A 71,931-nucleotide genomic window follows, 5' to 3' on the forward strand; every position below is an offset into this window, starting at 1 on the left:
TCCTGGGGATTGTGTCAGTTTTTACAGGGGGTCCTGGGGATTGTGTCAGTTTTTACAGGGGGTCCCGGGGAGTGTGTCAGTATTTACAGGGGGTCCCGGGGATTGTGTCAGTATTTACAGGGGGTCCTGGGGATTGTGTCAGTTTTTACAGGGGGTCCCGGGGAGTGTGTCAGTATTTACAGGGGGTCCCGGGGAGTGTGTCAGTATTTACAGGGGGTCACGTGGAGTGTGTCAGTATTTAAAGGGGGTCCCGGGGAGTGTGTCAGTATTTACAGGGGGTCCCGGGGAGTGTGTCAGTATTTACAGGCGGTCCCGAGGATTGTGTCAGTATTTACAGGGGTCACGGGGAGTGTGTCAGTATTTAAAGGGGGTCCTGGGAATGTGTCTGTATTTACAGGGGGTCCCGATGATTGTGTCAGAATTTACAGGGGGTCCTGGGGAGTGTGTCAGTATTTAAAGGGGGTCTTGGGGAGTGTGTGAGTATTAACACGGGGTCCCGGGGAGTGTGTCATTATTTACAGGGGGTCCCGGGGATTGTGTCAGTTTTTACAGGAGGTCCCGAGGATTGTGTCAGTGTTTACAGGGTGTCCCGGGGAGTGTGTCAGTATTTAAAGGGGGTCCTGTGAGTGTGTGAGTATTTACAGGGGATCCCGGGGAGGGTGTCAGTATTTACAGGGGGTCCCAGGGAGTATGTCAGTATTTACAGGGGGTCCCAGGGAGTGTGTCAGTATTTAAAGGGGGTCCCGCGGAATGTGTCAGTATTTACAGGGGGTCCTGGGGAGTGTGTCAATATTTAAAGGGGGTCTTGGGGAGTGTGTCAGTATTTACAGGGGGTCCCGGGGCGTGTGAATATTTACAGGGGGTCCCGGGGATTGCGTCAGTATTTACAGGGGGTCCCAGGGAGTGTGTCAGTATTTAAAGGGGATCCCGGGGATTGTGTCAGTATTTACAGGGGGTCCTGGGGAGTGTGTCAATATTAAAAGGGGGTCTTGGGGAGTGTGTCAGTATTTAAAGGGGGTCTTGGGGAGTGTGTCAGTAATTACAGGGGGTCCCAGGGATTGCGTCAGTATTTACAGGGGGACCTGGGGAGGGTGTCAGTATTTAAAGGGGGTCCTGAGGAGTGTGTCAATATTTACAGGGGGTCCCGGAGAGTGTTTCAGTATTTAAAGGGGGTCCTGAGGAGTGTGTCAGTATTTACAGGGGGTCCCGGGGAGTGTGTCAGTATTTACACGGATCCTGGGGTTTGTGTCAGTATTTACAGGGGGTCCCGGGGAGTGTGTCAGTTTTTAAAAGGGGTCTTGGGGAGTGTGTCAGTATTTACAGGGGGTCCCGGGGAGTTTGTAAGTATTTACAGGGGGTCCTGGGGATAGTGTCAGTATTTACAGTGGGTCCCAGGGAGTGTGTCAGTATTTACAGGGGGTCCCGGGGAGTGTGTCAGTATTTACAGGGGGTCACGGGGAGTGTGTCAGTATTTAAAGGGGGTCCCGGGGAGTGTGTCAGTATTTACAGGGGGTCACGGGGAGTGTGTCAGTATTTAAAGGGGGTCCCGGGGAGTGTGTCAGTATTTACAGGGGGTCCCGGGGATTGTGTCAGTTTTTACAGGAGGTCCCGAGGATTGTGTCAGTGTTTACAGGGTGTCCCGGGGAGTGTGTCAGTATTTAAAGGGGTTCCTGGGAGTGTGTGAGTATTTAAAGGGGGTCTTGGGGAGTGTGTGAGTATTTAAAGGGAGTCTTGGGGAGTGTGTCAGTATTTACAGGGAGCCCGGGGAGTGTGTCAGTATTTAAAGGGGGTCTTGGGGAGTGTGTCAGTATTTAAAGGGAGTCTTGGGGAGTGTGTCAGTATTTACAGGGGCTCCCGGGGAGTGTGTCAGTATTTACATGGAGTCTTGGGGATTGTGTCAGTATTTACAGGGATCCCGGGGATTGTGTCAGAATTTACAGGGGTTCCCGGGGAGTGTGTCAGTATTTACAGGGGATCCCGGGGATTGTGTCAGTATTTACAGGGAGTCTTGGGGATTGTGTCAGTATTTACAGGGATCCCGGGGATTGTGTCAGAATTTACAGGGGGTCCCGGGGAGTGTGTCAGTATTTACAGGGGATCCTGGGGATTGTGTCAGTATTTACAGGGGGTCCCGGGGAGTGTGTCAGTATTTACAGGGAGTCTTGGGGATTGTGTCAGTATTTACAGGGGGTCCCGGGGATTGTGTCAGTATTTACAGGGGATCCTGGGGATTGTGTCAGTATTTACAGGGGGTCCCGGGGAGTGTGTCAGTATTTACATGGGGTCCCGGGGAGTGTGTCAGTATTTACAGGGGATCCTGGGGATTGTGTCAGTATTTACAGGGGATCCCGGGGAGTGTGTCAGTATTTACAGGGAGTCTTGGGGATTGTGTCAATATTTACAGGGGGTCCCGGGGATTGTGTCAGTATTTACAGGGGATCCTGGGGATTGTGTCAGTATTTACAGGGAGTCTTGGGGATTGTGTCAATATTTACAGGGAGTCTTGGGGATTGTGTCAGTATTTACAGGGAGTCTTGGGGATTGTGTCAGTATTTACAGGTGGTCCCGGGGATTGTGTCAGTATTTACAGGGGGTCCCGGGGATTGTGTCAGTATTTACAGGGGATCCTGGGGATTGTGTCAGTATTTACAGGGAGTCTTGGGGATTGTGTCAGTATTTACAGGGGGTCCCGGGGATTGTGTCAGTATTTACAGGGGATCCTGGGGATTGTGTCAGTATTTACAGGGAGTCTTGGGGATTGTGTCAGTATTTACAGGGGATCCTGGGGATTGTGTCAGTATTTACAGGGAGTCTTGGGGATTGTGTCAGTATTTACAGGGGGTCCCGGGGATTGTGTCAGTATTTACAGGGGATCCTGGGGATTGTGTCAGTATTTACAGGGAGTCTTGGGGATTGTGTCAGTATTTACAGGGAGTCTTGGGGATTGTGTCAGTATTTACAGGGGGTCCCGGGGATTGTGTCAGTATTTCCAGGGGATCCTGGGGATTGTGTCAGTATTTACAGGGAGTCTTGGGGATTGTGTCAGTATTTAAAGTGATCCCGGGGATTGTGTCAGTATTTACAGGGAGTCTTGGGGATTGTGTCAGTATTTACAGGGGGTCCCGGGGAGTGTGTCAGTATTTACAGGGAGTCTTGGGGATTGTGTCAGTATTTACAGGGGGTCCCGGGGAGTGTGTCAGTATTTACAGGGGCTCCCGGGGAGTGTGTCAGTATTTACAGGGGCTCCCGGGGATTGTGTCAGTATTTACAGGGGCTCCCGGGGAGTGTGTCAGTATTTACAGGGATCCCGGGGATTGTGTCAGTATTTACAGGGGCTCCCGGGGATTGTGTCAGTATTTACAGGGGCTCCCGGGGAGTGTGTCAGTATTTACAGGGGCTCCCGGGGATTGTGTCAGTATTTACAGGGGCTCTTGAGGTGTGTGTCAGTATTTAAAGGGGGTCTTGGGGAGTGTGTCAGTTTTTACAGGAGGTCCCGAGGATTCTGTCAGTGTTTACAGGGTGTCCCGGGGAGTGTGTCAGTATTTAAAGGGGGTCCTGTGAGTGTGTGAGTATTTACAGGGGATCCCGGGGAGGGTGTCAGTATTTACAGGGGGTCCCAGGGAGTATGTCAGTATTTACAGGGGGTCCCAGGGAGTGTGTCAGTATTTACAGGGGGTCCCGGGGATTGTGTCAGTATTTACAGGGGATCCTGGGGATTGTGTCAGTATTTACAGGGGGTCCCGGGGAGTGTGTCAGTATTTACATGGGGTCCCGGGGAGTGTGTCAGTATTTACAGGGGATCCTGGGGATTGTGTCAGTATTTACAGGGGATCCCGGGGAGTGTGTCAGTATTTACAGGGAGTCTTGGGGATTGTGTCAATATTTACAGGGGGTCCCGGGGATTGTGTCAGTATTTACAGGGGATCCTGGGGATTGTGTCAGTATTTACAGGGAGTCTTGGGGATTGTGTCAATATTTACAGGGAGTCTTGGGGATTGTGTCAGTATTTACAGGGAGTCTTGGGGATTGTGTCAGTATTTACAGGTGGTCCCGGGGATTGTGTCAGTATTTACAGGGGGTCCCGGGGATTGTGTCAGTATTTACAGGGGATCCTGGGGATTGTGTCAGTATTTACAGGGAGTCTTGGGGATTGTGTCAGTATTTACAGGGGGTCCCGGGGATTGTGTCAGTATTTACAGGGGATCCTGGGGATTGTGTCAGTATTTACAGGGAGTCTTGGGGATTGTGTCAGTATTTACAGGGGATCCTGGGGATTGTGTCAGTATTTACAGGGAGTCTTGGGGATTGTGTCAGTATTTACAGGGGGTCCCGGGGATTGTGTCAGTATTTACAGGGGATCCTGGGGATTGTGTCAGTATTTACAGGGAGTCTTGGGGATTGTGTCAGTATTTACAGGGAGTCTTGGGGATTGTGTCAGTATTTACAGGGGGTCCCGGGGATTGTGTCAGTATTTACAGGGGATCCTGGGGATTGTGTCAGTATTTACAGGGAGTCTTGGGGATTGTGTCAGTATTTAAAGTGATCCCGGGGATTGTGTCAGTATTTACAGGGAGTCTTGGGGATTGTGTCAGTATTTACAGGGGGTCCCGGGGAGTGTGTCAGTATTTACAGGGAGTCTTGGGGATTGTGTCAGTATTTACAGGGGGTCCCGGGGAGTGTGTCAGTATTTACAGGGGCTCCCGGGGAGTGTGTCAGTATTTACAGGGGCTCCCGGGGATTGTGTCAGTATTTACAGGGGCTCCCGGGGAGTGTGTCAGTATTTACAGGGATCCCGGGGATTGTGTCAGTATTTACAGGGGCTCCCGGGGATTGTGTCAGTATTTACAGGGGCTCCCGGGGAGTGTGTCAGTATTTACAGGGGCTCCCGGGGATTGTGTCAGTATTTACAGGGGCTCTTGAGGTGTGTGTCAGTATTTAAAGGGGGTCTTGGGGAGTGTGTCAGTTTTTACAGGAGGTCCCGAGGATTCTGTCAGTGTTTACAGGGTGTCCCGGGGAGTGTGTCAGTATTTAAAGGGGGTCCTGTGAGTGTGTGAGTATTTACAGGGGATCCCGGGGAGGGTGTCAGTATTTACAGGGGGTCCCAGGGAGTATGTCAGTATTTACAGGGGGTCCCAGGGAGTGTGTCAGTATTTAAAGGGGGTCCCGCGGAATGTGTCAGTATTTACAGGGGGTCCTGGGGAGTGTGTCAATATTAAAAGGGGGTCTTGGGGACTGTGTCAGTATTTACAGGGGGTCCCGGGGATTGCGTCAGTATTTACAGGGGGTCCCAGGGAGTGTGTCGATATTTAAAGGGGATCCCGGGGATTGTGTCAGTATTTACAGGGGGTCCTGGGGAGTGTGTCAATATTTACAGGGGGTCCTGGGGAGTGTGTCAATATTAAAAGGGGGTCTTGGGGAGTGTGTCAGTATTTAAAGGTGGTCTTGGGGAGTGTGTCAGTAATTACAGGGGTTGCCAGGGATTGCGTCAGTATTTACAGGGGGACCTGGGGAGTGTGTCAGTATTTAAAGGGGTCCTGAGGAGTGTGTCAATATTTACAGGGGGTCCCGGAGAGTGTTTCAGTATTTAAAGGGGGTCCTGAGGAGTGTGTCAGTCTTTACAGGGGGTCCCGGGGAGTGTGTCAGTATTGACACGGATCCTGGGGTTTGTGTCAGTATTTACAGGGGGTCCCGGGGAGTGTGTCAGTTTTTAAAAGGGGTCTTGGGGAGTGTGTCAGTATTTACAGGGGGTCCCGTGGAGTTTGTAAGTATTTACAGGGGGTCCTGGGGATTGTGTCAGTATTTACAGTGGGTCCCGAGGATTATGTCAGTATTTCCAGGGGGTCCTGGGGATTGTGTCAGTTTTTACAGGGGGTCCCGGGGAGTGTGTCAGTATTTACAGGGGGTCCCGGGGAGTGTGTCAGTATTTACAGGGGGTCACGGGGAGTGTGTCAGTATTTAAAGGGGGTCCCGGGGAGTGTGTCAGTATTTACAGGGGGTCCCGGGGAGTGTGTCAGTATTTAAAGGGGGTCACGGGGAGTGTGTCAGTATTTACAGGGGGACCCGGGGAGTGTGTCAGTATTTACAGGGGGTCCTGTGGCGTGTGTCAGTATTTAAAGGGGATCCCGGGGAGTGTGTCAGTATATACAGGGGGGCAGGGGGAGTTTGTCAGTATATACAGGGGGTCCCGGGGAGTGTGTCAGTATATACAGGGGGGCAGGGGGAGTGTGTCAGTATTTACACTGGATCCCGGGGAGGGTGTCAGTATTTACAGGGGGTCCCAGGGAGTATGTCAGTATTTACAGGGGGTCCCAGGGAGTGTGTCAGTATTTAAAGGGGGTCCCGGGGATTGTGTCAGTATTTACAGGGGGTCCTGGGGAGTGTGTCAATATTTAAAGGGGGTCTTGGGGAGTGTGTCAGTATTTACAGGGGGTCCCGGGGCGTGTGAATATTTACAGGGGGTCCCGGGTATTGCGTCAGTATTTACAGGGGGTCCCAGGGAGTGTGTCAGTATTTAAAGGGGGTCCCGGGGATTGTGTCAGTATTTACAGGGGGTCCTGGGGAGTGTGTCAATATTTAAAGGGGGTCTTGGGGAGTGTGTCAGTATTTAAAGGGGGTCTTGGGGAGTGTGTCAGTAATTACAGGGGGTCCCAGGGATTGCGTCAGTATTTAAAGGGAGACCTGGGGAGGGTGTCAGTATTTAAAGGGGGTCCTGAGGAGTGTGTCAGTATTTACAGGGGGTCCCGGGGAGTGTGTCAGTATTTACACGGATCCTGGGGTTTGTGTCAGTATTTACAGGGGGTCCCGGAGAGTGTGTCAGTATTTAAAAGGGGTCATGGGGAGTGTGTCAGTATTTACAGGGGGTCCCGTGGAGTTTGTAAGTATTTACAGGGGGTCCTGGGGATTGTGTCAGTATTTACAGTGGGTCCCGAGGATTATGTCAGTATTTACAGGGGGTCCTGGGGATTGTGTCAGTTTTTACAGGGGGTCCCGGGGAGTGTGTCAGTATTTACAGGGGGTCCCGGGGAGTGTGTCAGTATTTACAGGGGGTCACGGGGAGTGTGTCAGTATTTAAAGGGGGTCCCGGGGAGTGTGTCAGTATTTACAGGGGGTCCCGGGGAGTGTGTCAGTATTTACAGGGGGTCCCGAGGATTGTGTCAGTATTTACAGGGGGTCACGGGGAGTGTGTCAGTATTTAAAGGGGGTCCTGGGAATGTGTCAGTATTTACAGGGGGTCCCGATGATTGTGTCAGAATTTACAGGGGGTCCTGGGGAGTGTGTCAGTATTTAAAGGGGGTCTTGGGGAGTGTGTGAGTATTAACACGGGGTCCCGGGGAGTGTGTCATTATTTACAGGGGGTCCCGGGGATTGTGTCAGTATTTAAAGGGGGTCCTGGGGAGTGTGTCAGTATTTAAAGGGGGTCTTGGGGAGTGTGTGAGTATTAACACGGGGTCCCGGGGAGTGTGTCATTATTTACAGGGGGTCCCGGGGATTGTGTCAGTTTTTACAGGAGGTCCCGAGGATTGTGTCAGTGTTTACAGGGTGTCCCGGGGAGTGTGTCAGTATTTAAAGGGGGTCCTGTGAGTGTGTGAGTATTTACAGGGGATCCCGGGGAGGGTGTCAGTATTTACAGGGGGTCCCAGGGAGTATGTCAGTATTTACAGGGGGTCCCAGGGAGTGTGTCAGTATTTAAAGGGGGTCCCGCGGAATGTGTCAGTATTTACAGGGGGTCCTGGGGAGTGTGTCAATATATAAAGGGGGTCTTGGGGAGTGTGTCAGTATTTACAGGGGGTCCCGGGGCGTGTGAATATTTACAGGGGGTCCCGGGGATTGCGTCAGTATTTACAGGGGGTCCCAGGGAGTGTGTCAGTATTTAAAGGGGATCCCGGGGATTGTGGCAGTATTTACAGGGGGTCCTGGGGAGTGTGTCAATATTAAAAGGGGGTCTTGGGGAGTGTGTCAGTATTTAAAGGGGGTCTTGGGGAGTGTGTCAGTAATTACAGGGGGTCCCAGGGATTGCGTCAGTATTTACAGGGGGACCTGGGGAGTGTGTCAGTATTTACAGGGGGTCCCGGGGAGTGTGTCAGTATTTACACGGATCCTGGGGTTTGTGTCAGTATTTACAGGGGGTCCCGGGGAGTGTGTCAATATTTACAGGGGGTCCCGGAGAGTGTTTCAGTATTTAAAGGGGGTCCTGAGGAGTGTGTCAGTATTTACAGGGGGTCCCGGGGATTGTGTCAGTATTTACACGGATCCTGGGGTTTGTGTCAGTATTTACAGGGGGTCCCGGGGAGTGTGTCAGTTTTTAAAAGGGGTCTTGGGGAGTGTGTCAGTATTTACAGGGGGTCCCGGGGAGTTTGTAAGTATTTACAGGGGGTCCTGGGGATAGTGTCAGTATTTACAGTGGGTCCCGAGGATTGTGTAAGTATTTACAGGGGGCCCTGGGGATTGTGTCAGTTTTTACAGGGGGTCCCGGGGAGTGTGTCAGTATTTACAGGGGGTCCTGGGGATTGTGTCAGTTTTTACAGGGGGTCCTGGGGATTGTGTCAGTTTTTACAGGGGGTCCCGGGGAGTGTGTCAGTATTTACAGGGGGTCCCGGGGATTGTGTCAGTATTTACAGGGGGTCCTGGGGATTGTGTCAGTTTTTACAGGGGGTCCCGGGGAGTGTGTCAGTATTTACAGGGGGTCCCGGGGAGTGTGTCAGTATTTACAGGGGGTCACGGGGAGTGTGTCAGTATTTAAAGGGGGTCCCGGGGAGTGTGTCAGTATTTACAGGGGGTCCCGGGGAGTGTGTCAGTATTTACAGGCGGTCCCGAGGATTGTGTCAGTATTTACAGGGGTCACGGGGAGTGTGTCAGTATTTAAAGGGGGTCCTGGGAATGTGTCAGTATTTACAGGGGGTCCCGATGATTGTGTCAGAATTTACAGGGGGTCCTGGGGAGTGTGTCAGTATTTAAAGGGGGTCTTGGGGAGTGTGTGAGTATTAACACGGGGTCCCGGGGAGTGTGTCATTATTTACAGGGGGTCCCGGGGATTGTGTCAGTTTTTACAGGAGGTCCCGAGGATTGTGTCAGTGTTTACAGGGTGTCCCGGGGAGTGTGTCAGTATTTAAAGGGGGTCCTGTGAGTGTGTGAGTATTTACAGGGGATCCCGGGGAGGGTGTCAGTATTTACAGGGGGTCCCAGGGAGTATGTCAGTATTTACAGGGGGTCCCAGGGAGTGTGTCAGTATTTAAAGGGGGTCCCGCGGAATGTGTCAGTATTTACAGGGGGTCCTGGGGAGTGTGTCAATATTTAAAGGGGGTCTTGGGGAGTGTGTCAGTATTTACAGGGGGTCCCGGGGCGTGTGAATATTTACAGGGGGTCCCGGGGATTGCGTCAGTATTTACAGGGGGTCCCAGGGAGTGTGTCAGTATTTAAAGGGGATCCCGGGGATTGTGTCAGTATTTACAGGGGGTCCTGGGGAGTGTGTCAATATTAAAAGGGGGTCTTGGGGAGTGTGTCAGTATTTAAAGGGGGTCTTGGGGAGTGTGTCAGTAATTACAGGGGGTCCCAGGGATTGCGTCAGTATTTACAGGGGGACCTGGGGAGGGTGTCAGTATTTAAAGGGGGTCCTGAGGAGTGTGTCAATATTTACAGGGGGTCCCGGAGAGTGTTTCAGTATTTAAAGGGGGTCCTGAGGAGTGTGTCAGTATTTACAGCGGGTCCCGGGGAGTGTGTCAGTATTTACACGGATCCTGGGGTTTGTGTCAGTATTTACAGGGGGTCCCGGGGAGTGTGTCAGTTTTTAAAAGGGGTCTTGGGGAGTGTGTCAGTATTTACAGGGGGTCCCGGGGAGTTTGTAAGTATTTACAGGGGGTCCTGGGGATAGTGTCAGTATTTACAGTGGGTCCCAGGGAGTGTGTCAGTATTTACAGGGGGTCCCGGGGAGTGTGTCAGTATTTACAGGGAGTCTTGGGGATTGTGTCAGTATTTACAGGGGGTCCCGGGGAGTGTGTCAGTATTTACAGGGGCTCCCGGGGAGTGTGTCAGTATTTACAGGGGCTCCCGGGGATTGTGTCAGTATTTACAGGGGGTCCCGGGGATTGTGTCAGTTTTTACAGGGATCCCGGGGATTGTGTCAGTATTTACAGGGGCTCCCGGGGAGTGTGTCAGTATTTACAGGGGCTCCCGGGGAGTGTGTCAGTATTTACAGGGGCTCCCGGGGATTGTGTCAGTATTTACAGGGGCTCTTGAGGTGTGTGTCAGTATTTAAAGGGGGTCTTGGGGAGTGTGTCAGTTTTTACAGGAGGTCCCGAGGATTCTGTCAGTGTTTACAGGGTGTCCCGGGGAGTGTGTCAGTATTTAAAGGGGGTCCTGTGAGTGTGTGAGTATTTACAGGGGATCCCGGGGATTGTGTCAGTATTTAAGGGGAGTCTTGGGGAGTGTGTCAGTATTTAAAGGGAGTCTTGGGGAGTGTGTCAGTATTTACAGGGAGCCCGGGGAGTGTGTCAGTATTTACAGGGGCTCCCGGGGAGTGTGTCAGTATTTACATGGAGTCTTGGGGATTGTGTCAGTATTTACAGGGATCCCGGGGATTGTGTCAGAATTTACAGGGGGTCCCGGGGAGTGTGTCAGTATTTACAGGGGATCCCGGGGATTGCGTCAGTATTTAAGGGGAGTCTTGGGGAGTGTGTCAGTATTTAAAGGGAGTCTTGGGGAGTGTGTGAGTATTTACAGGGGATCCCGGGGATTGTGTCAGTATTTAAGGGGAGTCTTGGGGAGTGTGTCAGTATTTAAAGGGAGTCTTGGGGAGTGTGTGAGTATTTACAGGGGATCCCGGGGATTGTGTCAGTATTTAAGGGGAGTCTTGGGGAGTGTGTCAGTATTTAAGGGGAGTCTTGGGGAGTGTGTCAGTATTTAAAGGGAGTCCTGGGGAGTGTGTCAGTATTTACAGGGAGCCCGGGGAGTGTGTCAGTATTTTCAGGGGCTCCCGGGGAGTGTGTCAGTATTTACATGGAGTCTTGGGGATTGTGTCAGTATTTACAGGGATCCCGGGGATTGCGTCAGTATTTACAGGGAGTCTTGGGGATTGTGTCAGTATTTACAGGGATCCCGGGGATTGTGTCAGAATTTACAGGGGGTCTTGGGGAGTGTGTCAGTTTTTACAGGAGGTCCCGAGGATTCTGTCAGTGTTTACAGGGTGTCCCGGGGAGTGTGTCAGTATTTAAAGGGGGTCCTGTGAGTGTGTGAGTATTTACAGGGGATCCCGGGGAGGGTGTCAGTATTTACAGGGGGTCCCAGGGAGTATGTCAGTATTTACAGGGGGTCCCAGGGAGTGTGTCAGTATTTAAAGGGGGTCCCGCGGAATGTGTCAGTATTTACAGGGGGTCCTGGGGAGTGTGTCAATATTAAAAGGGGGTCTTGGGGACTGTGTCAGTATTTACAGGGGGTCCCGGGGCGTGTGAATATTTACAGGGGGTCCCGGGGATTGCGTCAGTATTTACAGGGGGTCCCAGGGAGTGTGTCGGTATTTAAAGGGGATCCCGGGGATTGTGTCAGTATTTACAGGGGGTCCTGGGGAGTGTGTCAGTATTTACAGGGGGTCCTGGGGAGTGTGTCAGTATTTAAAGGGGGTCTTGGGGAGTGTGTCAGTAATTACAGGGGGTGCCAGGGATTGCGTCAGTATTTACAGGGGGACCTGGGGAGGGTGTCGGTATTTAAAGGGGATCCCGGGGATTGTGTCAGTATTTACAGGGGGTCCTGGGGAGTGTGTCAATATTAAAAGGGGGTCTTGGGGAGTGTGTCAGTATTTAAAGGGGGTCTTGGGGAGTGTGTCAGTAATTACAGGGGGTGCCAGGGATTGCGTCAGTATTTACAGGGGGACCTGGGGAGGGTGTCAGTATTTAAAGGGGGTCCTGAGGAGTGTGTCAATATTTACAGGGGGTCCCGGAGAGTGTTTCAGTATTTAAAGGGGGTCCTGAGGAGTGTGTCAGTCTTTACAGGGGGTCCCGGGGAGTGTGTCAGTATTGACACGGATCCTGGGGTTTGTGTCAGTATTTACAGGGGGTCCCGGGGAGTGTGTCAGTTTTTAAAAGGGGTCTTGGGGAGTGTGTCAGTATTTACAGGGGGTCCCGGGTAGTTTGTAAGTATTTACAGGGGGTCCTGGGGATAGTGTCAGTATTTACAGTGGGTCCCGAGGATTGTGTCAGTATTTACAGGGGGTCCTGGGGATTGTGTCAGTTTTTACAGGGGGTCCCAGGGAGTGTGTCAGTATTTACAGGGGGTCCCGGGGAGTGTGTCAGTATTTACAGGGGGTCACGGGGAGTGTGTCAGTATTTAAAGGGGGTCCCGGGGAGTGTGTCAGTATTTACAGGGGGTCCCGGGGGGTGTCAGTATTTACAGGGGGTCCCGAGGATTGTGTCAGTATTTACAGGGGGTCACGGGGATTGTGTCAGTATTTAAAGGGGGTCCTGGGAATGTGTCAGTATTTACAGGGGGTCCCGATGATTGTGTCAGAATTTACAGGGGGTCCTGGGGAGTGTGTCAGTGTTTACACGGAGTCCCGGGGATTGTGTCAGTATTTACAGGGGGTCCTGGGAATGTGTCAGTAATTACAGGGGGTCCCGATGATTGTGTCAGAATTTACAGGGGGTCCTGGGGAGTGTGTCAGTATTTACAGGGAGTCCCGGGGATTGTGTCAGAATTTACAGGGGGTCCTGGGGAGTGTGTCAGTATTTACAGGGAGTCCCGGGGTTTGTGTCAGTATTTACAGGGGGTCCTGGGGAGTGTGTCTGTATTTAAAGGGGGTCTTGGGGAGTGTGTCAGTATTTACACGGGGTCCCGGGGAGTGTGTCAGTATTTACAGGGGGTCCCGGGGATTGTGTCAGTTTTTACAGGAGGTCCCGAGGATTGTGTCAGTGTTGACAGGGTGTCCCGGGGAGTGTGTCAGTATTTAAAGGGGGTCCTGGGAGTGTGTGAGTATTTACAGGGGATCCCGGGGATTGTGTCAGTATTTAAGGGGAGTCTTGGGGAGTGTGTCAGTATTTAAAGGGAGTCTTGGGGAGTGTGTCAGTATTTACAGGGAGTCTTGGGGATTGTGTCAGTATTTACAGGGGGTCCCGGGGAGTGTGTCAGTATTTACAGGGGCTCCCGGGGAGTGTGTCAGTATTTACAGGGGCTCCCGGGGATTGTGTCAGTATTTACAGGGGGTCCCGGGGATTGTGTCAGTTTTTACAGGGATCCCGGGGATTGTGTCAGTATTTACAGGGGCTCCCGGGGAGTGTGTCAGTATTTACAGGGGCTCCCGGGGAGTGTGTCAGTATTTACAGGGGCTCCCGGGGATTGTGTCAGTATTTACAGGGGCTCTTGAGGTGTGTGTCAGTATTTAAAGGGGGTCTTGGGGAGTGTGTCAGTTTTTACAGGAGGTCCCGAGGATTCTGTCAGTGTTTACAGGGTGTCCCGGGGAGTGTGTCAGTATTTAAAGGGGGTCCTGTGAGTGTGTGAGTATTTACAGGGGATCCCGGGGATTGTGTCAGTATTTAAGGGGAGTCTTGGGGAGTGTGTCAGTATTTAAAGGGAGTCTTGGGGAGTGTGTCAGTATTTACAGGGAGCCCGGGGAGTGTGTCAGTATTTACAGGGGCTCCCGGGGAGTGTGTCAGTATTTACATGGAGTCTTGGGGATTGTGTCAGTATTTACAGGGATCCCGGGGATTGTGTCAGAATTTACAGGGGGTCCCGGGGAGTGTGTCAGTATTTACAGGGGATCCCGGGGATTGCGTCAGTATTTAAGGGGAGTCTTGGGGAGTGTGTCAGTATTTAAAGGGAGTCTTGGGGAGTGTGTGAGTATTTACAGGGGATCCCGGGGATTGTGTCAGTATTTAAGGGGAGTCTTGGGGAGTGTGTCAGTATTTAAAGGGAGTCTTGGGGAGTGTGTGAGTATTTACAGGGGATCCCGGGGATTGTGTCAGTATTTAAGGGGAGTCTTGGGGAGTGTGTCAGTATTTAAGGGGAGTCTTGGGGAGTGTGTCAGTATTTAAAGGGAGTCCTGGGGAGTGTGTCAGTATTTACAGGGAGCCCGGGGAGTGTGTCAGTATTTTCAGGGGCTCCCGGGGAGTGTGTCAGTATTTACATGGAGTCTTGGGGATTGTGTCAGTATTTACAGGGATCCCGGGGATTGCGTCAGTATTTACAGGGAGTCTTGGGGATTGTGTCAGTATTTACAGGGATCCCGGGGATTGTGTCAGAATTTACAGGGGGTCTTGGGGAGTGTGTCAGTTTTTACAGGAGGTCCCGAGGATTCTGTCAGTGTTTACAGGGTGTCCCGGGGAGTGTGTCAGTATTTAAAGGGGGTCCTGTGAGTGTGTGAGTATTTACAGGGGATCCCGGGGAGGGTGTCAGTATTTACAGGGGGTCCCAGGGAGTATGTCAGTATTTACAGGGGGTCCCAGGGAGTGTGTCAGTATTTAAAGGGGGTCCCGCGGAATGTGTCAGTATTTACAGGGGGTCCTGGGGAGTGTGTCAATATTAAAAGGGGGTCTTGGGGACTGTGTCAGTATTTACAGGGGGTCCCGGGGCGTGTGAATATTTACAGGGGGTCCCGGGGATTGCGTCAGTATTTACAGGGGGTCCCAGGGAGTGTGTCGGTATTTAAAGGGGATCCCGGGGATTGTGTCAGTATTTACAGGGGGTCCTGGGGAGTGTGTCAGTATTTACAGGGGGTCCTGGGGAGTGTGTCAGTATTTAAAGGGGGTCTTGGGGAGTGTGTCAGTAATTACAGGGGGTGCCAGGGATTGCGTCAGTATTTACAGGGGGACCTGGGGAGGGTGTCGGTATTTAAAGGGGATCCCGGGGATTGTGTCAGTATTTACAGGGGGTCCTGGGGAGTGTGTCAATATTAAAAGGGGGTCTTGGGGAGTGTGTCAGTATTTAAAGGGGGTCTTGGGGAGTGTGTCAGTAATTACAGGGGGTGCCAGGGATTGCGTCAGTATTTACAGGGGGACCTGGGGAGGGTGTCAGTATTTAAAGGGGGTCCTGAGGAGTGTGTCAATATTTACAGGGGGTCCCGGAGAGTGTTTCAGTATTTAAAGGGGGTCCTGAGGAGTGTGTCAGTCTTTACAGGGGGTCCCGGGGAGTGTGTCAGTATTGACACGGATCCTGGGGTTTGTGTCAGTATTTACAGGGGGTCCCGGGGAGTGTGTCAGTTTTTAAAAGGGGTCTTGGGGAGTGTGTCAGTATTTACAGGGGGTCCCGGGTAGTTTGTAAGTATTTACAGGGGGTCCTGGGGATAGTGTCAGTATTTACAGTGGGTCCCGAGGATTGTGTCAGTATTTACAGGGGGTCCTGGGGATTGTGTCAGTTTTTACAGGGGGTCCCAGGGAGTGTGTCAGTATTTACAGGGGGTCCCGGGGAGTGTGTCAGTATTTACAGGGGGTCACGGGGAGTGTGTCAGTATTTAAAGGGGGTCCCGGGGAGTGTGTCAGTATTTACAGGGGGTCCCGGGGGGTGTCAGTATTTACAGGGGGTCCCGAGGATTGTGTCAGTATTTACAGGGGGTCACGGGGATTGTGTCAGTATTTAAAGGGGGTCCTGGGAATGTGTCAGTATTTACAGGGGGTCCCGATGATTGTGTCAGAATTTACAGGGGGTCCTGGGGAGTGTGTCAGTGTTTACACGGAGTCCCGGGGATTGTGTCAGTATTTACAGGGGGTCCTGGGAATGTGTCAGTAATTACAGGGGGTCCCGATGATTGTGTCAGAATTTACAGGGGGTCCTGGGGAGTGTGTCAGTATTTACAGGGAGTCCCGGGGATTGTGTCAGAATTTACAGGGGGTCCTGGGGTGTGTGTCAGTATTTACAGGGAGTCCCGGGGTTTGTGTCAGTATTTACAGGGGGTCCTGGGGAGTGTGTCTGTATTTAAAGGGGGTCTTGGGGAGTGTGTCAGTATTTACACGGGGTCCCGGGGAGTGTGTCAGTATTTACAGGGGGTCCCGGGGATTGTGTCAGTTTTTACAGGAGGTCCCGAGGATTGTGTCAGTGTTGACAGGGTGTCCCGGGGAGTGTGTCAGTATTTAAAGGGGGTCCTGGGAGTGTGTGAGTATTTACAGGGGATCCCGGGGATTGTGTCAGTATTTAAGGGGAGTCTTGGGGAGTGTGTCAGTATTTAAAGGGAGTCTTGGGGAGTGTGTCAGTATTTACAGGGAGCCCGGGGAGTGTGTCAGTATTTACAGGGGCTCCCGGGGAGTGTGTCAGTATTTACATGGAGTCTTGGGGATTGTGTCAGTATTTACAGGGATCCCGGGGATTGTGTCAGAATTTACAGGGGGTCCCGGGGAGTGTGTCAGTATTTAGAGGGGATCCCGGGGATTGCGTCAGTATTTACAGGGAGTCTTGGGGATTGTGTCAGTATTTACAGGGATCCCGCGGATTGTGTCAGAATTTACAGGGGGTCCCGGGGAGTGTGTCAGTATTTACAGGGGATCCTGGGGATTGTGTCAGTATTTACAGGGAGTCTTGGGGATTGTGTCAGTATTTACAGGGGGTCCCGGGGATTGTGTCAGTATTTACAGGGGATCCTGGGGATTGTGTCAGTATTTACAGGGGGTCCCGGGGAGTGTGTCAGTATTTACACGGGGTCCCGGGGAGTGTGTCAGTATTTACAGGGGATCCTGGGGATTGTGTCAGTATTTACAGGGAGTCTTGGCGATTGTGTCAGTATTTACAGGGAGTCTTGGCGATTGTGTCAGTATTTACAGGGGGTCCTGGGGATTGTGTCAGTTTTTACAGGGGGTCCTGAGGAGTGTGTCAGTATTTAAAGGGGTTCTTGGGGAGTGTGTCAGTATTTGAAGGGCGTCTTGGGGATTGTGTCAATATTTACAGGGGCTCCTGGGGAGTGTGTCGGTATTTACAGGGGGTCCCGGGGAGTTTGTCAGTATTTACAGGGGCTCCTGGGGAGTGTGTCAGTATTTACAGGGGCTCCTGAGGAGTGTGTCAGTATTTAAAGGGGGTCTTGGGGAGTGTGTCAGTATTTGAAGGGGGTCTTGGGGATTGTGTCAATATTTACAGGGGCTCCTGGGGAGTGTGTCGGTATTTGCAGGGGGTCCCGGGGAGTTTGTCAGTATTTACAGGGGCTCCTGGGGAGTGTGTTTTTATTTACAGGGGATCCCGGGGAGTGTGTCAGTATTTACAGGGGCTCTTGAGGAGTGTGTCAGTATTTAAAGGGGGTCTTGGGGAGTGTGTCAGTATTTAAAGGGGGTCTTGGGGATTGTGTCAGTATTTACAGGGGCTCCCGGGGAGTGTGTCAGTATTTACAGGGGCTCCCGGGGAGTGTGTCAGTATTTGAAGGGGGTCTTGGGGATTGTGTCAGTATTTACAGGGGCTCCCTGGGAGTGTGTCAGTATTTACAGGGATCCCGGGGAGTGTGTCAGTATTTACAGGGGCTCCCGGGGAGTGTGTCAGTATTTAAAGGGGGTCTTGGGGAGTGTGTCAGTATTTACAGGTGGTCCCGGGGAGTGTGTCAGTATTTACAGGGGTCCCGGGGAGTGTGTCAGTATTTACAGGGGTCCTGGGGTGTGTGTCAGTATTTACAGGGGGTCGCGGGGAGTGTGTCAGTGTTTACAGGGGTCCCCGGGATGTGTCTCAGTTTTTACAAGGGGACCCGGGGAGTGTGTCAGTATTTATAGGGGGTCCTGGGGAGTGTGTCTGTATTTACAGGGGTCCCGGGGAGTGTGTCAGTATTAACAGGGGGTCCCGGGGAGTGTGTCAGTATTTACAGGGGGTGCCCAGGAGCGTGTCAGTATTTACAGGGGGTCCCGGGGAGTGTCTCAGTATTTACAGGGGGTCCCGGGGAGTGTGTCAGTATTTACAGGGGGTCCCGGGGAGTGTGTCAGTATTTACAGGGGGTCCCGGGGAGTGTCTCAGTATTTACAGGGGGTCCCGGGGAGTGTGTCAGTATTTACAGGGGGTCCCTGGGGAGTGTGTCAGTATTTACAGGGGGTCCCGGGGAGTGTGTCAGTATTAACAGGGGGTCCCGGGGAGTGTGTCAGTATTTACAGGGGGTCCCGGGGAGTGTCTCAGTATTTACAGGGGGTCCCTGGGAGTGTGTCAGTATTTACAGGGGGTCCCGGGGATTGTGTCAGTATTAACAGGGGGTCCCGGGGAGTGTGTCAGTATTTACAGGGGGTCCCTGGGGAGTGTTTCAGTATTTACTGGTTTTCCCGGGGAGTGTGTCAGTATTTATAGGGGGTCCCGGGGAGTGTGTCTGTATTTACAGGGGCTCCCGCGGATTGTGTCAGTATTTACAAGGGTCCCTGCGGAGAGTGTCAGTATTAACAGGGGTCCCGGGGGAGTTTTTTAGTATTTACAGGGTGTCCTGGTGGAGTTTGTCAGTATTTACTGGGGGTCCCGGGGAAGTGTTTTAATATTTACAAGGGCTCCAGGGGAGTGTGTCAGTATTTACATGGAGTTGTAGTTCCTCCCATTGACACCAGGAGTCACTGTTTCTTCAGATTTGAGATGTGAAGCATCTCCAACAGGAGGATTCCGAGCCTCAGTTCAAACAGCCTTTGCCAGTGTCTCTGTCTTTGTCTTTTTCACTCTCTGTATCTCAGTGCTTCTGTCTGTCTCGCCCACTTCCTCCCTGACTTTCTCTCTCTCTGCCTCACTCTCTGCTCCCCGTTCCCCTTTAGCTCTCACTCTCCCAGTTTTCCTTCCTACCCTTGCTTCCTCCTAATCCTCTCGCTCCCTCCCATCTCTCCTACTAACGCACTCCCCCGCTCTCTCTCCTCTAACCCTCTCCCCCGCTCTCTCTCCTCGAACCCACTCCCCCTCTCTCTCTCCTCTACCCCACTCCTCCTCTCTATCTCCTCTACCCTACACCCCCTCTCTATCTCCTCTATCCCACTCCCCCTCTCTCTCTATCTTCTCTACCCCACTCCCCCTCACTCTCTCCTCTACCCCACTCCCCCTCTCTCTCTCTCCTCTACCCCATTCCCCCTCTCTCTCTCTCCTCTACCCCACTCCCCCCTCTCTCTCTCCTCTACCCCACTCCCCCTCTCTCTCTCCTCTACCCCACTCCCCCTCTCTCTCTCCTCTACCCCACTCCCCTTCTCTATCTCCTCTACCCTACACCCCCTCTCTATCTCCTCTATCCCACTCCCCCTCTCTCTCTATCTTCTCTACCCCACTCCCCCTCACTCTCTCCTCTACCCCACTCCCCCTCTCTCTCTCTCCTCTACCCCATTCCCCCTCTCTCTCTCTCCTCTACCCCACTCCCCCCTCTCTCTCTCCTCTACCCCACTCCCCCTCTCTCTCTCCTCTACCCCACTCCCCCTCTCTCTCTCCTCTACCCCACTCCCCCTCTCTCTCTCTCCTCTACCCCATTCCCCCTCTCTCTCTCTCCTCTACCCCACTTCCCCCTCTCTCTCTCCTCTACCCCACTCCCCCTCTCTCTCTCCTCTACCCCACACCCTCTCTCTCTCGCCTCTACCCCACTCCCCCCTCTCTCTCTCCTCTACCCTACTCCCCCTCTCTCTCTCCTCTACCCCACTCCACCCCTCTCTCTCCTCTACCCCACTCCCCCTCTCTCTCTCCTCTACCCCACTCCCCCCTCTCTCTCTCCTCTACCCCACTTCCCCTCTCTCTCTCCTCTACCCCACTACCCCCTCTCTCTCTCTCCTCTACCCCACTCCCCCCCCTCTCTCTCCTCTACCCCACTCCACCCCTCTCTCTCCTCTACCCCACTCCCCCTCTCTCTCTCCTCTACCCCACTCCCCCTCTCTCTCTCTCCTCTACCCCACTCCCCCCCTCTCCTCTACCCCACTCCCCCTCTCTCTCTCCTCTACCCCACTCCCCCCTCTCTCTCTCCTCTACCCCACTTCCCCTCTCTCTCTCCTCTACCCCACTCCCCCTCTCTCTCTCCTCTACCCCACTCCCCCTCTCTCTCTCCTCTACCCCCCTGCCCCCCTCTCTCTCCTCTACCCCACTTCCCCTCTCTCTCTCCTCTACCCCACTCCCCCACTCTCTCTCTCCTACTACCCCACTCCCCCTCTCTCTCCTCTACCCCACTCCTCTCCCCTCCCATCTCCTCTACCCCACTCTCCTTCCCTCTCTCTCTCCTCTACCCCACTCCTCTCGCCTCTCTCTCTCTCTCTCTACCCCACTCCCCTCCCCTCTCTCTCTCCTCTACCCCACTCCTCTCTCTCTCTCTCTCTCTCACATCTACCCTCGTCCCTTCCCCCCTCTCTCTCTCTCTCTCAGTTGCTGTGCAGAATATATCCCAGGCCCCTCTCCCTCTCCCTCTTTCCCGCTCTATACCAATCCCTCTCCATCTGTCTCCCCCTCTGTCCCTCTATCCCAGTCCCCTCTCCCTCTCCCTCCCTCTCCTTCCCCCTCTGTCCCTCTATCCCAGTCCCCTCTGCCTCTCCCTCTCCCTCCCTCTCCCTCCCTCTCCCTCCCCCTCTGTCCCTCAATCCCAGTCCCGTCTCCCTCTCCCTTCCTCTCCCTCCCTCTCCCTCCCCCTCTGTCCCTCTATCCCAGGCCCCTCCCTCTTTCCTGCTCTATACCAATCCCTCTCTGTCCCTCTATCCCAGTCCCCTCTCCCTCCCTCTCCTTCCCCCTCTGTCCCTCTATCCCAGTCCCCTCTCCCTCTCCCTCTCCCTCCCTCTCCCTCCCTCTCCCTCCCCCTCTGTCCCTCAATCCCAGTCCCGTCTCCCTCTCCCTTCCTCTCCCTCCCTCTCCCTCCCCCTCTGTCCCTCTATCCCAGGCCCCTCCCTCTTTCCTGCTCTATACCAATCCCTCTCTGTCCCTCTATCCCAGTCCCCTCTCCCTCTCCCTCTCCCTCCCTCTCCCTCCCCCTCTGTCCCTCTATCCCAGGCCCCTCCCTCTTTCCTGCTCTATACCAATCCCTCTCTGTCCCTCTATCCCAGTCCCCTCTCCCTCTCCCTCTCCCTCCCTCTCCCTCCCCCTCTGTCCCTCCCCCTCTGTCCCTCTATCCCAGTCCCCTCTCCCTCTCCCTCTCCCTCCCTCTCCCTCCCTCTCCCTCCCCCTCTGTCCCTCTATCCCAGTCCCCTCTCCCTCTCCCTCTCCCTCCCTCTCCCTACCCCTCTGTCCCTCTATCCCAGTCCCCTCTCCCTCTCCCTCCCCCTCTGTCCCTCTATCCCAGTCCCCTCTCCCTCTCCCTCCCCCTCTGTCCCTCTATCCCAGTCCCCTCTCCCTCTCCCTCCCCCTCGGTCCCTCTATCCCAGTCCCCTCTCCCTCTCCCTCCCCCTCTGTCCCTCTATCCCAGTCCCCTCTCCCTCTCCCTCCCCCTCTGTCCCTCTATCCCAGTCCCCTCTCCCTCTCCCTCCCCCTCTGTCCCTCCATCCCAGACCCCTCACCCTCTCCCTCTCCCTCCCTCTCCCTCCCTCTCCCTCCCACTCTGTCCCTCTATCCCAGTCCCCTCTCCCTCTCTCTCTCTCTCAGTTGCTGTGCAGAGTAATGGGAACCCCGGTAAATAAAGACGGAGGATCTGCAGAAACTGATCTTACTGTTGCCTCCCTATCCCATAATGAAATACCCCATTTCTAAAGTAACCCCCCCCCCCCCCCCTCCACCTCCCCACCTTTAAACTCATGTCACAGATTGTGATAGAAAACCCCGTTTTCAGTTTATTTCAGGTGGGAATTTGAAAATCAATCCCATCAGACAGAAGATGTTTCACCCGGAGTGTGTCATCCGCACTCAGGCTCCAATGTGGGCAATGTTCTGCAATCAAATTGTTAAAGGTGCTGAATTCAGGAAAAACAGGCTGGACGATTACATTCCAGTTCTATCAGTCTGTGTATATGAGTGAGGTTTCCTGCTCTATCACGAGTGTGAGGGCCAAGGCTTTGGGAGTGAGGGAGTGCGAGGGGTGTCTGGATAAACACTGCTCGGTTTAGTCTCTCACGGTGCGAGCTGTCAGTCTGAATTTGTTTGACCATAAGAGGGAGGGAGAGAGGGAGGAGGGATAGACTGAGGGGGACAGAGGGAGAGGGAGAGACACAGAGAGAGATAGGAGGAATGGAGAGAGGGGGAGAAAGAGAGGGAGGGGGGAAGGGAGAGGGAGAGGGAGTAAGAGGAAGCATAGAGAGATAGGGAGGGAAGGAAGGAAGGGAGAAGGAGACGGAGGGAGGGATAGAGTGAGAGAGTGGGAGTCCAGTGATGGGGAGAGGGGCTGATTAATTCTGCAACAGCTGGCAGTAGTTACTGGGTTTTATTCACTGTGATCGGAAATGCATTAACCTCACACGATAAAACCTTCCCCAGTCTCAGCTTCGCAGGGTGGGATCCTGATATGGCCACTTAACACATCTCACACTTTCTAACGTACTTTACATCCAAAGAAGTGGTAATGTCACTGTACTAGCAGTCCAGAGGCCCAGGCTAATGCCCTAGGGACACGGGTTCAAATCCCACCATGGCAGCTCGTCCAACTTAAATTCAATTAATTAATAAAAATCTGGAATTAAAAGCCAGTCTCAGTAATGGTGCCATGAAACTATCATCAATTGTCGTAAAAATCCATCTGGTTCACGAATGTCCTTTCGGGAAAGAAATCTGCTGTCCTTACCTGGTCTGGCCTACATGTGACTCCAGATCCACAGCAATGTGGTTGACTCTTAACTGCTTTCTGAAATGTCCCAGCAAAACACTCAGTTGTATCACACCACTACAGAAAAGTCAAAAAAGGAGTAAAAATACAACAGCACCCACAACCCTGCAAAATCCTCCTTACTAACATCAGTGCCAAAATGGGGACAGCTGAGCAACAGGCTGACATAATCATACTCACCGACACAGACCTTACAGACAATATCCCAGACAACACCATCCCCGGGTATGTCCTGTCCCACTGGCAGGGAAGAGGCAGTGACACAGTGTTATACAGTCAGGAGGAAATTGCCCTGGGAGTCCTCAGGATTGAATCCAGACTCCATGAAGTCTCATGTAATGTGATATCAAGAAACGACTGAAGGCACTGGACACAGCAAAGGCTATGGGCCCTGACAATATTCCAGCAATAGTACTGAAGACCTGTGCTCCAGAACTTGCCGCGTCCCTAGCCAAGCTGTTCCAGTACAGCTACAACACTGGCATCTACCCTGCAATGTGGAAAATTACCCAGGTATGTCCCGTACACAAAAAGCAGGACAAGTCCAACCCAGCCAATTACCGCCCCATCAGCCTACTCTCAATCATCAGTAAAGTGATGGAAGGTGTCAACAACAGTGCTATCAAGCGGCCCTTGCTCAGCAATAACCTGCTCAGTGATGCTCAGTTTGGGTTCCGCCAGGGCCACTCAGCTCCTGACATCTTCCGATAATGAAGCAGCCCATGTCCGTATGCAGCAAGACCTGGACAATATCCAGGCTTGGGCTGATAAGTGGGAAGTAACATTCGCACCACACAAGTGCCAGGCAATGACCATCTCCAACAAGAATCTCAGAGTCATAACCACATAAGGAGGCCATTTGGCCCATCGAGTCCATGCTGGCTGTCTGTAGAGAGAATCTAACCACCTCCACTTGACATTTAACAGGCACGGCTGAGATACCAGATGAATACTTTGCATCTGTCTTTACCAAGGAAGATGATGAAAGAGGAGGTAATTCAAACACGCAAAGATTTAAAATTGATAAGGAGAAGATATCAGATAGGCTGTCTATACTTAAAGTTGATAAAGCACCAGGACAGGATGCGGTTTTTTTATTCATTCATGGGATGTGGGCGTCACTGGCCAGGCCAGCATTTATTGCCCATCCCTAATTGCCCTTGAGAAGGTGGTGGTGAGCTGCCTTCTTGAACCGCTGCAGTCCATGTGGGGTAGGTACACCCACAGTGCTGTTAGGAAGGGAGTTCCAGGATTTTGACCCAGTGACAGTGAAGGAACGGCGATATAGTTCCAAGTCAGGATAGTGTGTGACTTGGAGGGGAACTTGCAGGTGGTGGTGTTCCCATGTATCTGCCGCCCTTGTCCTTCTAGTTGGTAGAGGTCGCGGGTTTGGAAGGTGCTGTCAAAGGAGTCTTGGTGCATTGCTGCAGTGCATCTTGTAGATGGTACACACTGCTGCCACTGTGCGTCGGTGGTGGAGGGAGTGAATGTTTGTAGATGGGGTGCCAATCAAGCGGGCTGCTTTGTCCTGGATGGTGTTGAGCTTCTTGTGTGTTGTTGGAGCTGCACCCATCCAGGCAAGTGGACAGTATTCCATCACACTCCTGACGTGCCTTGTAGATGGTGGACAGGCTTTGGGGAGCCAGGAGGTGAGTTACTCGCCGCAGGATTCCTAGCCTCTGACCTGCTTGTGTGGCCACGGTATTTATATGGCTACTCCAGTTCAGTTTCTGGTTAATGGTAACCTGTAGGGTGTTGATAGTGGGGGGATTCAGCGATGGTAATGCCATTGAATGTCAAGGGGAGATGGTTAGATTCTCTCTTGTTGAAGATGGTCATTGCCTAGCACCCATGTGGCATGAATGTTACTTGCCACTTATCAGCCCAAGCCTGGATATTGTCCAGGTCTTGCTGCATTTCTACACAGGCTGCTTCAGTACCTGAAGAGTCACGAATGGTGCTGAACATTGTGCAATCATCAGCGAACATCCCCACTTCTGACCTTATGCTGCATCCAAAGATACTGAGGGAAGTGAGGGTGGGAATTGCAGAGACACTGGCCATAATTTTTCAGTCTTCCTTAGACTTGGGGGTGGTGCCAGAGGACTGGAAAATTGCAAACATTACACCCTTGTTCAAAAAAGGGTGTAAAGATAAGCCCAGCAACTGCAGGCCAGTCAGTTATCTTCAGTGGTGGGGAAAATTCTAGAAACAATAATTTGGGACATAATTAATAGTCACTTGGACAAATGTGGGTTAATTAAGAAAAGCCAGCATGGATTTCTTAAGGGAAAATCATGTTTAACTAACTTGCTGGAGTTTTTTGAGGAGATAACAGAGAGGGTTGATGAAGGCAATGCAGTTGATGTGGTGTACATGGACTTTTAAAAGGTGTTTGATACAGTGCCACACAACAGACTTGTGAGCAAACTTGTAGTTCATGGAATAAAAGGGACAGTAGCAACATGGATACGAAATTGGCTGAGTGACAGGAAACAAAGAGTAGTGGTTAATGGATGTTTTTTAGCCTGCAGGAATGTTTGTAGTGGAGTTCCCCAGGGGTCAGTGTTGGGACCCTTGCTTTTCCTGATATATATTAATGACCTAGATCTTGGTGTACAGAGCACAATTTCAAAGTTTGTGGATGATACAAAACTTGGAAGCATTGTGAACTGTGAGGATAGTGCAGAACTTCAAAAGAACAGAGACATGTTGGTGGAATGGGCAGACAGGTGGCAGATGAAGTTCAATGCCGAGAAGTGTGAAGTGATTCATTTTGGTAGGAAGAACATGGAGAGACAATATAGAATAAAGGACACAATTGTAAAGGGGGTGCAGGAGCAGAGGGACCTGGGTGTATATGTGCATAAATCATTGAAGGTGGCAGGACAAGTTGAGAGAGCGGTTCATAAAGCATACAGTATCCTGGGCTTTATTAATAGGGGCATTGTGTACAAGAGCAAGGATATGATGTTGAACTTGTGTAAAACACTAGTTCGGCCTCAGCTGGAGTATTGCGTCCAGTTCTGGGCGACGCACTTGAGGAAAGACGTGAGGGCATTATAGAGAGTACAGAAAAGATTCAGGAGAATGGTTCCAGGGATGAGGAATTTCAGTTATGAAGATAGATTGGAGAAGCTGGGACTGTTTTCCTTGGAGAAGAGAAGGCTGAGAGGTGATTTGATAGAGGTATTCAAAATCATGAGGGGTCTGGACAGAGTAGATAGAGAGAAACTGTTCCCACTGGTGAAAGGATTGAGAACGAGAGGGCACAGATTTAAAGTAATTGGTAAGAGAAGCAAAAGTGACACGAGGAAAAACTTTTTCACACAGCGAGTGGTTAAGGTCTGGAATGCGCTGCCTGAGAACGTGGTGGAGGCAGGTTCAATTGAAGCATTCAAAAGGGAATTAGACTGTTAAGAATGTGCAGGGCTACAGGGAGAAGGCGGGGGAATGGCACGAGGTGGATTGCTCATTAGGAGAGGCAGTGCAGACACGATGGGCCGAATGGCCTCCTTCTGCACTGTAACAATTCTGTGAGATCGTAACCAGGATATCTGTTTCAGTGATGTTGGTTGTGGGTCTGATGTAAAGCTACCTGCTGAGTGTGGTGTGTCTGCGGTGTGTGCTGGGTCTGCTGGGTTTAATAACGGCTACCAGCCTGTAAATCTCAGCGCTCTGGTGATTTCTGATGATTATCTTTATTATAAGTTCTCTGCATATTTCTGGAATGATTTTGTACAATTTATTCTGCTCATGTCTTTGTTTTACTGATTTGTTTTATTATTTTATCACCTGGGAATGACGCAGGAATGAGACAATTTATGAAGCTGGAAAAGGAATGTGAGTGGGACAGACTGATGGGGGCTTGGGGGCTGTGTGATCATTGCACAAAAACACAGTTACAATCCATATAAACATTCTTTTACATCCAATGCCTGCCTTTCCTCTCCCTGCATTTCTCAATCTGTTTCTCAGTTGTTCTCTCCTGTCTCTGTTTCTTTCCCCAGTTCTCTCTCTCTCTGTCTCTCTCTCTGTTTTTCTCTCTCTCTCTGTTTGTCTGTCTCTGGTTCTCTTTCTTCTCTGTTTCTGTTTCACTCTCCCCTTCTCTCTGTCTCTCTCTTTCTCCATTTATCTCTCTCACTCTGTCTCTCTCTCTTTCTCTCTCTCTGCCTCCCTCTCTGTCTGTCTGTCTCTCTCCCTCTTTTTCTCTGTTTCTCGCTTTCTATATGAGTATGAACTGAAATGCACAGCCCCCCATATTCCGGGGGCCCGTGTCTGAAACCAGTTTTGGGCTCTTATAATCGGAGACTGGTCAACTGTGCAATCACATCTTTCATCTAGTGCAGTGACCAGAGCTGCTCGCAATACTCCAACTGTGGCCTAACTAGTGTTTCATACAGTTCCAGCATAACCTCCCAGCTCTTAAATTCTATGCCTCAGTTAATAAAGGCGAGTATCCCGAATGCTTTCTTGACCACCTTATCGACCTGTCCAGCCACCTTCAGGGATCTGTGGAAATACACTCCAGTGTCCCTCTGTTCCTTTACACTTCTCAGGATCCAACCATTTATTGTCTATTCCGTTGCCTTGTTAGCCTTCCCCAAACACATTACCTCATACTTCTCCGGATTGAACTCCATTTGCCTCTGCTTGGCCCACCTGACTAGTCACAGCCAGAGAGCCATTTACAGCACAGAAGGAGGCCATTCAGCCCATTGAGTCCATGCCAACTCTCCACGGAGCAAGCCAGTCAGTCCCACTCGCCCGCTCGATCTCTGTAGCCCTGCAAGTTTATCTCCTTCAAATGGTCATCCAACTTCCTCTTGAAGTCATTGATCGTCTCCGCTTCCACCACCCTTGTGGGCAGCGAGTTCCAGGTCATTATCACCCACTGTGTAAAAAACATGCTTCCTCATATTCCTCCTGCATCTTTTGCACAAAACCTCCAATCTGTATCCCCTAGTCCTTGTATCATTTGTTAATGGGAACAATTTTCCTTGTATAACTTATCTAAGCCTGTCATAATCTTCTCCACTTCTATTAAATCTCCTCTCAATCTCCTTTGTTCTAAGGAGAACAAACCCAGCTTTTCCAACCTAACCTTGTAACTGAAATCCTCCATCCCTGGAAGCATTCTGGTAAATCTCCTCTGCACCCTCTCAAGGACCCTCACATCCTTCCTATAGTGTGGTGACCAGAACTGGACACAATTCTCCAGTTGGGGCCTAAGCAGAGCTTTATAAAGGTTCAGCTTAACTTCCCTGCCCTAGTACTCAATGGGCTGAATCCGGATTGGCACGGTACATGTGCAAAACGTGCACCGCGGAGCCATCGCGATATTTCATGCAACAGCTCATTAACATAGAGGGTGCGGAATGCCTGCTCCCGATGACATAGAGGGGGCTGACACTCTGTCCCCAACAGGCGCGGCCGACATTTTTAATGGGCTTCAAGTCCTGACAAGACATTTATATTTTTCAAGTGAAATGCAACCGTGTTTTCAATTTTCACAATCACAAAATGAATGAAGCTTCTCTTCCACCCCCACAATGGGTTTAATTTCCCTCTCCTCCCAAAAACACTGGTTTGCCGGACCTGACCTTTCAACCCCTTCCCACCATCCTCTTAGCCAATTGAAACAGTTTTGCCTGCTCCCCCCCTTCCACCCTGAAAACTTCATTCCTTCCCCCCTCCCCACCAGTGTTCCGCCTCGGATCTCCAAACGGGTGCGGGGGGACGGGGGGGCAAGGGGGCGGGGGGGGGGTAGGGGTGCGGGGAGGCAAGGGGGCGGGGGGACACTCTGAGGCCTTGCCATTGCCAGAAAAATGGGGTGGGTCCTTCCTAGTGGTGAGGCCCGTGGCCGGCCTCTCTTGGAAGAATTTTCCAGGCCCCCCCCACCCCGATGAACATCTTCAAAGATCAATGCACATGTACCCCCAGATCCTTGTGTTCCTGCACTCTCTCTTTAGAACTGTGCCTTTCAGTCTCTATTGCCTATTCCTTCTGCCAAAATGCATTACCTCACACTTGCCAGTATTAAATTCCATCTGCCACTTAGCTGCCCACTCCGCTAGTGTAGCTATGTCCTGTTGCAGGTGGGTCATATCATCTTCACTGTTAGTCACACCTCCAAGTTTGGTGTAATAGGCAAATTTTGAAATTCTACTCCATATTCCAAGATCCAAGTCATTTATATATAGCAAAAAATGCAATGGTCCCAGCACTGAACCTTGGGGAACACCACTGCCTATCATCCTCCAGGCTGAAAAACAACCATTTAATACAACGTTCTGTTTTCTGTCCTTAAGCCAATTTTTTATCCAATTGGGCACTGACCCTCCTATTCAATAAGCCTCAATTTTGTTAACCAGCCTTTTATGTGATACTTTCAAATCCTTCCTTAAAATCCATATAAACAACATCCACCACATTCCCTTCATCAATCTTCTCTGTTACTTCATCAAAATTCAATTAGATTAGTCAAGCATGATCTCCCTTTTACAAATCCATGCTGGCTATCCTTAATTAATTCAACTCTCTCCAAGGGCCTGTTGATTTTTTTCCCCTGATTATTGTTTCTAAAACCTTACCTACCACTGATGTTAAACTAACTGGCCTGCAGTTGCTAGATCTGTCCTTACACCCTTTCTTGAATAAGGGTGTCACATTTGCCACTGTCCAATCCTCTGGCACATCCCCCGAATCCAGGGAAGATTAGAAGATTATGACAAGCCTTTCCGCTATCTCCATCACAACTTCCTTTAGCAACCTGAGATGCAAGCCATCAGGACCAGGTGACTTATCTACCCTAAGCATAGCCAGCCTTTTTAGTACCTCCCCCCTCTCAATTCTTATCCTATCCATTGCCTCTACTCTTTCTAATTCTACCGATATTTTGTCAGTCTACAGTTGCACTCTACAGCTTTCTTCTTCATAATCAACCACACGGACAATTTTTGTAACGTCTACAAATTTCTTAATCATACCCCTTACATTCAAGTCCAAATCATTGATATATACCACAAAAAGCAAGGGACCGAGTTCTGAGTCCTGTAGAACTCCACTAGAAACAGACTTCCAGTCACAAAAACACCCATCAACCATTACCCTTTACTTCCTGCCTCTGAGCCAATTTTGGATCCAAATTGCCAATTTGCCTTGGATTCTATGGGCTTTTACTTACGTGACCAGTCTGCCGTGTGGGACCTTATCAAAAGCCTTCTGAAAATCCAAATGGACGACATCAAATGCTCGACCTTCATCGACCCTCCTTGTCACCACCTTAAAAAATTCAATCATGTTAGTCAGACAAGACGTCCCTTAACAAATCCATGTTGACTGTCTTTGATTAATCTGTGTCTTTCTGAATGAAGATTTATCCAGTCCCTCAGAATTTTTTCCGATAATTTTCCCACCACCAAGGTTAGGCTGACTGGTCTGTAATGATTCAGTCTATTCCTTTCTCCCTTTTTAAACAATGGTGCAGTGTTAGCTTTCCTCCAGTCCTCTGGCACCATGCCTGTAGTCGGAGAGGATTGGAAAACGATGGTCAGAGCCTCTGCTATTTCTTCTCATGCTTTCCCTAACAGCCAAGGAGACATTTCATCTGCCTGGGAAAGAAGTGGAAATTGAAAACATCTGCAGCTTGTCTGTGCAATGAGTGTGGAATTAGAAAAGGTCAGAAGAGGCGAAAAGGATGAAGTATATAGAAGCCCTGTGTGATGTCTCCTCCAACACTACCAGGCACCACGGCCAGCAGCTTTTCTTCAAGAGGCGAGAAGGTCTGCAGGTGGGCTTTTCTTCCTCCTTCGTCCCAAACTGTTTCCTGGTGTTCTGTGTGATATTCTGCAGGAAAGAGGGACTGTGTCCATGAGAGTCTTGTGAGGTATTTGGAGAATGTGGCTGGCAGGATGGAATAGCTGATGGTTTGTGTGTGAGATGTGGGGAAATGAGGGTTGTAATCATGGAATTGAATCATAGAATGGTGACAGCACTGAAGGAGGCCATTCAGCCCATCGTGTCTGTGCCAGCTCTCTGCAGCAGCAACTCACCTAGTCCCACTCCCTGCCCCCTTTACCCTTACCCCTGCAAATTTATTCTCTTCAGGTAATTATCCAATTCTCTTTTGAAGACCTCCATTGAATCTGCCTCCACCACATTCTCAGGCAGTGCATTCCAGATCCTAACCTTCCGTTCTGCTGGTGGGGCCCACCATGGAGCATAGTGTGCCCGATCAGGAGGGACCCCAACACCACCCCACTTAAGCCCCAGGTGGCGAAGTGCCCATCCACTATGGTAAAATATCAGTGGGGGTGGGAAGAGGCCCTTAAGTTGGTGGGAGGGGATGGGGTGGTGTAAAATTCTGGCCACAGCCTCAATACGGACCTCCTGCTTGGCTCGCCATCTGTTCCTCCCACATCCCCTGTACCCTCTCCCATATCCTAGAATTCCCAATCCCATTCCCAGCTAGTAGAGGCAGTGAGGGGGAAATTGAGCTTTGCTGGTGCCTGTTTTCTGGGCTCTACGAGACTCCTCAAGGTTCCAAAACGGCCCATGATGTGCTCATGAACTTCTGACGTGAATTGCACCAGACACGGTTTTGGGAAAGGGTTTAGATGCACATTATGTCCGCGGTAATTATACAGAACTGGCCGATCATGAGGCCTCAGCGTGCAACAATCTCATTTTGAATCTCCACATTCTTAGCCTACATCCTCTCTTAACCTCCCACAGCTGAACAATGTTTAATGACCTGAAGAACCTCCCACTCCTGCTATTTAAAGAGCCATCAGCTATTTACAGGCTAGCTGCGGGAAGAATTCTCCTGTTGCTGCTGTTTTGCTGCAATTTTACAGATTTTGGGTGCTTTTCCATATCTGTTAAAAATCTGAATAATCTACAGAGTGGTCTGGCTGCTGCTGAAGTACATTTTATGCTATCTGAAAGGTTTGTGCACAAACCAGTAGCTTCCAGACACGGGTGGTCTGGTTGCCTTCCCCTTGGAGTTGTGCATGACTGGAGAATGAAGGGAGGCCACACGTAACAGGCCAAGCTGCTGGAAGAGAAGAGTAGGAGCAGGAGGGAGAAGAGCTCTCAGCAGGACACCATATCCACCCAGGGTGTTCATGAAGCAATTCCCTTTCCCTGAACTTCAGCGAGGGGAAATGTGTGAGATGTCATAGAAACTTGCTGCCTACTTGCAACCACAACTCTCCTCTCAGAGCAGGGGAAGGACGGCATTGTCAATGGCTGTGAAGGTGACTGGGGTGATGAACGTTTATGTATCTGGCTCCTTCCAGACTGGAGCTGGAGATGTTAGCATCTCTCAGTTTGCCGTCTGTCGTTGTATAAGGGAAGTCACTGAGCCTCTCTATTCGATGAGATAACTTCATTTCATTCCCTCTTGAGAGAGAAATCAGTGGAGTGAGCTTGAGAGTTTGCTCAGATTGCAGGCTTCCCTGTGATGCAGGATGTCATTGACCACACACACGTTGCTTGCGAGAGCCCCATGTCAACCCTGCCATATACCTGTATCCAAAGGCATTCCACTCCCGCAAAGGTGCAGCTGGTGTGTGATCATAGGCAGTGGATCCTGCAGGCCAATGCCTGGTATCCTGGCAGCAGTCACAATATCTTCATTCTGTGCCAGTCCACTGTGCCAGCTGCATTTGAACCACCATGGCTGCTCAGTGACAAGGGTTATCCATTGGTGCCATGGCTCATGACTCTGGTTTGCAATTTACACACACGTGCACAGCAGGTCTACCACAAGAGCTGTACTGTCACAAAATCTGATTTTTTTTTCCTCTTCCATCGGATGCGGGCGCCAATGGCAAGGCCAGCATTTGTTGCCCATCCCTAATTGCCGTAAACAACTGAGTGGCTTGCTAGGCCATTTCAGAGGGCATGTAAGAGTTAACCACATTGCTGTGGGTCTGGAGTCACATGTAGGCCAGACCAGGTAAGGACAGCAGATTTCCTTCCTTAAAGGACATTAGTGATCCAGATGGGTTTTGACAACAATTGACAATGGTTTCATGGCCATCATTACTGAGACTGGCTTTCAATTCCAGATTTGTATTAATTAATTGAATTTAAATTGGACCAGCTGTCATGGTGGGATTTGAACCCATGTTGCCAGAGCATTAGCCTGGGCCTCTGGATTACTAACCCAGTGACATTACTGTTACACCACCATCGCCCACTAATAGACCATTGATGTCCTGAACTGGCGATTCTGCTGCCTGGACAGCAGTGGAGGAGAGCTGCAATATCCAGCTGAGCAGGTCTCAGGATTTGTGCCAGTATGTTGCAGACTGAACTATCTTCCCTTTATGAGGGAACAGCCCTCGCCATCAGGTAGGAAACTGAGGGGCAGGAGCATGGGAAGAAGGAGGAGGAGGAGTATAAGGAGGAGGAGGAGGAGGAGGAGGAGAAGGAGGAGGAGGAGAAGGAGGAGGAAGAAGAGGAGAAGAAGGAGGAGGATGAGAATGAAGAGGAGGAGGAAGAGGAGAAGGAGGAAGGGGAGGAGGAGGAGGAGAAGAAGGAGGAGGAGGAGGAAGAGGAGGAGGAAGAGGAGAAGGAGGAAGAGGAGGAGAAGAAGGAGGAGGAGGAGGAGGAGGAAGAGGAGGAGGAGGAAGAGGAGGAGGAGGAAGAGTAGGAGGAAGAGGAGAAGAAGGAGAAAGAGGAGAAGAAGGAGGAGGAGGAGAAGGAAGAGGAGGAGGAAGAGGAGGAGGAGGAGGAGGAGGAGGAGGAGGAGAAGAAGAATGAGGGGGAGGAGGAGGAGGAGGAGAAGAAAGAGGAGGAGGAAGAGGAGGAGGAGGAGGAGGAGAAGAAGGAGGAGGAGGAGAAGGAAGAGTAGGAGGAAGAGGAGAAGAAGGAGGAAGAGGAGAAGAAGGAGAAGGAGGAGAAGAAAGAGGAGGAGGAAGAGGAGGAGGAGGAGGAGGAGAAGAAGGAGGAGGAGGAGAAGGAAGAGTAGGAGGAAGAGGAGAAGAAGGAAGAAGAGGAGAAGAAGGAGGAGGAGAAGAAGGAAGAGGAGGAGGAGGAAGAGGAGGAGGAGGAGGAGAAGGAGGAAGAGGAGGAGGAAGAGGAGAAGAAGGAGGAGGATGCGAAAGAGGAGGAGGAGGAAAGGAGGATGAGGAGGAGGAGGAGGAGAAGAAGAAGGAGGAGGAGGAGGAGGAGGAGGAAGAGGAGGAGGAGGAGAAGGAGGGGGAGGATAAGGAGGAGGAGGAGGTTAAAGAGGAAGAGGAGAAGGAGGAGGGGTAGGAGAAGGAGGAAGAGGAGAAGGAGGAGGAGGAGAAGGAGGAAGAGGAGAAGGAGGAGGAGAAGAAGGAGGAGGAAGAGGAGGAGGAAGAGGAGACGAAGGAGGAGGAAGAGGAGGAGGAGGAAGAGGAAGAAGAGGAGGAGGAGGGAGGCAGCAACATCGACAGCCTCTTTCTGCCCGGTCTGTAGATGAACTAATCGAACAGAAATATCAAAACCCTCAATCCTAATTCTCCATTCGCCTACAGTGCCACACTCCTCACCTTTCCTCGAAAACTGACCATCACCTCGTCCTCTTGACCACAATGCACAAATCAAAGCTAACACAAAATAGACGTCCCAGGGCAGGTTTATAAATTGCTGTATTGGATACAAAAATAAATGAACTATTGCCCCTTGTGTATTTTGTTCCCTTTGTATCACAGTGCTCCTACCCAGTGCGAGCCCGGTACCTGCAGCATGGCTGGGGGAAGGCTGCTGACTTCCACTGGGGGGACTGCAGATGGCCTTGCAGGATACCCTCGAGCAGCTCCTGGTCTTGAGGGCCCAGCTTCAGACTGCATCTTGGTGTGGGTGGCAGCAGTCTGGGCCGGCTGGCTGACTGGTAACAGTAAGGGCACTGGCAGAGTGGCAGTAGTGGGAGGATGAACGCTGTCATCCTGAGAGAGGACAGGAGATTTGTGCCCCGTAGAGCTACTGGCACACTCCCAGGGTGTCACCTCGATGCTAGCAATCTGTGGGAGGACAGTTTGTTGGACTGTTAGAGACCCTGGGAGCCTCTTTGAACACAGGTATCCACAGCTATGGTAGCAGCAGCCTGAGCTTCCACTACAGCTCTCAGATATCACGTAGTTTCTGCTTCTGTCGCAATGAAAGTTGTGTCATTGGCCATCAGACACTGCCTCATGGTTGATTCCACAAGTGTGCTGCTGCAGTTGGCTACATGTTCCATGCTGGAAAGGATGGGTTCCTAGCTCTGTGAAAAGCTCTGCGCCAAGTTGGTGCCAGACTCCTCCATGATCCTTGACATTGACCGCAGGCTTTCTGGCAAGCATTCCAGTGCAGCAGGCCCTTCAGCACGTACACCCATCAGCCTTTCTCTGTAGCCTGGCCCATCAAGTGCTCGCCCAAGTCCTCCGCAGCAGAACGCAGGTATGACCTCGCCCTCTGCTGAGCTGGCACCTGCACTCTCCTTTCCCACTTGCTTTGGATGTAGTCGACTTGTGCCTGGTGTCTCATCTCATAGTCGCACCATCACGAAGACTGCCTATTCCACCTCCGTAACATTATCCGACTTCGCCCCTGTCTCAGCTCATCTGCTGCAGAAACCCTCATTCATACCTTCATTACCTCTAGACTTGACAATTCCAACACACTCCTGGCTGCTCTCCCACATTCTACCCTCTGTAAACTTAAGGTCATCTAAACCTCTGCTGTCCTTGTCTTAAGTCACACCAAGTCTAGTTCCCCTATCACTCCCTGTACTCGCTGACCTACATTGGCTCCCGGTTCTGCAACACCTCGATTTTAAAATTCTCATGCTTGTTTTCAAATCTCTCCATGGCCTCGCCCCTCCCTATCTCTGGAATCTCCTCCAGCCCCACAACCCTCTGAGATCTCTGCACTCCTCTAATTCTGGCCTCTTGCACATCCCCGATTTCCATCGCTCCACCACTGGTGGCCGTGCCTTCAGCTGCCTGGGTCCTAAGCTCTGGAATTCCCTCCCTAAACCTCTCCACCTCTCCACATCACTTTTTTCCTTCAAGACACTCCATAAAGCCAACCTCTTTGACCAAGCTTTTGGTCACCTGCCCTAATATCTCCCTATGTGGCTCAGTGTCATATTTTATTTTACAATGCTCCTGTGAAGCACCTTGGGATGTTTTAGTATGATAAAGGCGCTATATAAATTTAAATAGTTGTTTTTATTATCGATGCCCTCAGCTCATTGGCCTTATTCTCTAGACCTCTTGCATTGAAGTGTTTACCATTAACCACTGCCAAGCTCCCTTCTTGTCTATTTTCTAGCCTTTATTTCCTCTGACTTTCATTTCCAACTTTTCTTCTCTCCTTTCTAAATCTATTCTCAGCTTCTCATCCCCCTGCCAAGCATAAACCCCCTAACAGCAGCAGCAAAACCACCTGTGAGGATATTGGTCCTGGTCCTGTTGAGATGCAACCCGTCCGGCTTGTACAGGTCCCACCTCCCCCAGAAATAATCGCAATGCCTCAGGAATCTGAAGCCCTCCCTCCTGCATCATCTCTCTAGCCACGTATTCATCAGCTTTATGCTTCTATTTCTATACTCACTAGCGTGTGGCACTGCAAATAATCCAGAGATTACTGCCTTTGAGGTCCTGCTTGCTAGCTTTCTTCCTGGCTCCCTAAACGATGCCTGGATAACCTCATCCCTCTTTCTACCTATGTCGTTGGTGCTAATATGGACCACGACTGCTGGCTCCTCACCCTCCACATTCAGTGACAGCAGGTAGGCAACATTACATCCCGGATTCACATCTGCAGCTGCAGAAACACCTGTCTGTTCCCCTAAATACAGAATCCTCTATCACTTGTTTTCATAATCTTCCTCCTGTACTCTGTATAACTGAGCCAGATCTGGTGCCATGAACTGGCTCTAGCTGCTTTTTTTATTCTTTCATGGGATGTGGGTGTCACTGGCAAGGCCAGCATTTGATGCCCATCCCTAATTTTTTTTTTATTTCCAAAATATACTTTATTCATAAAAATCTGTAAAAATTACATTGCCAAACAGTTTCAAACAGCACCAAAAAATACAAACATTGCAAGGGAGATCAGTTTCCTTCTATACTATCATGAGTTTCTTCCCAACCCTTCCGTTTCACAATTGTCATGTCAATTACAGTTTTACATTTACAGCAATTGAGAATATTAACGATACAGTTCGAGGGGTTTCCCATGGATCCAGCCCCTCAGTTCACCGTGGTGGGGGGACCTTACACTGTGGTCTTTCCCCATTGAGCCTTTGCTGCGGCTGCCCCAAGCTTTAGTGCGTCCCTCAGCACGTAGTCCTGGACCTTGGAATGTGCCAGTCTGCAACATTCGGTGGTGGACAACTCTTTGCGCTGGAAGACCAGCAAGTTTCGGGCAGACCAAAGGGCGTCTTTCACCGAATTGATAGTCCTCCAGCAGCAGTTGATGTTTGTCTCGGTGTGCGTCCCTGGGAACAGCCCGTAGAGCACAGACTCCTGTGTTACAGAGCTGCTTGGGATGAACCTTGACAAAAACCATTGCATCTCTTTCCACACCTGCTTTGCAAAGGCACATTCCAGGAGGAGGTGTGCGACCGTCTCTTCCCCACCACAGCCAACGCGGGGGCACTGTGCGGAGGGGGCGAGACTTCGGGTGTGCATGAAGGATCTGACGGGGAGGGCCCTTCTCACCACCAGCCAAGCTACGTCTTGGTGCTTGTTTGAAAGTTCTGGTGATGAGGCATTCCGCCAAATGACTTTGACGGTCTGCTCGGGGAACCATCCGACAGGATCCACCGTTTCCTTTTCCCGTAGGGCCTTGAGGACATTCCGTGCAGACCACTTCCTGATGGACCGGTGGTCAAAAGTGTTTTCCCGCAGAAACTGCTCCACGAAGGATAGGTGGTACGGCACGGCCCAACTGCATGGTGCGTTCCGCGGCAATGTGACCAGGCCCATCCTTCGCAACACCGGGGACAGATAGAACCTCAGCACGTAGTGACACTTGGAGTTTGCGTACTGGGGATCTACACATAGCTTGCTGCAGCCGCACACGAAGGTGGTCATCAGGATGAGGGCCACGTTGGGTACATTTTTCCCGCCCTTGTCCAGAGATTTGAACATCGTGTCCCTCCGGACCCGGTCCATTTTAGATCCCCAGACGAAGCGGAAAATGGCTCGGGTGACTGCCACGGCGCAGGAGTGGAGTATGGGCCAGACCTGCGCCACGTAGAGCAACAATGTGAGCGCCTCGCACCTGATGACCAGGTTCTTACCCACAATGGAGAGAGATCGCTGCCCCCACATGCCCAACTTTTGTCGTACCTTGGCTACTTGCTCCTCCCATGTTTTGGTGCACGCCCCGGCACTTCCGAACCATGTCCCCAGCACCTTCAGGTAGTCTGACCTGACGGTGAAGGGGACAAAGGATCGGTCAGCCCAGTTCCCAAAGAACATGGCCTCGCTCTTGCCGTGGTTAACTTTGGCTCCCGAGGCCAGTTCGAACTGGTCGCAGATGCTCATCAGTCTGCGCACGGACAGCGGATCCGAGCAGAAGACGGCGACGTCATCCATGTACAGGGAGGTTTTGACCTGAGTGCCTCCGCTGCCTGGGATTGTCACCCCTCTTATGCTCGCATCCTTCCTAATAGACTCAGCAAAGGGTTCAATACAGCAAACAAACAAGACCGGGGAAAGAGGACAGCCCTGTCTGACTCCAGATTTGATCGGGAAACTTTCAGATTCCCACCCGTTGATTGAGACTGCGCTACTGATGTTTGTGTAGAGCAGTTTGATCTAATTGCAGATTCCCTCCCTAAACCCCATTTTGGAAAGCACATCCATCATGTAGGTGTGCGATATCCTGTCAAAAGCCTTCTCCTGGTCCAGGCTGATGAGGCAGGTGTCCACCCTCCTGTCCCGTACGTAGGCGATCGTATCCCTGAGTAGCGCGAGACTATCAGAGATCTTCCTGCCGGGTATAGTACAGGTCTGATCGGGGTGAATCACCAGCTCCAGAGCAGACTTGACTCGACTGGCTATGACTTTGGACAGCCCCCTCGCATCCCTAATTTTTTTTTTTTAATTTCCAAAATATACTTTATTCATAAAAATCTGTAAAAATTACATTGCCAAACAGTTTCCAAACAGCACCAAAAAATACAAACATTGCAAGGGAGATCAGTTTCCTTCAATACTGTCATGAATTTCTTCCCAACCCTTCCGTTTCTCAATTGTCATGTCAATTACAGTTTTACATTTACAGCAATTGAGAATATTAACGATACAGTTCGAGGGGTTTCCCATGGATCCAGCGCCTCAGTCCAGCTTGGTGGGGGAACCTTACACAGTGGTCTTTCCCCATTGAGCCTTTGCTGCGGCTGCCCCAAGCTTTAGTGCGTCCCTCAGCACGTAGTCCTGGACCTTGGAATGTGCCAGTCTGCAACATTCGGTGGTGGACAACTCTTTGCGCTGGAAGACCAGCAAGTTTCGGGCAGACCAAAGGGCGTCTTTCACCGAATTGATAGTCCCCCAGCAGCAGTTGATGTTTGTCTCGGTGTGCGTCCCTGGGAACAGCCCGTAGAGCACAGACTCCTGTGTTACAGAGCTGCTTGGGATGAACCTTGACAAAAACCACTGCATCTCTTTCCACACCTGCTTTGCAAAGGCACATTCCAGGAGGAGGTGGGCGACCGTTTCTTCCCCACCACAGCCAACACGGGGGCACTGTGCGGAGGGGGCGAGACTTCGGGTGTGCATGAAGGATCTGACGGGGAGGGCCCTTCTCACCACCAGCCAAGCTACGTCTTGGTGCTTGTTTGAAAGTTCTGGTGATGAGGCATTCCGCCAAATGACTTTGACGGTCTGCTCGGGGAACCATCCGACAGGATCCACCGTTTCCTTTTCCTGTAGGGCCTTGAGGACATTCCGTGCAGACCACTTCCTGATGGACCGGTGGTCAAAGGTGTTTTCCCGCAGAAACTGCTCCACGAAGGATAGGTGGTACGGCACGTCCCAACTGCACGGAGCGTTCCGCGGCAATGTGACCAGGCCCATCCTTCGCAACACCGGGGACAGATAGAACCTCAGCACGTAGTGACACTTGGAGTTTGCGTACTGGGGATCTACACATAGCTTGATGCAGCCGCACACGAAGGTGGTCATCAGGATGAGGGCCACGTTGGGTACATTTTTCCCGCCCATGTCCAGAGATTTGAACATCGTGTCCCTCCGGACCCGGTCCATTTTAGATCCCCAGACGAAGCGGAAAATGGCTCGGGTGACTGCCACGGCGCAGGAGTGGGGTATGGGCCAGACCTGTGCCACATAGAGCAACAACGTGAGCGCCTCGCACCTGATGACCAGGTTCTTACCCACAATGGAGAGAGATCGCTGCCCCCACATGCCCAACTTTTGTCGTACCTTGGCTACTCGCTCCTCCCATGTTTTGGTGCACGCCCCGGCACTTCCGAACCATGTCCCCAGCACCTTCAGGTAATCTGACCTGACGGTGAAGGGGACAAAGGATCGGTCAGCCCAGTTCCCAAAGAACATGGCCTCGCTCTTGCCGTGGTTAACTTTGGCTCCCGAGGCCAGTTCGAACTGGTCGCAGATGCTCATCAGTCTGCGCACGGACAGCGGATCCGAGCAGAAGACGGCGACGTCATCCATGTACAGGGAGGTTTTGACCTGAGTGCCTCCGCTGCCTGGGATTGTCACCCCTCTTATGCTCGCATCCTTCCTAATAGACTCAGCAAAGGGTTCAATACAGCAAACAAACAAGACCGGGGAAAGAGGACAGCCCTGTCTGACTCCAGATTTGATCGGGAAACTTTCAGATTCCCACCCGTTGATTGAGACTGCGCTACTGATGTTTGTGTAGAGCAGTTGGATCCAATTGCAGATTCCCTCCCCAAACCCCATTTTGGAAAGCACGTCCATCATGTAGGTGTGCGATATCCTGTCAAAAGCCTTCTCCTGGTCCAGGCTGATGAGGCAGGTGTCCACCCTCCTGTCCCGTACGTAGGCGATCGTATCCCTGAGTAGCGCGAGACTATCAGAGATCTTCCTGCCGGGTATAGTACAGGTCTGATCGGGGTGAATCACCAGCTCCAGAGCAGACTTGACTCGACTGGCTATGACTTTGGACAGCCCCCTCGCATCCCTAATTGCCCTGGACAACCCAGTGACTTGCTAGGCCATTTTAGAGGGAAGCTAAGAGTCTACCAGATTGCTGTGGGTCTGGAGTCACATTTAGGTCAGACCAGTTAAGGATGGCAGATTTTTTTTAAATTTATTCATGGGATGTGAGCGTCGCTGGCCAGGACAGCATTTATTGCCCATCCCTAATTGCCCTTGAGAAGGTGGTGGTGAGCTGCCTTCTTGAACCGCTGCAGTCCATGTGGGGTAGGTACAGCCACAGTGCAGTTAGGAAGGGAGTTCCAGGATTTTGACCCAGTGACAGTGAAGGAACGGCGATATAGTTCCAAGTCAGGATGGTGTGTGATTTGGAGGGAAACTTGCAGGTGGTGATGTTCCCATGCATTTGCTGCCCTTGTCCTTCTAGTTGGTAGAGGTTGCGGGTTTGGAAGGTGCTGTCTAAGGAGCCTTGGTGCATTGCTGCAGTGCATCTTGTAGATGGTACACACTGCTGCCACTGTGCGTCGGTCATGGAGGAAGTGATGGATGTCTTGCCAGTCAAGCGGGCTGCTTTGTCCTGGATGGTGTTGAGTTTCTTGAGTGTTGTTGGAGCTCCACCCATCCAGGCAAGTGGAGAGTATTCCATCACACTCCTGACTTGTGCCTGGTAGGTGGTGGACAGGCTTTGGGGAGTCAGGAGGTGAGTTACTCACCACAGAATTCCTAGCCTCTGACCTGCTCTTGTAGCCACAGTATTTATGTGGCTGGTACAGTTCAGTTTCTGGTCAATGGTGACCCCGGGATGTTGATAGTGGGGGATTCAGTGATGGCAATGCCATTGAACGTCAAGGGAAGATGGTTAGATTCTCTCTTGCCTAGCACTTGCATGGCACGAATGTTACTCATCACTTATCAGCCCAAGCCTGGATATTGTCCAGGTCATGCTGCATCTGGACATGGGCGGCTTCAGTATCTGAGGAGTCACGAATGGTGCTGAACATTGTGCAATCAACAGTGAACATCGCCACTTCTGACTTTATGATGGAGGGAAGATCATTGATGAAGCAGCTGAAGACGGTTGGCCCCTAGGACACTACCCTGAGGAACTCCTTACCCAAAGGACATCAGTGAACCAGATGGGTTTTTGAACAATCAATTACTGAGACTAGCTTTCAATTCCAGATTCGTATTAATTAATTGAATTTAAATTCCACCAACTGCTGTGGTGGGATTGAACACGTGACCCCAGGACATTAGCCTGAGCCTCTGGATTACTCGTCCAGTGACATTACCACTGCGCCAGAGGAACCATCACTCTCACCAGTATGGATATCGGTTGGAGAGTGAGATGCACTCAGGGGACTCCTGCCCTGCCTGCCTGGTCCTCCTTAACTGCTGCTGCTCAAGATCCAAAACCCGCAGCTCAAGCTCCTCCAGCTGACAACACTTCCTGAACATGTTGTTGTCCAGGACACGAGAAGAGTCCTGGAGTTCCCACATGGAACAGGATGCGCCTTTCATGGGACTCAGGTCCCCTGCCATACCTCTATTTATTCGACTACTGTCTAAACTTTTAATAGAAAGAAATTTAAGATTGGCCCTTGGTCGTGCTGAATAGCGTATCCTCTGTAATCTGGATAACCTGCCTGGGCAGGTTGCAATTCTTGGGGATATGAAATGAAAAGCAGACAAACATTGGGTAGTGGTGAGGGAAGAGGAGAAAGTATGAAGTGTGTGTTTACACCATCAGCTGTTTGTGAGTCAGAAGAGATTGTGAGACAAGGGAGGAGTGGGATGTGAGGCGGAGGATTAAGTATGTGGATACTGTCATCTTCAATTGCTTCAGCCCCACAGTGGCCACATCCTCAGCATTGGCCCTTCCTAGAATAGCTGGCACCATCTGCTCCATGGGGACTAGAACATACAGGCATGTTCTCCCCCTCCAGTTAGCTCCTGCTGCCTCTGACTGGGCATCACCTTCCCCTGAGAAGGCAGTTTCAAACCATATCTTGCTTTTTATTTTATTTTTAATGTTATTTTATAATTCAGTCTACACAAGGTGACAGGCTGCAGTAAGAGTGTAAATGGATGGCAGTAATGAGGTCTTCTCGTACTGCTTTCCCAATCCTGAACTCTACTGATGCCAGGAACTGTCGAAATAATTCCAAACACAAACAGCAGACTGACAGGGAGGTAAATAGAAAGACTTACATTTCCATAGAGCCTTTCATGACCTCTGGACATCTCAAACCGCTTCACAGCCAATGAAGTATTTTTGAAGTGTGGTCACTGTTGTAATGTAGAAAACGCAGCAGCCAATTTCTGCACAGCAAGATCCCACAAACAGTAATGTGATAAATGATCAGACAATCTGTTTTAGTGACGTTGATTGAGGGATAAATATTGTCCAGGACACCGGGGAGAACTCCCCTGCTCTTCTTCAAAGTAGTACCTTGGAATCTTTTACACCCACCCGAGATGGCAGACAGGAGCTTGGTTTAAAGTCTCAATCAAATGGCTGCATATCCAACAGTGCGGCACTCCCTCACGACTGACCCTCCGACTGTGCAGCACTCCCTCAGTACTGACCCTCCGACAGTGCAGCACTCCCTCAGTACTGACCCTCCGACTGTGCAGCACTCCCTCACTACTGACCCTCCAACAGTGCGGCACTCCCTCACGACTGACCCTCCGACTGTGCAGCACTCCCTCACTACTGACCCTCCGACTGTGCAGCACTCCCTCACTACTGACCCTCCAACAGTGCGGCACTCCCTCACGACTGACCCTCCGACTGTGCAGCACTCCCTCAGTACTGACCCTCCGACTGTGCAGCACTCCCTCACTACTGACCCTCCGACAGTGCAGCACTCCCTCACTACTGACCCTCCGACTGTGCAGCACTCCCTCACTACTGACCCTCCGACTGCGGCAGCACTCCCTCACTACTGACCCTCCGACTGTGCAGCACTCCCTCACTACTGACCCTCCGACTGCGGCAGCACTCCCTCACTACTGACCCTCCGACTGTGCAGCACTCCCTCACTACTGACCCTCCGACTGTGCAGCACTCCCTCACGACTGACCCTCCGACTGCGGCAGCACTCCCTCACGACTGACCCTCCGACAGTGCAGCACTCCCTCACTACTGACCCTCCGACAGTGCAGTACTCCCTCACGACTGACCCTCCGACTGTGCAGCACTCCCTCAGTACTGACCCTCCGACAGTGCAGCACTCCCTCAGTACTGACCCTCCGACTGTGCAGCACTCCCTCACTACTGACCCTCCAACAGTGCGGCACTCCCTCACGACTGACCCTCCGACTGTGCAGCACTCCCTCACTACTGACCCTCCGACTGTGCAGCACTCCCTCACTACTGACCCTCCAACAGTGCGGCACTCCCTCACGACTGACCCTCCGACTGTGCAGCACTCCCTCAGTACTGACCCTCCGACTGTGCAGCACTCCCTCACTACTGACCCTCCGACAGTGCAGCACTCCCTCACTACTGACCCTCCGACTGTGCAGCACTCCCTCACTACTGACCCTCCGACTGCGGCAGCACTCCCTCACTACTGACCCTCCGACTGTGCAGCACTCCCTCACTACTGACCCTCCGACTGCGGCAGCACTCCCTCACTACTGACCCTCCGACTGTGCAGCACTCCCTCACTACTGACCCTCCGACTGTGCAGCACTCCCTCACGACTGACCCTCCGACTGCGGCAGCACTCCCTCACGACTGACCCTCCGACAGTGCAGCACTCCCTCACTACTGACCCTCCGACAGTGCAGTACTCCCTCACTACTGACCCTCCAACAGTGCAGCACTCCCTCAGTATTGACCCTCCGACAGTGCAGTACTCCCTCAAAACTGACCCTCCGACAGTGCAGCACTCCCTCAGTACGGACCCTCCAACAGTGCAGTACTCCCTCAGTATTGACCCTCCGACAGTGCAGTACTCCCTCAAAACTGACCCTCCGACAGGGCAGCACTCCCTCAGTATGGACCCTCCAACAGTGCAGCACTTCCTCACTACTGACCCTCCGACAGTGCAGCACTCCCTCAGTACTGACTCTCTGACAGTGCAGCACTCCCTCAGTACGGACCCTCCAACAGTGCAGCACTCCCTCAGTACTGATCCTCCGACAGTGCAGCACTCCCTCACTACTGACCCTCTGACAGTGCAGCACTCCCTCAGTATGGACCCTCCAACAGTGCAGCACTTCCTCACTACTGACCCTCCGACAGTGCAGCACTCCCTCAGTACTGACCCTCTGACAGTGCAGCACTCCCTCACTACTGACCCTCCGACAGTGCAGCACTCTCTCAGTACTGACCCTCCGTCAGTGCAGTACTCCCTCAGTACTGACCCTCCAACAGTGCAGCACTCCCTCAGTACTGACCCTCCAACAGTGCAGCACTCCCTCACTACTGACCCTCCGACTGTGCAGCACTCTCTCAGTACTGACCCTCCGTCAGTGCAGTACTCCCTCAAAACTGACCCTCCGACAGTGCAGCACTCCCTCAGTACTGACCCTCCGACAGTGCAGCACTCCTTCAGTACTGACCCTCCGACAGTGCAGCACTCACTCAGGACTGACCCTCCGACAGTGCAGCACTCCCTCAGTACTGACCCTCCGACAGTGCAGCACTCCCTCAGTACTTACCCTCCGACAGTGCAGTACTCCCTCAGTACTGACCCTCCGACAGTGCAGCACTTCCTCAGTACTGACCCTCCGACAGTGCAGTACTCCCTCAGTACTGACCCTCTGACAGTGCAGTACTCCCTCAGTACTGACCCTCTGACAGTGCAGCATTCCCTCAGTACTGACCCTCCGACTGTGCAGTACTCCCTCAGTACTGACCCTCTGACAGTGCAGCACTTCCTCAGTACTGCCCCTCCAACAGTGCAGTACTCCCTCAGTACTGACCCTCCGACTGTGCAGTACTCCCTCAGTACTGACCCTCTGACAGTGCAGCATTCCCTCAAAACTGACCCTCCGACAGTGCAGCACTCCCTCAGTACTGACCCTCCGACAGTGCAGCACTCCTTCAGTACTGACCCTCCGACAGTGCAGCACTCACTCAGGACTGACCCTCCGACAGTGCAGCACTCCCTCAGTACTGACCCTCCGACAGTGCAGCACTCCCTCAGTACTTACCCTCCGACAGTGCAGTACTCCCTCAGTACTGACCCTCCGACAGTGCAGCACTTCCTCAGTACTGACCCTCCGACAGTGCAGTACTCCCTCAGTACTGACCCTCTGACAGTGCAGTACTCCCTCAATACTGACCCTCTGACAGTGCAGCACTTCCTCAGTACTTCCCCTCCAACAGTGCAGTACTCCCTCAGTACTGACCCTCTGACAGTGCAGTACTCCCTCAGTACTGACCCTCTGACAGTGCAGCATTCCCTCAGTACTGACCCTCCGACTGTGCAGTACTCCCTCAGTACTGACCCTCTGACAGTGCAGCACTTCCTCAGTACTGCCCCTCCAACAGTGCAGTACTCCCTCAGTACTGACCCTCCGACTGTGCAGTACTCCCTCAGTACTGACCCTCTGACAGTGCAGCATTCCCTCAGTACTGACCCTCCGACTGTGCAGTACTCCCTCAGTACTGACCCTCTGACAGTGCAGCACTCCCTCAGTACTGACCCTCCGACTGTGCAGTACTCCCTCAGTACTGACCCTCTGACAGTGCAGCATTCCCTCAGTACTGACCCTCCGACTGTGCAGTACTCCCTCAGTACTGACCCTCTGACAGTGCAGCACTTCCACAGTACTGCCCCTCCAACAGTGCAGTACTCCCTCAGTACTGACCCTCCGACTGTGCAGTACTCCCTCAGTACTGACCCTCTGACAGTGCAGCATTCCCTCAGTACTGACCCTCCGACTGTGCAGTACTCCCTCAGTACTGACCCTCTGACAGTGCAGCACTCCCTCAGTACTGACCCTCCGACTGTGCAGCATTCCCTCAGTACTGACCCTCCGACTGTGCAGTACTCCCTCAGTACTGACCCTCTGACACTGCAGCACTCACTCAGGACTGACCCTCCGACTGTGCAGTACTCCCTCAGTACTGACCCTCTGACAGTGCAGCATTCCCTCAGTACTGACCCTCTGACAGTGCAGCATTCCCTCAGTACTGACCCTCCGACAGTGCAGCATTCCCTCAGTACTGACCTTGAGACAGTGCAGCGCTCCCTCAGTACTGACCCTCCTACAGTGCAGCACTCCCTCAGTACTGACCCTCTGACAGTGCAGCACTCCCTCAGTACTGACCCTCTGACAGTACAGCACTCCCTCAGTACTGACCCTCCGACAGTGCAGCACTCCCTCAGTACTGACCCTCCGACAGTGCAGCACTCCCTCAGTACTGACCCTCCGACAGTGCAGCACTCCCTCAGTACTGACCCTCCGACAGTGCAGCACTCCCTCAGTACTGACCCTCCGACAGTGCAGCACTCCCTCAGTACTGACCCTCCGACAGTGCAGCACTCCCTCAGTACTGACCCTCTGACAGTGCAGCACTCCCTCAGTACTGACCCTCTGACAGTACAGCACTCCCTCAGTTCTGACCCTCCGACAGTGCAGCACTCCCTCAGTACTGACCCTCCGACAGTGCAGCACTCCCTCAGTACTGACCCTCTGACAGTACAGCACTCCCTCAGTACTGACCCTCTGACAGTACAGCACTCCCTCAGTACTGACCCTCCGACAGTGCAGCGTTCCCTCAGTACTGACCCTCCGACAGTGCAGCGTTCCCTCAGGACTGACCCTCTGACAGTGCAGCACTCCCTCAGTACTGACCCTCTGACAGTGCAGCACTCCCTCAGTACTGACCCTCTGACAGTGCAGCACTCCCTCAGTACTGACCCTCCGACAGTGCAGCACTCCCTCAGTACTGACCCTCCGACAGTGCAGCACTCCCTCAGTGCTGACCCTCTGACAGTGCAGCACTCCCTCAGTACTGACCCTCCGACAGTGCAGCGTTCCCTCAGTACTGACCCTCTGACAGTGCAGCACTCCCTCAGTACTGACCCTCTGACAGTGCAGCACTCCCTCAGTACTGACCCTCCGACAGTGCAGCACTCCCTCAGTTCTGACCCTCCGACAGTGCAGCACTCCCTCAGTACTGACCCTCTGACAGTGCAGCACTCCCTCAGTACTGACCCTCTGACAGTACAGCACTCCCTCAGTACTGACCCTCCGACAGTGCAGCACTCCCTCAGTACTGACCCTCCGACAGTGCAGCACTCCCTCAGTACTGACCCTCTGACAGTGCAGCACTCCCTCAGTACTGACCCTCTGACAGTACAGCACTCCCTCAGTACTGACCCTCCGACAGTGCAGCACTCCCTCAGTACTGACCCTCTGACAGTACAGCACTCCCTCAGTACTGACCCTCTGACAGTACAGCACTCCCTCAGTACTGACCCTCCGACAGTGCAGCGTTCCCTCAGTACTGACCCTCCGACAGTGCAGCACTCCCTCAGTACTGACCCTCCGACAGTGCAGCACTCCCTCAGTACTGACCCTCTGACAGTGCAGCACTCCCTCAGTACTGACCCTCTGACAGTACAGCACTCCCTCAGTTCTGACCCTCCGACAGTGCAGCACTCCCTCAGTACTGACCCTCCGACAGTGCAGCACTCCCTCAGTACTGACCCTCTGACAGTACAGCACTCCCTCAGTACTGACCCTCTGACAGTACAGCACTCCCTCAGTACTGACCCTCCGACAGTGCAGCGTTCCCTCAGTACTGACCCTCCGACAGTGCAGCGTTCCCTCAGGACTGACCCTCTGACAGTGCAGCACTCCCTCAGTACTGACCCTCTGACAGTGCAGCACTCCCTCAGTACTGACCCTCTGACAGTGCAGCACTCCCTCAGTACTGACCCTCCGACAGTGCAGCACTCCCTCAGTACTGACCCTCCGACAGTGCAGCACTCCCTCAGTGCTGACCCTCTGACAGTGCAGCACTCCCTCAGTACTGACCCTCCGACAGTGCAGCGTTCCCTCAGTACTGACCCTCTGACAGTGCAGCACTCCCTCAGTACTGACCCTCTGACAGTGCAGCACTCCCTCAGTACTGACCCTCCGACAGTGCAGCACTCCCTCAGTTCTGACCCTCCGACAGTGCAGCACTCCCTCAGTACTGACCCTCTGACAGTGCAGCACTCCCTCAGTACTGACCCTCTGACAGTACAGCACTCCCTCAGTACTGACCCTCCGACAGTGCAGCACTCCCTCAGTACTGACCCTCCGACAGTGCAGCACTCCCTCAGTACTGACCCTCTGACAGTGCAGCACTCCCTCAGTACTGACCCTCTGACAGTACAGCACTCCCTCAGTACTGACCCTCCGACAGTGCAGCACTCCCTCAGTACTGACCCTCTGACAGTACAGCACTCCCTCAGTACTGACCCTCTGACAGTACAGCACTCCCTCAGTACTGACCCTCCGACAGTGCAGCGTTCCCTCAGTACTGACCCTCCGACAGTGCAGCGTTCCCTCAGTACTGACCCTCTGACAGTGCAGCACTCCCTCAGTGCTGACCCTCTGACAGTGCAGCACTCCCTCAGTACTGACCCTCTGACAGTGCAGCACTCCCTCAGTACTGACCCTCCGACGGTGCAGCACTCCCTCAGTACTGACCCTCCGACAGTGCAGCGTTCCCTCAGTACTGACCCTCTGACAGTGCAGCACTCCCTCAGTACTGACCCTCTGACAGTGCAGCACTCCCTCAGTACTGACCCTCCGACAGTGCAGCACTCCCTCAGTACTGACCCTCCGACAGTGCAGCACTCCCTCAGTACTGACCCTCTGACAGTGCAGCACTCCCTCAGTACTGACCCTCCGACAGTGCAGCACTCCCTCAGTACTGACCCTCCGACAGTGCAGCACTCCCTCAGTACTGACCCTCCGACAGTGCAGCACTCCCTCAGTACTGACCCTCCGACAGTGCAGCACTCCCTCAGTACTGACCCTCCGACAGTGCAGCACTCCCTCAGTACTGACCCTCCGACAGTGCAGCACTCCCTCAGTACTGACCCTCCGACAGTGCAGCACTCCCTCAGTACTGACCCTCCGACAGTGCAGCACTCCCTCAGTACTGACCCTCTGACAGTGCAGCACTCCCTCAGTACTGACCCTCCGACAGTGCAGCGTTCCCTCAGTACTGACCCTCTGACAGTGCAGCACTCCCTCAGTACTGACCCTCTGACAGTGCAGCACTCCCTCAGTACTGACACTCCGACAGTGCAGCACTCCCTCAGTACTGACCCTCCGACAGTGCAGCACTCCCTCAGTACTGACCCTCTGACAGTGCAGCACTCCCTCAGTACTGACCCTCCGACAGAGCAGCACTCCCTCAGTACTGACCCTCTGACAGTGCAGCACTCCCTCAGTACTGACCCTCCGACAGTGCAGCGTTCCCTCAGTACTGACCCTCTGACAGTGCAGCACTCCCTCAGTACTGACCCTCTGACAGTGCAGCACTCCCTCAGTACTGACCCTCCGACAGTGCAGCACTCCCTCAGTACTGACCCTCCGACAGTGCAGCACTCCCTCAGTACTGACCCTCTGACAGTGCAGCACTCCCTCAGTACTGACCCTCCGACAGTGCAGCACTCCCTCAGTACTGACCCTCCGACAGTGCAGCACTCCCTCAGTACTGACCCTCCGACAGTGCAGCACTCCCTCAGTACTGAGCCTCTGACAGTGCAGCACTCCCTCAGTACTGACCCTCCGACAGTGCAGCACTCCCTCAGTACTGACCCTCCGACAGTGCAGCACTCCCTCAGTACTGACCCTCCGACAGTGCAGCACTCCCTCAGTACTGACCCTCTGACAGTGCAGCACTCCCTCAGTACTGACCCTCCGACAGTGCAGCACTCCCTCAGTACTGACCCTCCGACAGTGCAGCACTCCCTCAGTACTGACCCTCCGACAGTGCAGCACTCCCTCAGTACTGACCCTCTGACATTGCAGCACTCCCTCAGTACTGACCCTCCGACAGTGCAGCACTCCCTCAGTACTGACCCTCCGACAGTGCAGCACTCCCTCAGTACTGACCCTCCGACAGTGCAGCACTCCCTCAGTACTGACCCTCCGACAGTGCAGCACTCCCTCAGTACTGACCCTCTGACAGTGCAGCACTCCCTCAGTACTGACCCTCCGACAGTGCAGCCCTCCCTCAGTACTGACCCTCTGACAGTGCAGCACTCCCTCAGTACTGACCCTCTGACAGTGCAGCACTCCCTCAGTACTGACCCTCCGACAGTGCAGCACTCCCTCAGTACTGACCCTCCGACAGTGCAGCACTCCCTCAGTACTGACCCTCTGACAGTGCAGCACTCCCTCAGTACTGACCCTCTGACAGTGCAGCGTTCCCTCAGTACTGCACTGGGAGTAGCAGCATGGATTATGGGATCTATTCTCGAGTGAGATTAGTAACCCGTGATCTTCTGACTCAAAGGTGAGAGTGTTATCTACTACACTGCATCCAGCGTCTTATGGAGAGGGGCTGTTCCTTTCAATTTTTCAAAACTATTTTCATGGGATTTGGGCGTCACTGGCCAGGCCAGCATTTATTGCCCATCCCTAATTGCCCTTCAGAAGGTGGTGGTGAGCTGCCTTCTTGAACCGCTGCAGTCCATGTGGGGTAGGTACACCCACAGTGCTGTTAGGAAGGGAGTTCCAGGATTTTGAACCAGCGACAGTGAAGGAACGGCGATATAGTTCCAAGTCAGGATGGTGTGTGACTTGGAGGGGATCTTGCAGGTGGTGGTGGTCCCATGCATCTGCTGCCCTCGTCCTTCTAGTTGGTAGAGGTCGCGGGTTTGGAAGGTGCTGTCGAAGGAGCCTTGGTGCATTGCTGCAGTGCATCTTATAGATGGTACACACTGCTGCCACTGTGTGTCGGTGTTGGAGGGAGTGAATGTTTGTGGATGGGGTGCCAATCAAGCGGGCTGCTTTGTCCTGGATGGTGTCGAGCTTCCTGAGTGTTGTTGGAGCTGCACCCATCCAGGCAAGTGGAGAGTATCCCATCACACTCCTGACTTGTGCCTTGTAGATGGTGGACAGGTTGTCGCAAGTCAGGAGGTGAGTTACTTGCTGCAGAATTCCCAGCCTCTGACCTGCTCTTGTAGTATTTATGTGGCTGGTCCAGTTCAGTTTCTGGTCAATGGTAGCCCCCAGGATGTTGATAGTGGGGGATTCAGTGATGGTAATGCCATTGAATGTCAAGGGGAGATTGTTAGATTCTCTCTTGTTGGAGATGGTCATTGCCTGGCACTTGTGTGGCACAAATGTTACTTGCCACTTATCAGCCCAAGTCTGAATATTGTCCAGGTCTTGCTGCTTCAGTATCTGAGGAGTTGCAATAATGCTGAACGTTGTGCAATCATCAATGAACATCCCCACTTTTAGTTTTTTATTTATTGATACAGCACTGAAACAGGCCCTTCGGCCCACCGAGTCTGTACCAACCATCAACCACCCATTTTATACTAATCCTACATCAATCCCATATTCCCTACCACATCCCCACCATTCTCCTGCCACCTGCCTATACTCAGGGCAATTTACAATGGCCAATTTACCTATCAACCTGCAAGTTGGGAAGAAACCGAAGCACCGGGCGAAAACCCACAAGGTCACACGGAGAGCTTGCAAACTCTGCACAGGCAGTACCCAGAATCGAACCTGGGTCGCTGGAGCTGTGAGGCTGCGGTGCTAACCACTGCGCCACTGTGCCGTCCCAAAGGTCACTTCTGACCTTATGATTGAAGGAAGGTCATTGATGAAGCAGCTGAAGATGGTTGGGCCTAGGACACTACCCTGAGGAACACCTGCAGTGATGTCCTGGGGCTCAGATGATTGATCTGCAACAACCACAACCATCTTCCTTTGCGTTAGGTATGACTCCAACCAGCGGAGGTTTTTCCCCCTGACTCCCATTGACCTAAGTTTAACTCGGGCTCCTTGATGCCATACTCGTTCAAATGCTGCCTTGATGTCAAGGGCAGTCACACTCACCTCACCCCTGGAGTTCAGTTCTTTTCTGCTTCAATTAGCTGATTTTTCTTCAGTTGTATCATGCTTCAGCTAATATCCTGACTCTACCTCCCTTCAGTTACACCCAGTGTCCGTCTAATTCCTGCCCACGCTGTCTGCCTCCCAGTGCTGGCAATGAATCTGGATCCGAGCTCCTGAATTTGGAAACCTCTCGGATCTCTGACTGAGGGAATGAAACTCTCCTGTCACTAGGAGGGGCAGGGTGAGGTCACATGTGAATACATGGAGTCCGTTCAGTACCTCAGTTCTATTTGGAACAAAATCATTGTCGGGATGTAACAAGTTCAGCATTTATTGTCTATCTTTAGTTTCCCAAAGGAGAGATACCGATATATACACATATAATGATAGATTAATGTATAGAGCCCCTTTAACATGGTAAAGCTTCCCAAGGTGCTTCACTGGAGCGTTATCAAACAAAATCTGTCACTGAGCCACATAATGAAATATTAGGTCAAGTGACCAAAAACTTGGTCAAAGGTAGAGGTTTTAACAAGTGTCTGAAAAGCGGAGAGAGAGGCGGAGAGGTTTAGGGAGGGAATTCCGGAGCTTAGGACCCAGGCAGCTGAAGACAAGGCCGCCAATTGTGGAGCGAAGGAAATCAGGGATGCTCGAGAGGCCAGAATTGGAGGAACGCAGAGATCACAGAGGGTTGTCATGCTGGAGGGGGTGGATAGATAGAGAGAGAGAGAAAGAGAGAGAGAGAGAGAGGACTGAAATGAAGAGACAGAGAAAGAGAGAGGGAGAGAGCAAGAAGAAAGACTGAGAGATGGAGAGTAAGTGCTGGGGAATTAGAGATAGAGAAAGAGAGAGACGCAAGTGCTGGTGATGCTGAGGTTAACTTTTCTGGCCATCTCCCACAGGATTCTGTGCCAGTGTGAGTCTATTTTTCTTTCTGTTTAAACATTCTTCAAACTATGCTGATTTAAAATGTCAGTTTATGCTGTAATATTGAAACATTTCCACTTCCATAAGGAATAACAAAAGATCTGTTTGGAACTCATGCCCAGCACTTTGAAAGGAAAGATCCAATAAATGGTCTTTGTAGGATTCATCAAAAGGAGCAGGTTCAGGGAGAGATGTGGCCATGGACTGGGAGCTAGAGTTTCTCTGGACACTGAGACTTGATCCCAGGATGGTGCAGTCCGGTCATTTGTTGGGAGACAGTTTCGCTAGCCGAGGGTCGAGCTGATGTGAGTGTGGATTGCTCTGCTGAATCCAGTCAGGGGAAACCAACCTCAGCATTTCGATGTGAGGCAGGTTTATGCTTCCTCTAACAGTCAGTTCCTGGAAGAAAGTTTTTGAAACACATGCCAAATGCAATCATCAGAGAGAGGGAGAGAGACAAAGAGAGAGACACGGAGAGAGACAGATAGAGATAGAGACAGAGTGCTGAATTTTCAAACCGACCAAAGTCGGGAACAGAGGTGAGGGGGATTCGTAAATACCGGGGCCGGGCGGCATGTCAGTTTCAGATGCTCCTGTCGCTGGCAATGTTCACCAAGGCGGGGGTGGGACAGGACAGGAATCCCACTCTCCTGTTCACCAAGGCGGGGGTAGGGCAGGACAGGAATCCCACTCTCCTGTTCACCAGGGCGGGGGTAGGACAGGACAGGAATCCCACTCTCCTGTTCACCAGGACAGGAATCCCACTCTCCTGTTCACCAGGGCAGGGGGTAGGGCAGGACAGGAATCCCACTCTCCTGTTCACCAGGACAGGAATCCCACTCTCCTGTTCACCAAGGCGGGGGTAGGACAGGACAGGAATCCCACTCTCCTGTTCACCATGACAGGAATCCCACTCTCCTGTTCACCAGGGCAGGGGATAGGGCAGGTCAGGAATCCCACTCTCCTGTTCACCAAGGCGGGGGTAGGACAGGACAGGAATCCCACTCTCCTGTTCACCAGGGCAGGGGGTAGGGCAGGACAGGAATCCCACTCTCCTGTTCACCAGGGCAGGGGGTAGGGCAGGACAGGAATCCCACTCTCCTGTTCACCAGGGCAGGGGGTAGGGCAGGACAGGAATCCCACTCTCCTGTTCACCAGGGCAGGGGGTAGGGCAGGACAGGAATCCCACTCTCCTGTTCACCAGGGCAGGGGCCCAACAGGCAGCTCCTCCAGACATCCCTGCACTATCAGCACCACTAACCAGTCCATGCTATATAGTGTGGCATGCATCCTGCATACATTAGTGTGCAGTTCCTGCATGCTTTCCAAGTGCTGTCACATATAGCTCTTCATGAGCTTGGCCACTCTCTCAATGAGGGAGCTCATGCGCTCAAAGCCCTGAGCCATGGTGGCACACATGAGATCCATTCCCTGAGCATGACCCTGCACTCCCTCAGAGAACTCCGACATGCGGGAGCACGTCTGCTGCTGCTGGTGTAGGTAGAGCCTTCTTTCCAGTGGCTTCTGAGGCCCTGCATCTGTGCCCAGCTGAGCGGGGCTGTGTCTGTCCTCCCTCCTCCGTGAAGGACTGTACACAGCTGCCTCTGCCTCTGGTGCCACCTCTTGCCCACTAATACCATGATCACCACCCTAACAGCACACGAGGACCCACCAAGGTGACTGTATGTGCACTGGAGGAAGGTGCACGTGTAAGGTGTGATGGTGCCTCTTGTGAGCTGTGATGTGGTTGTGCTTGGCCGGTGATCGTGAGGGAGTTTATATAATTGCCTTGATGTCTGCACTGTGGGAGAAACAATGATAAGCACCAGCCTTGAAGAGCAAACGTTCTGCAGTGCTGAGGCAGCTCGGTGTTCGATATGCTATCGGACAAGGTGCAGTAAAATGCACCCCCTTAAAGAACACATTGCACTCTCTAATCACCATCTCCACCACAGATGCCCATTTCGCCTCGCCGGCCTTCCTCGTGGTCCGTGACCCTGGCGATGTCCATGGCTCCCTCCTCCATGGCGGTGATAACTTGTAGGTATGGAACCCTCCTCCTGTCTAGGCCCCGTCACGGTATTATGAGCCAGTTTCTCCTGCAAGGATAGAAGAGAGATACGGTTCTGCTGGCCTCCATAGTCAGTGCCAGGTGTTCCTATTCATTAGGAGCTGCATGTTTCCATGCTGGCAGGTCCTCAGCAGCACTACGGCTCTGAGCCATTCTGAGAGGTCAGTAAGTGGTCAGGGCACATTCCTCCCATGCTCAGGAGCAGCATGTTCCCTGAGTTTCCACAGCTGGTGTGTCTGCTGGAGGGTGAATCCCCAGAGGCCTGATCTGAAGTTGCACACACCTTGCCAGAGCACATCAGGACACTGGATCCAGCTGTTGTATGATTGCCTTTAACAGTGATGTCCCTTTAAGAGCTTAGTATGCTAATGAGCTAAGTACCAGAGTGTAGTCATGCGACTCGAAGCCAGAGTCACTCTGCAGCTGTAACACCAAGAGGTAGGTACTGTATATAATATTTAGCTGTAATAAACCAATTGGACTTCACGCATCTCATTTATGTTGCATCAGACAACATAAAGAACTCATGACACCAACTTCTGCACATCACACTCCTTCTGCTGATTGTATCAGCTATCTCCATCCAGGCCTCAGGAATGACCTCCAGGTTTGCATCAGTGAATCGAGGGGCTGCCCTGCCTCAGGTTCCAGGCCTCTGTCTCTCCTGAGTCGTTCTATTATTCGAAGATTCTGTGATATTCAAGACTGGAAGTGAAGCAGTGAAACAGCAGCCTCAGTAATGTCTGCCATGGAAGTTTAAATCGGGCCTGTACTTGAGCAGTCCCGCCTCCGCTGCCACCCCCACGGCCACTAATTGGCTGCCAAACCCGTCGCCAGGTCAATTAAGGGGGTGCCCTTGTCAAAATTGGGGCCAGTGACTGATTTTAACAATATGGTCTCTGGTTATTGACCCACTGGCCAGAGGCAATAGTTTTTCTCTGTTCTATTCAAACCTCTCATCGCGCCTCTAACCTCCTCTATTCCGAGTAGAACAGTCTTATCTTTACCAACCTTTCCTCATAACTGAAGTCTCTGATCCCTGGAAATATTCTCATATAAACCTCCTCTGGACCCTTTCGAAGGCCTTTCCATCTTAATGGAGTGTGGAGCCCAGAATTGTCCACAATATTACAGCTCAGGCTGAACCAGTGATTTATACAGTTCCAGCTTGATCTCTTTGCTGTTCTAATTTATTCCTCTATAAACACAAGTAACCCATAAATTTTTTTATCCACATTATCAACTTACCCTGCCATTTTTAAGGATTAGTATGTATGGGCAGTGAGGTATCTTAATTGATGTTAGGAATGCTCACTGAAATGGAAGGAGGCTGCAGACACAATCCATTCAGAAATATCTGACTCTGTTAACACATAGATATAAATTTGGGCCCTGATTGCCTTCAGTTCCAGAGGAGTCCCCAATAGAGGCCTGCAACCCGACCCAAACCCACCCTGAGCAGGCCTGTAGTCCCCAGTGCTGCGGGAATACTGTTCTTCTTCTTCTTCTTTGGCCTCCTTGTCTCGAGAGACAATGGGTAAGCACCTGGAGGTGGTCAGTGGTTTGTGAAGCAGTGCCTGGAGTGGCTATAAAGGCCAATTCTAGAGTGGCAGACTCTTCCACAGGTGCTGCAGATAAAATTGGTTGTCGGGGCTGTTACACAGTTGGCTCTCTCCTTGCGCTTCTGTCTTTTTTCCTGCCAACTGCTAAGTCTCTTCGACTCGCCACTCTTTAGCCCCGCCTTTATGGCTGTCTGCCAGCTCTGGCGATCACTGGCAACTGACTCCCACGACTTGTGGTCAATGTCACAGGATTTCATGTCACGTTTGCAGACGTCTTTATAGCGGAGACATGGACGGCTGGTGGGTCTGGTACCAGTAACGAGCTCACTGTACAATGTGTCCTTGGGGATCCTGCCATCTTCCATGCGGCTCACATGGCCAAGCCATCTCAAGCGCCGCTGGCTAAGTAGGGTGTATATGCTGGGGATGTTGGCCGCCTCAAGGACTTCTGTGTTGGAGATACGGTCCTGCCACCTGATGCCAAGGATTCTCCGGAGGCAGCGAAGATGGAATGAATTGAGATGTCGCTCTTGGCTGACATACATTGTCCAGGCCTCGCTGCCATAGAGCAAGGTACTGAGGACACAGGCTTGATACACTCGGACTTTTGTGTTCCGTGTCAGTGCGCCATTTTCCCACACTCTCTTGGTCAGTCTGGACATAGCAGTGGAAGCTTGTTGATTTCTGCATCTACAGACATGTTACTGGTGATAGTTGAGCCTAGGTAGGTGAACTCATGAACCACTTCCAGAGCATGGTCACCAATATTGATGGATGGAGCATTTCTGACGTCCTGTCCCATGATATTCATTTTCTTGAGGCTGATGGTTAGGCCAAATTCATTGCAGGCAGCCGCAAACCTGTCGATGAGACTCTGCAGACACACTTCAGTGTGAGATGTTAGTGCAGCATCGTCAGCAAAGAGGAGTTCCCTGATGAGGACTTTCCGTACTTTGGACTTCGCTCTTAGACGGGCAAGGTTGAACAACCTGCCCCCTGATCTTGTGTGGAGGAAAATTCCTTCTTCTGAAGACTTGAATGCATGTGAGAGCAGCAGGGATGAGAAGATCCCAAAAAGTGTGGGTGCGAGAACACAGCCCTGTTTCACGCCACTCAGTATTGGAAAGGGGTCTGATGGGGTGTCGCTATGCTGAATTGAATTGTGCCTTTCATATTGTCATGGAATGAGGTGATGATACTTAGTAACTTTGGTGGACATCCGTTCTTTGCTAGTAGTCTGAAGAGACCACGTCTGCTGACGAGGTCAAAGGCTTTGGTGAGATCAATGAAAGCAATGTAGAGAGGCATCTGTTGTTCACGGCATTTCTCCTGTAGCTGGCGAAGGGAGTACAGCATGTCAACGGTGGATCTCTCTGCTCAAACACCGCACTGTGCCTCAGGGTAGACACGCTCAGCCAGCTTCTGGAGTCTGTTTAAAATGACTGTTTAAGGGTAGGCAGTAGCGTAGTGGTATTGTCACTGGACTAGTAACCCAGAGACCCAGGGTATTGATCTGGAGACATGGGTTCAAATCCCACCACAGCAGAAGGTGGAATTTGAATTTAATTAATAAATCTGGAATTAAAAGCTAGTCTAATGATGGCCATAAAACCATTGTCGATTGTTGTAAAAACCCATCTGGTTCACTAATGTCCTTTAGAGGAGGAAATCTGCTGTCCTTACCTGGTCTGGCCTACATGTGACTCCAGACCCACAGCAATGTGGTTAACTCTTACATGCCCTCTGAAATGGCCCAGCAAGCCACTCAGTTGTATCTAACCGCGACGAAGTCAATAAAAAGGAATGAAACCGGACGGACCACCCGGCATCGACCTAGGCACCGGAAACGACAACAGCAAACCCAGCCCTGTCAACCCTGCAAAGTCCTCCTTACTAACATCTGGGGGCTTGTGCCAAAGTTGGGAGAGCTGTCCCACAGACTAGCCAAGCAACAACCTGACATAGTCATACTCACAGAATCATAACTTACAGACAATGTCCCAGACACTGCCATCACCATCCCCGGGTATGTCCTGACCCAGCAGAGGTGGCAGGACAGTGGTCTACAGTAGGGAGGGAGTTGCCCTGGGAGTCCTCAACATTGACTCCGGACCCCATGAAGTCTCATGGCATCAGGTCAAACATGGGCAAGGTAACCTCCTACTGATTACCACCTACCGCCCTCCCTCAGCTGATGAGTTAGTATTCCTCCATGTTGAACACCACTTGGAGGAAGCACTGAGGGTGGCAAGGGCACAAAATGTACTCTGGATGGGGGATTTCAATGTCCATCACCATGAGTGGCTCGGTAGCACCACTACTGACCAAGCTGGCCGAGTCCTAAAGGACATAGCTGCTAGACTGGGTCTGCGGCAGGTGATGGGGGAACCAACACGAGGGAAAAACATACTTGACCTCGTCCTCACCAATCTGCCTGCCGCAGATACGTCTGTCCATGACAGTATTGGTAGGAGTGACCACCTCACAGTCCTTCTGGAGACGAAGTCCTGCCTTCACATTGAGGATACCGTCCATCGTGTTGTGTGGCACTATCACGGTGCTTAATGGGATAGATTTCAAACAGATCTAGCAATGCAAAATTGGGCATCCATGAGGCGCTGTGGGCCATCAGCAGCAGCAGAATTGTACTCAACCACAATCTGTAACCTCATGGCCCGGCATATCCCCCACTCTACCATTACCATCAAGCCAGGAGACCAACCCTGGTTCAATGAAGAGTGCAGGAGGGCATGCCAGGAGCAGCACCAGGCATACATCAAAATGAGGTGTCAACCTGGTCTAGCTATAGCACAGGACTGCTTGCGTGCCAAACTGTATAAGCAGCATGCGATAGACAGAGCTAAGCGATCCCATAGCCAACGGATCAAATCTAAACTCTGCAGTCCTGCCACATCCAGTCATGAATGGTGGTGGACAATTAGACAACTGACAGGAGGATGTGGCTCCACAAACATCTCCATCCTCAATGATGGGGGAGCCCAGCACATCAGTGAGAAAGATAAGGCTGAAGCAATTGCAACAATCTTCAGCCAGAAGTGCCGAGTGGATGATCTATCTCGGCCTCCTCCTGAAGTCCCCAGCATCACAGATGCCAGACTTCAGCCATTTTAATTCACTCCGCGTGATATCAAGAAACGGCTGAAGGCACTGGATACTGCAAAGGCTATGGGTCCTGACAATATTCCGGCAATAGTACTGAAGACCTGTGCTCCAGAACTTGCCGCGTCCCGAGCCAAGCTGTTCCAGTACAGCTACAACACTGGCATCTACCCTGCAATGTGGAAAATTGCCCAGGTATGTCCTGTCCACAAAAAGCAGGACAAGTCCAACCCGGCCAATTACCGCCCCATCAGTCTACTCTCAATCATCAGTAATGTGATGGAAGATGTTGTCGACAGTGCTACCAAGTGGCCCTTGCTGAGTAATAACCTGCTCAGTGACGCTCAGTTTGGGTTCCGACAGGCCCACTCAGCTCTTGACCTCATTACAGCCTTGGTTTAAACATGGACAAAAGAGCTGAACTCAAGAAGTGAGGTGAGAGTGACTGCCCTTGACATCAAGGCAGCATTTGACCGAGTATGGCATCAAGGAGCCCTAGCAAAACTGAGGTCAATGGGAGTCAGGGGGAAAATCCTCCGCTGGCTGGAGTCATACCTAGTGCAAAGGAAGATGGTTGTGGTTGTTGGAGGTCAATCATCTGAGCTCCAGGACATCACTGCAGGAGTTCCTCAGGGTAGTGTCCTAGGCCCAACCATCTTCAGCTGCTTCATCAATGACCTTCGCTCTGTCATAAAGTTAGAAGTGATGATGATGATGATTGCACAATGTTCAGCACCATTCACAACTCCTCAGATACTGAAGCAGTCCGTGTCCAGATGCAGCAAGACCTGGACAATATCCAGGCTTGGGCTGATAAGTGGCAAGTAACAATCATGCAACACTAGTGCCAGGCAATGACCATCTCCAACAAGAGAGAATCTAACCATCTCCCCTTGACATTCAACAGCATTACCATCGCTGAATCCCCCACTATCAACATCCTGGGGGTTACCATTGACCAGAAACTGAACTGGAGTAGCCACATAAATACTGTGGCTACAAGAGCAGGTCACAGGCTGGGAATCCTGAGGCGAGTAACTCACCTCCTGACTCCCCAAAGCCAGTCCACCATCTACAAGGCACAAGTCAGGAGTGTGATGGAATACTCTCCACTTGCCTGGATGGGTGCAGCTCCAACAACACTCAAGAAGCTCGACATCATCCAGAACAAAGCAGCCCGCTTGATTGGCACCCCATCTACAAACATTCACTCCCTCCACCACCGACGCATAGTGACAGCAGTGTGTACCATCTACAAGATACACTGCAGCAACTCACCATGGCTCCTTTGACAGCACCTTCCAAACTTACAGCTTCTACCAACTAGAAGGACAAGGGCAGCAGATGTATGGGAACACCACCACCAGCAAGTTCCCCTCCAAGTCACGCACCATCCTGACTTGGAACTATATCGCCGTTCCCTCACTGTCAATGGGTCAAAATCCTGGAACTTCCTTCCTAACAGCACTGTGGGTGTACCTACCCCACATGGACTGCAACGGTTCAAGAAGGCAGCTCACCACCACCTTCTGAAGGGCAATTAGGGATGGGCAATAAATGCTGGCCTGGCCAGTGTTGTCCACATCCCATGAAAAAATGTTTTTAAAAGTCTGAAGCAGAACAAGTGAATACGCTGTTATATTTAATCGGTGCCATAGCTGATGATATAATAGCAAGACAAGGTATTCATGAAACATCTGCCAAATGTGCCAAAGTTTTAAAAGCCTGTGATTCCTATTTCAATTTACACAACAATACAATGGTTGGAAGAGCAAAATTCAATAAAAGGGTCCAGAAACCTGGTGAAACAGTTGATGCTTTTATCAATGATCTCGACAGACTTGCAGTGGGATGTGAGTATGGATACCTTAAAGATAAATTGATAAGAGATCGTATTTTTGTGGTTGTTGTGGAAGATTCCATATCAGACATTTGACAGTCTAAAGAAAACCATACCCTGGACAAAGCCATTCAGCTGGTAAGACAAGCTGAGGACAGGAAGAATAACAGACCAATCCTGCGAGGTGAACAAGATATTGGTTCAGGAAACCTCCTGTAACAGTTCAGTTCCTTCAGCAGAGGCTGAAAAAGAGGAACCAGGGAAAAGGTCCACTGCAGGGGGAGGTGAAAATCACCACTAAGCCCTGACAGTGATGTGGTGCCACAGGCACCAACAGTGTCTCGCCAATAGAGCAGAAAAATAGGGCATTTCAGTAAGGTGTGCCAAAATAAAATCTTGCTCATTCAAGATCTAAAGGGAAAGCATTTAAGAATAGAATGGTTAACCAAGTTAAACAACCTCCTGCAGCAGAATAATTGAAACATTTTCTTGGCGAGATCAATAATCCAAATCAGGCATTGTGGTCTGCAGATATATATATGTCAATGGACATATCACTAATTTCAAATTCGACACTAGAGTAAGTGTAACTCTCTTATCAGATCAAGGGCTGTGGTTTCCACACACTTTCTGCAACCAACAGAAACTCAGTTACATGGCCCAGGAGGGGTTGAACTGGAAGTAAAGGGGAAGTTACAGGCAACACTTCAGTCCAAGGGAAAGCAGATATTAGAAACACTGAATGTCCTAAGAAATCAGGAGTTCTCACTCTTAAATATAAGAGCTTGGATAGATTTTCATCTTATTGAGAAAGAAGAAGTTAAATGACAAGAATCCAGGAGTCACTTCCAAGAGGAATTTCCGAAATTGTTTCCTGGTCTAGGGAGACTGAAGACTGAATATAGCATTACTTTGCAAAAAGATGCTAAACCAGTTTGTCTCTTCAGGCCGAGGAAGATTCCACACCCACTAATGAAGGAAATTCAACATCAATGAGAAGACATGACCAGGATGGGAGTCATTTCTCCTGTTACTGAACCTACAGGATGGTGTTTGGGAATGGTTCCAGTTCCTAAACCAAACAGGGATCTTCGCATTGGTGTAGACTTAACTTAATAAAGCGGTGGCATGAGAAGTCCATCCAATGTCCTCAATGGACGAAAACTTGGCAAAGTTACCCAAAAGCACCGTCTTCACAAAGCTTGGCACAAATAGTGGCTTTTGGTAAATTCCATAGGTTAAGTCAAGCTTAAGGATGACCTTCATTTCTCTGTTTGGGAGATTTTGCTTTAACCATCTTCCATTTGGTATCACATCAGCAGTGGAAATATTCCAGAGAACTATGTTGAATATTCTACAGGGCCTGGAAGGTGTAATCTGCCATATGGACAACATCCTAATTCACGGGGAGTCCACTGAAGGATTAGAGCGGTTTTGAATCATCTGCAGGTCGAAGGCCTAACACTCAATGAAATGTGTGCGTCATCCAAAACGTCCATTCATTTTTTGGGACACATTGTCAGCAGTAGCATAATGGCGGACCCACAAAAGACGAGAGCCATTAGCAAATTTCCACTTCCGATTTTGATTCATGGTCTTCAACGGTTTCTTGGCATAGTCAATCAGTTGGCAAAATTCCAGTCTAATTTGGCCCAAGTTACCGAATCTTTGCGACAATTGCTGGGGAAAGCTCAGACGTGGTGCTGGGAAGCACATCAGGAGCAAGGATTCCAACAGATCAAGGAGATGGTGATTTCACCGGATATCTTAGCGCATTATAACCCTTCACTTCCAAACACAATTGCAGCTGATGCCTCATCCACAGGGATAGGGGCAGTCCTTTTCCAAGAACAGCACGATGGAAGTCAGAAACCTGTTTATTATGCATCACGAGCATTATCTGACACTGGGATGAGCTACGCCATGACAGAGAAAGAAGCTCTTGCAGTCAGTTGGGCTTGTGAGAAGTTTTCAAACCACATTATAGTCTTAAAGGTTATCTATCATTGGGACAGACCACAAACCCCTAGTTTCCTTACTCGATGAAAAGGAACTAGCTAGGATGCCTCCGCGGATCCAGAGATTCCGGTTGAGGCTCATGAGCTTCACCTACAAAACAGTATACGTACAGGGCAAGCAACAAACGACAGCAGATACAATGTCCAGAACTACGGTCGACCATCCTACTCAACAGGATGTTAACTTTATTAACGAAATTGAGACATATTCACAGGTCACTGTATCACAATGGCCGGCAAGTTCAAATAGTCTCCAACAAATTTGTCAGGCGCAGATGCAAGATGAAGAATGCATCTAAGTCCGCCAATATTGACCTTTACTTTTCCTGATGTATGTTAATGACCTAGACCTTGGTGTACAGGGCACAATTTCAAAGTTTGCGGATGATACGAAACTTGGAAGCAGTGAACTTTGAGGATAGTGCAGAACTTCAAAAGGACATAGACAAGTTGGTGGAATGGGCAAACAGGTGGCAGATGAAGTTCAATGCAGAGAAATGTGAAGTGATTCATTTTGGTAGGAGGAACATGGAGAAACAATATAAAATAAAGGGTACAATTCTAAAAGGAGATGCAGGAGCAGAGGGACCTGGGTGTATATGTGAATAAGTCATTGAAGGTGGCAGTACAGGTTGAGAGAGCAGTTAATAAAGCATACAGTATCCTGGGCTTTATTAATAGGGGCATAGAGTACAAGAGCAAGGAAGTTATGTTGAACTTGTGTAAAACGCTAGTTCGGCCTCAGCTGGAGTATTGCATCGTTCTGGGCACCGCACTTGAGGAAAGATGTGAGGGCATTGGAGTGAGTGCAGAAATGATTCACGAGAATGGTTCCAGGGATGAGGAATTTCAGTTATGAAGACAGATTGGAGAAGCTGGGGCTGTTTTCCTTGGAGAAGAGAAGGCTGAGAGGTGATTTGATTGAGGTATTCAAAATCATGAGGGGTCTGGGTAGAGTAGATAGAGAGGAACTGTTCCCACTCGTGAAAGGATCGAGAACGAGAGGGCAGAGATTTAAAGTATTTGGTAAGAGAAGCAAAAGAGAGATGAGGAAAAACTTTTTCATGCAGCGAGTGGTTAAGGTGTGTTAATGTGAGTGGAATGGGCTGCCTGAGAACATGGTGGAGGCAGATTCAATTGAAGCATTCAAAAGGGAATTAGACTGTTATATGAAAAGGGGGAATGTGCAGGGTTATGGGGAGAAGGCAGGGGAATGGGACTGAGGGAGTTCCGCTTTTAGAGCGCTGGTGCGGACATGATGGGCCGAATGGCCTCCTTCTGCACTGTAACGATTCTGTGATTGTGTGATATTGTGAGCTAGGCTGGCCACAACAGAGTCCCAGGGATAAGAGGATGAAAATCTTCTTTGAACACAGAAGACACTTTACTGTAGTGGAAGATTTGCTGGCATATAACGAGAGACTGGGTGATTCCAGAGTCTCTCAGAGTAGATATCTTGAAGAAAATGCACTAAGGTCATGTGAGTAAAAGTAAATGTAAAGCACGGGCTCAGGCGTCTGTGCAGTGGCCAAGAATCTCGCAGGATATCGATAAACTGATTCTGAATTGTGACCTATGTGCCTTTCACAGACAGGATCAGAGAGAACCTCTAATTTCGACCCAATTCCCAACTAGATCGTGGGAACATTGGCGATGGATTTATTCTTCTTTGATGGAAGATGCTATCTAATTATAGTTGATTACTTTGAAAGATAGATCGAAGTTAATCGGATGTACACAACAACAACTGAAGCAGTTATCAGAGTTTTACAAGACGTTTTCGCAACACATGGTATACCTGATCAGATAGTATCCAATAATGGACCACAATTTGCAAACAATTACTTTACGCATTTTACGGAAGAATGTGGATTTGTTCACCTAACAAACTCTCCTAAGTATCCACAATCTAATAGAGAAGCTGAGAGAGCAGTCAGAACCATTAAAACTATGTTGAAGAAAAATCAAGATTTCCAATTAGTATAACTGACCTACAGAACTACACCATTATTGTGTGGATTAGCGCCATCAAAACTGCTAATGGGAAGCAAACTTTGAACACAACTTCCAATTCCACCCAAGAAGTTACTTCTATTACAAAACGAGTCAGAGAGTACAAGACAAAGAAAAACTGTATAGAAAGAAACAAGCCCATGACCAGAACAGGAGATTCCGCACCAGAAACCTACTGAAGTTGTCAGAAGGGCAAAAGGTATGAGTAAGAGACAAAAACAGAGAAAGAGTAAATCTCCAGAAAGAGGAGAATCAACAGTGATCATATATACTACAAACTCAAGGAGGTTCTATACAGAGAAATAGAAGGAACCTTATACCTTTACAGCACAGATGTCAATCGGTTATATATTTAGACCAATCTGATGTTGAACCGGAAATTCAGAAAGCACCAAATACTCCAAACCTCAGTGAAGGCCGTCCAAGAGATCAGAGAAAGACGACCAATGTTCCACAGCTGAAGACAAGAAGACCATGGACTGTTGTGAAGCCTCCTGATAGATTGAATCTATGAAGTCAGAGACTTGGGGAGAGATGGGGTAGTACATAAATAAAAAAGTGAATTTATATAAATACATATTTGGATAAAGACTTGGGGGGAGATGTAGTATAAGTGTCTGAAAGGGTTAATCTGAGAGAGTGTAAAGATTACCGCCCACCATGATAATGTAAGAGATCATGTGGGAGAGACTCGAGAACAGATACAGGTTGGCTTTTGAAGGAGTCACACAGGACAGTGTGGAGTGTATATAGTTGTTTTGAAATAAATATTAATGCTTAAATACTACAGTCTCGGAACCTCTCCGGCTAGACTCAATACGGTGACAGCATACAGAACCAAACATATAACAAGAGTGAGAGTGAGAGTGAGGGTTTGTGTTTATCAATTCCATGATACCCAGAGAGTGGTGAGAATGTGGAACTTGCTATCACAGGGAGTAGTTGAGGTAAATAGTATCAATACATTTAAGGGGAAGCTGGATAAACATATGAGGGGGAAAGGAATGGAAGGATATGGTGATAGGGTGAGAGGAAAAGGAATGGGAGGAGGCTCGTACGCAGATAAACACCAGCAGGGAGCAGTTGGGCCTGTTTTTATGCTGTAGATTCGATGTAACTCAATATTCTATGTGTCCCAGCAGCTGCGAGTGAGAGTCCAGGTGAGATGGTCCTTTAAGAATCTGAAAAAAATAAGGTTACTTTGATTAGAAGCAGAATAAACATCCTGTACAACTCCAGAGATATCAACAGACCCTCTCGAGATAAATCCAATCCAGAGTAAACTGTGATTTGGGTTATCAATTCATAATACTTGTCTGCTAATCTCGTCTATAAATGAATTATCGTGTTGTTATTAAGCAGCAATTGGATTTGGGGATGAGAAGTGAAAGAAGCCAATTTAAAATAAATTACACATTTCTCCTTTTAAGGAATTGGAAAGCTGCTCAGTGAGTCTGAGGCATTGATTAACTGTCGGGCTGGAAAGTGAGTGTTTAATTCCCACCCATTCCCGGAATGAAGGAGTTGGGGAATGAGATTGGAAACTTTGAAAGCAAAATAAATTGTGAGACCGTCCACTCCATTTGTATTTGATAAGACATTGGGACCATAGCCTGCGAAACCAGCATCATAAAATCCCCAAACCATTGAAAACTGATAGAAAGGTTTCTCACACACACTCGGGTACAATAATAATGATTTACTCTGGAATAAATAAACTAAACATGATTTTGATCCAATATCTCTGCCTTTGCTTGCTCTATCAGAGTCTGCCAGGATGCCTGCTGAATAGCTCTTTCTCAGGAGACTCAGCTGAGACCCAGAGTGCAAGACAACACCAAAAGGGAAAGAAATAGAAAGGGCTGGGATTTATATAGCGCTTGTCACGACCAAATCCCTTTCACCCATCATCCCCAGTGCTCGCTGACCTAAACAGTTTCCCGCTCTGGCAACACCTCAAATTTTAAAATTCTCATGCTTGTTTTTAAATCCCTCCAGCCCCTCACCCCTCCCTATCTCTGGAATCTCCTCCAACCCCTCGTCCCTCCCTATCTCTGGAATCTCCTCCAACCCCTCGTCCCTCCCTATCTCTGGAATCTCCTCCAACCCCTCGTCCCTCCCTATCTCTGGAATCTCCTCCAGCCCCTCGCCCCTCCCTATCTCTGGAATCTCCTCCAGCCCCTCGCCCCTCCCTATCTCTGGAAGCTCCTCCAGCCCCTCGCCTCTCCCTATCTCTGGAATCTCCTGCAGCCCCACAACCCTCCGAGATCTCTGTGCTCATTTAATTCTGGCCTGTTCAGCATCCCCAATTTTAATGGCTTCACCATTGGTGGCCTTGCCTTCAGCTGCCTGGGCCCTAAGCTCTGGAATTCCCTCCCTAAACCTCTCCACCTCTCGACCTCCCTCCTCCTTTAAGATGCTCCCTAAAATCTACCTCTTTAAGCAAACTCACCTTATGTGGCTTGGTCTTTTGTTTGATAATGCTCTTGTGAAGCATCTTGGGATATTTTACTACATTAAAGGCGCTATATAAATGCAAGTTGTTTTAATGAAGGAAACACTGCAGCTAGATTGAGCACAGCAAGCTCCACAAACAGCAATGAAGTAATGACCAGTTGAAATAATTAGTATAAGCGATGTTAGTTGAGTGACACTGGGGAGAGCTCCCCCCTGCTCTTCTTCAAAATAGTGGCCGTGGGATCTTTTACACCCACCTGAGAGGGGAGACAGGGCCTGGCATGTGATTGGCGTTTCACTGCTATAGATCAGCCAATCGCAGGGACAGACAAGGGCCGAAGGTCAACAGGCTGCCTGAAGTCCATCCTGTCTCCAGTCATTGACACGAGACTGAGCTCAGATCCTCCGATCTTCCACTTGCTTTCTCTGCTCAGTCATATTGATGTTGTCTCAATAATACAATGCTCATAGGACTAGAATGAATTGAAACAAAGCTGATGTTTTTGTTGGAGCAGAGATTGTATGAAGTGGCTCTCTCCAATAAAAGCAGTGTCCTCAAACTGTACAGCAGGATGAAATTGCCAGATAATTCAATCTGTTCTCAACCGGGATTTAAGATTAATAGCAGATACTCAAAGTGAGTTTTGCAATAAAGTCACGGAGAATATTCCACGTGGAGCACCTCTTCAATCAGGAGCCGGGCGAATGCAGCACAGATAATTTACTTTCTCTGAGTTTGGGACATTAGCTGTGAAATTGATCCACCAGAACTGCACCCAGCCTCCCCACAATGTCGACCCAATCCCCTGCACAGCCAGTCAGATGTCAAGTGAGACAGCTCATTGTTTGGACAGGACTTGGTACAGAGCCTTAGTCAGACCCCATCTGGAGTAAGTGTGTTCAGTTCTGGTCCCCACACCTCAGGAAGGATATACTACCCTTGCAGAGGATGTAGGGCTGAATAATGCTGGGGCTAAAAGGGTTAAATTATGAGGACAGTTTGCGCAGTCCAGGCTTGTATTCCCCTGAGTATAGAAGATTAATGGGGTGATCTAATCGAGGGATTTCAAACAATTAAAGGATTTGGTAGGGTCGATAGAGAGAAACTATTTCCTCTGGTGTGGGTGGGGAGTCCAGGACAAGGGGGCAGAACCTTAAAATTCGAGCCAGGCCGTTCAGGGGTGATGTCAGGAAGCACTTCTTCACACAAGTGGGAGTGGAAATCTGGAACTCTCTCCCCCAAAAAACTGTGGATGAAGGGAGTCAGTGGGAATTTTCAAGACTGAGATTGATAGATTTTTGTTAGGGAGGGGGATCGAAGGATATGGAGTAAAAGTGGGTAAATGGAGTCGAGATATAGATCAGCCATGTCCTCACTGAGGATCTCGGGGATACAGGTTCTCAGAACATTAAAAACAGTTCCTTAGGTCCTTTGTGATTAGCAGATTGGCTGTTCATAGTTGGAGAATTAGCTGTGTCTGGTTAGATGGTGGGAATGCACATATCGAGGATTAGGTGGCTGTGTCTGGAGCATTGTGTGAGTGTGTCTGGAGGGTGGGTATGAGTGAGTGTGTCTGGAGGGTGGGTTAGTGAGTGAGTGTGTCTGGAGGGTGGGTGTGGGTGAATGTGTCTGGAGGGTTGTGTGAGGGTGGGTGTGTCTGGAGGGCTGTGTGAGGGTGAGTGTGTCTGGAGGGTGGGTGACAGTGAGTGTGACTGGAGGATTTTGTGAGGGTGAGTGTGTCTGGAGGGCTGTGTGTGGGTGAGTGTGTCTGGAGGGTGGGTGACAGTGTGTCTGTCTGGAGGGCTGTGTGAGGGTGAGTGTGTCTGGAGGGCTATATGAGGGTGAGTGTGTCTGGAGGGTGGGTGACAGTGAGTCTGTCTGGAGGGTTGTGTGAGTGTGAGTGTGTCTGGAGGGCTGTGTGTGGGTGAGTGTGTCTGGAGGGTGGGTGACAGTGAGTCTGTCTGGAGGGTTGTGTGAGTGTGAGTGTGTCTGGAGGGCTGTGTGAGGGTGAGTGTGTCTGGAAGGTTGTGTGACAGTGAGTGTGTCTGGAGGGTTGTGTGAGGGTGAGTGTGTCTGGAGGGTTGTGTGACAGTGAGTGTGTCTGGAGGGTTGTGTGAGGGTGAGTGTGTCTGGAGGGTTGTGTGAGTGTGAGTGTGTCTGGAGGGCTGTGTGAGGGTGAGTGTGTCTGGAGGGTTGTGTGACAGTGAGTGTGTCTGGAGGGTTGTGTGAGGGTGAGTGTGTCTGGAGGGTTGTGTGACAGTGAGTGTGTCTGGAGGGTTGTGTGAGGGTGAGTGTGTCTGGAGGGTTGTGTGAGGGTGAGTGTGTCTGGAGGGTTGTGTGACAGTGAGTGTGTCTGGAGTGCTGTGTGACAGTGCGTGTGTCTGGAGGGTTGTGTGACAGTGAGTGTGTCTGGAGGGCTGTGTGAGGGTGAGTGTGTCTGGAGGGTTGTGTGAGGGTGTCTGGAGTTAAATCCTGGCAGTCTCTGAATCTTTCCCAGTTGATGCAGTCACTGTACGTTTGGAGGTTGTTCTGGGTGACTGCCCCACTGGAGACTCTGACACTTGCAAATGTCCAAATGGGAGTCTGGAAATGTGCTGACTGGATAGTGTTGAATTGTGACAAACACATAAGTGGTTTTCCCAGAAATGTTTTGCTTGGATGAGATTTTTCTATAAATTGCTGCTGAAATAATATACTGTTTACAAACTCCGTCCATTTATCATTCATTCAATATATAACGAATACAAGTGGTCCAGATAGGGTGACTAAAGTTAGTCTTCACACACCAGTAATTGGACAACCAGGAAATAGACAACTGGTGGCTAAAGTTCAGATGAAAACTATTGATTTTTGCTGATTGTTCTGAATATTGAATTTGTTAGGGTCAAGAGGGTTGTATAAATGGGATAAAGGCAAGCGGTTAAATCTGAGTGTGTTAGGGATGGTTTTCTAGAGCAGTATGTTGAGGAACCGACAAGAGATCTAGTTTTATGTAATGAGAAAGGGCTAGCTAATAATCTTGTTGCGAAAGAACCTTTAGGGATTAGTGACCATAATATGATAGAATTTTACATTATGTTTGAAAGTGAGGTAGTTGAATCTTAAGCCAGGGTGTTAAATGTGAACAAAGG

The sequence above is a fragment of the Heterodontus francisci genome, chromosome 6 (assembly GCF_036365525.1).
Source record: "Heterodontus francisci isolate sHetFra1 chromosome 6, sHetFra1.hap1, whole genome shotgun sequence".
Classification (NCBI taxonomy): Eukaryota; Metazoa; Chordata; class Chondrichthyes; order Heterodontiformes; family Heterodontidae; genus Heterodontus; species Heterodontus francisci.